The 71597-nt window shown below is 38.8% G+C and overlaps 5 protein-coding genes and 2 pseudogenes across 6 annotated transcripts; 5 read left to right on the top strand and 2 right to left on the bottom strand.

The window, feature by feature from the left end:
- Positions 1–2204: 2204 nt before the first annotated feature.
- On the top strand, positions 2205–20211 carry LOC122669060 (protein PHR1-LIKE 3-like). Of its 2 annotated transcripts, none has more exons than XM_043865697.1 (7): positions 2205–2355; positions 2478–2671; positions 18361–18437; positions 18717–18771; positions 19098–19179; positions 19278–19347; positions 19450–20211. In XM_043865697.1, exons 2-7 carry the CDS (start codon positions 2482–2484, stop codon positions 19876–19878), a joined length of 903 nt encoding a protein of 300 aa, XP_043721632.1. In that variant the 5' UTR covers positions 2205–2355; positions 2478–2481; the 3' UTR covers positions 19879–20211. The 2 variants fall into 2 exon arrangements, with proteins under 2 accessions (XP_043721632.1, XP_043721631.1); XM_043865696.1 differs by having other exon boundaries at positions 19278–19362.
- An 874-nt stretch (positions 20212–21085) lies between these two features.
- On the top strand, positions 21086–23363 carry LOC122669645 (probable calcium-binding protein CML22). The gene is made up of 5 exons (XM_043866456.1): positions 21086–21228; positions 22086–22334; positions 22438–22640; positions 22733–22907; positions 23019–23363. The coding sequence occupies exons 1-5, from the start codon at positions 21213–21215 to the stop codon at positions 23120–23122; spliced, it is 747 nt and encodes a 248-aa protein (XP_043722391.1). The 5' UTR covers positions 21086–21212; the 3' UTR covers positions 23123–23363.
- An 81-nt stretch (positions 23364–23444) lies between these two features.
- On the bottom strand, positions 23445–26257 carry LOC122669644 (receptor like protein kinase S.2). Its single transcript, XM_043866455.1, has one exon. The coding sequence runs from the start codon at positions 26255–26257 to the stop codon at positions 23762–23764; it is 2496 nt and encodes an 831-aa protein (XP_043722390.1). The 3' UTR covers positions 23445–23761.
- A 9803-nt stretch (positions 26258–36060) lies between these two features.
- Positions 36061–50361, bottom strand: LOC122669757. The gene is made up of 11 exons (XM_043866604.1): positions 50133–50361; positions 48470–48778; positions 48147–48219; positions 47831–47943; positions 47445–47529; positions 46787–46859; positions 41964–42019; positions 39073–39138; positions 36584–36649; positions 36332–36509; positions 36061–36295 (listed from the first exon to the last, which is right to left on the bottom strand). The coding sequence occupies exons 1-10, from the start codon at positions 50294–50296 to the stop codon at positions 36372–36374; spliced, it is 1143 nt and encodes a 380-aa protein (XP_043722539.1). The 5' UTR covers positions 50297–50361; the 3' UTR covers positions 36061–36295; positions 36332–36371.
- Positions 50362–51945: 1584 nt separating this feature from the next.
- LOC122668389 lies at positions 51946–56694 on the top strand. The gene is made up of 4 exons (XM_043864963.1): positions 51946–52669; positions 52806–52810; positions 52884–54557; positions 56499–56694. The coding sequence occupies exons 1-3, from the start codon at positions 51955–51957 to the stop codon at positions 54498–54500; spliced, it is 2337 nt and encodes a 778-aa protein (XP_043720898.1). The 5' UTR covers positions 51946–51954; the 3' UTR covers positions 54501–54557; positions 56499–56694.
- Positions 56695–58938: 2244 nt separating this feature from the next.
- Positions 58939–60950, top strand: LOC122668388 (annotated as a pseudogene).
- Positions 60951–63568: 2618 nt separating this feature from the next.
- On the top strand, positions 63569–65652 carry LOC122668387 (annotated as a pseudogene).
- The last annotated feature ends 5945 nt before the right edge of the window (positions 65653–71597 follow it).

Raw genomic sequence — 71597 nt, 5'->3', positions numbered from 1 at the left:
GCACCTAAGGCATATGAGTGTGCCCCCTAGGTTGGATTGGTGTCCTATGTTAGACTAGAAACACCAGTGTAACGCCCCAAGAAGACAATATAGTATCAATCCACTTGGGAGATCATTGAGACGTCTCTATCAAGAGACAGCTTAGTACCAGAGGATTTAGGTGATCGATGAAAGATGCAAATTTAGTCCCACATTGATTAGGGATAGAGATCCCGAGCTATTGATAAAGAATATTTTCATTTACTTTGTATGACGCGTTTTAAAACTGTGAGGGTTCGGGAGATTAGTAAGGGAATGCAAACTTAGTCCCACACTGGCTAGGGAGGGAAATCTTGAACTATTGATAAAGAGTAGCCTCCTCCACTTGGTATAACACGTACGTCTTAAAGCTGTGAGGCCCATGGGGTCAAATACACATGCAGGTGAACCTCCATGTGAGAGGTGACCACTTGTCCTTTTTGTTTTCATTAATACCCCTCATTCCCTTGTAAATGGCAAAAATGGGACAAATGATTACCTCCTAACCCTCCTAACCGATCAAAGAAGGTAATGAGTTGTGTCTTTTAACAAGTCAATCATTTGAATAATTTTAATATAAGCCTAATCAAATCACCTAAACTCATAGCAACCACTCCTATCAGGGCCTAATAATATATATTTTGATGTCATCAACAATTTAAGTATAATAGTAATCAAAACAACAATAATTCACACAAACCATGCATAAATATGGCATTTATCACATACTTTATTATCACCATATTTAAACAGAAAAATATTTCATTCAATTGCATTACAAGTTTTTATATTCAAAGATTTTTTTTTCAATTTTTTTTATTTTTATTGTGTAACAACCATAATAATCAAATAAAGAACTCACATGCAGAGAATAACTTGACTTAAAAGGACCAAGTCACTGGTTACATTGTATTATAAACACATTTGGGAACCAATAGACAGAAAAACATGTGGTTCACCATTCCTCATGAACACATTTAGGAACCAATGGAAACAAGAAAATGAAGACACTCTGCCTCTTCACTTCCTTAAATAGATCCAAACATAGCCTAAGTAAATTTTGGACCTAAGAACCAGGGTTAACAATGACATTTATTATTCCAATAGTTTAATCATAGCCTCAAATCAACATGATAAAGTGATTTTCCTTTTGCCCATTGGTAGAAAACTTTCTCCCTTCAAGAATTCATGAAAACAGAAAAATGAAGAAACTATGCCTCATTACCATTTCAATGACTAGAGCACTTTTGTCTCAAAACCTTTCAAATTGACTTGTCCCAATATAAAAGAAAAAAAAGAAAAGATTGCTACACTGTTATTGTGCAGATATCTTTATACCATTCTCACTTAATAACAGTGGGACCTAGACTAACATTTATCTATCCTATTCCTGTTCATGTGAGCCCCATGTGGTTGATCTTAATTTCCAATCCTTCATCGGTTGTAGTGTACAGATTCCTTCTCACATTGTTTTTGTAAGAAATCTTCTCTCAAAAACAATATACTAATGGAGAGGGTTCAATATGGGTACCATCCAAGGCCATAAGTGGAAGGAGGTGGGATTTTCATCTTTCATGGGATAGGGTATCATTTCAAGCCCTTTTATGTTCACTTTGCTTTTTATAGTTCTTTTCCCCTACAACTAATAATTATATGAGAAAAAAAGAATACTACCTAATCCCGGGGGCCTACGCCCAGGAGCACTCGAAAATAACACCTTATCTTCGTGAAATAAAAGAATCTCATCTATGTTGATGTCTTTGTACGAATTTTCATTGGCCCTGTACTGTTACCTGCTGGTACAAGCACCACAGGACCAGAGAGTGATATCTTGCCCTTGCCCTAAGTATATAAATGGTGGGGTCCTCACAAGCCGCCGTAGACCTCACACTACCATCTTTTGGACTGTCTTGTCACCCTTTGTCAACCCAACTTAAAATCACACCATCAACTCATTAACAAAGGAAATAGCATTAACGAAGGTTATGAAGTGGTAAATGGAGATGGAGGTGATTTGAACAGTCAACCTATCAGTGTTCAGTGTTCACTTTACTGTGAATTGGGGATTTAGGTGCTATTGGTGGCAGATTAGCTCTTCAGAGTTCAGAGTCTTCAGACTTGAGTCACTTGACTCCCTCCCAAGAATATAACAAGAGAAAAGAAAAAATTGCCATCCTTTCTCTTGTAACTTTTCCTGCAAGAACCCAACACATCTATCTCTTTCTCTCTTTCCATGCATGCCTTCTCCTTTCCCCTTTTTGGATTATTAAAGCTTTTGACAGCATTGATTGCTTTCTGGGTTTGAAGATTTTCTGGGCTTCTAGCCCTGGAACCCTGGTGGGTCTGTGGGTGGAATATTTTTTTTTTTGTTTTCCTTTTCTTTCCGGCTTTTTATTTCAAAAAAAAAAAGTTATTGTTTGTTGGGTTCTTTTTTTCTGATCTTTTTTGTGGGTTTTCAGGAAAATGTACTCTGGGATACATTCGCTCGACGGTGTTGTCGGTCATGAAAGTTTACAGGGATCTCTTGAAGGCACTAATCTTCCTGGTGATGCTTGTTTAGTCCTCACTTCCGATCCGAAGCCTCGGTTGCGATGGACTGTTGAGCTCCATGAGAGATTCGTTGATGCTGTTACGCAGTTGGGTGGACCTGACAGTGAGTATTGTTCATTTTAACTGCTTCTCCTTTCTTTCCCCTTTCATTTCATTTTTCTACTGTAAAATTGCCTGAGCTTTTGCTACACTTTTTTCGGTTCTTTTTGTTCATCAATTTGTTGCTGCTTTTCATATTGTACTACTTCAGTTAGTTTTCTTAATATTTCGTGTGAAAATTTTAGGGTTATGCCAATAGTGGGTATCACCCGCTCACATCTCCCTTTCTACTGCCGGGATGATCAAGTTTTACGGTTAATGTGCCGAATTTTATTGACCAAGTAAAATGCTTTTTTTTTATTAATGGTATTTGGTGAAGAAGGTTCACTTCCCATTTAGTTGGGATCAGGCTGAGTTGTTGTTGTTGTTTGGTGAAGGAGGTTCACTATTGTTATTATTTTTCTTTTTGAAATTACACGCATTAGCCTGATTAGCATTGTTACTTTGCTGTAATGGAACCACTTATTTGGATACTTATGGGGGTTGGGGTTGGGGTTGGGGTTGGGGGGGGGGGGGAGGGATATTGCATAGCGCCAGTGTGGACTCAAACAAGTGTTGAAATTTCAAGAATTTGGTGTTTTTCCCCTTCTACTGCTGCTCGTCCATGGGTTAATCTTCCCATCCTCTGATTGTATCTTAATTTTTTACTAATGCAAATTTATAATGGGTCCATTGAGGAATTATATACGTGCTTGTGGAGGTTCTGGTACTGTGTTTTGAAATGCTGGAGGCTGGAGTACACCGTGGAGAAATTACTGAAAAGACGAATGCTTTTGAGGGACTAGTCAGTTGGCCTGCAGAGGAATAGAATGATCACTTCCTCTGTGGCTTGTCTTAGGAGAGAGTTATAGTTTGACGTACAATTTGGCATGAATATGCTTATGGTTAAAGGCAGTGTCAACTTACAGAGATAATAAACTATGCCTCACTGTTATTTATGGCCCTCTTCACTCCTGTACACTTTAGTCCTGGACTGATTCCTCATACTCAATTCCATTGATATGTTGTTTAACCTGCTCGTAAGAAACTGATGTATTTTTTATTTACAGAAGAGTGTCAGTTAAACCAAATGTTAATCCTGCTAGGCACTTGTGAAGCAAGTGGATTTTTTCCTCCTTGATTTGGAAGCTCATTAGGGATGGCCTCTTGATATGTTTGGTGGGTAATTTGAAATTATGGAGATGATTTTTATGCAAAGAGGATGAGGGTGAGCCTTGGCGCAACAGTAAGGTTGCTCCATTGTGACCTAGTGGTTGCAAGTTTGAGTCGGGAAACAGCCTATCCGCAAAACGGGGGTAAGGCTGCATAAAGTAAGGCTGTATACATTATGACCCTCCCTAGACCCGTAGTTTTTTTTTTATGCAAAGAGAATATAACAAACATCAAGTTGTAAAGGTCTTTTGAAGTGTAACCTATTGCCATCCATTGGGAAATTGAGAAGGGGGGAAGCTGGCATGTGGAGCAGTTATTGTTGTCAACTATCTTCTATTTTATTCTTCTTCATATAAAGAATTCGGTGTACTTAGCCTTGCATATCCTCGATGTCATTGTTCTAATGCTTGGGTGGATCAATATAAAATGTATTCTGGCCTATTGTAACTTTTGTTGCATCCTTTAGCATGTGGGTTCTGAGTGTAACAGTCTGTGGACCTCTTCCATAATTCCATTACAATTCTATTATGAACCGTTAAGTGGCTAGATTTTATGTGCATGGGAAACTATTACATGTAGAGTGAACCATTCAAATACATCTTTGAATGATATCCAACATAATATCGGTACATTCTGTATTCTTTGGATAATTTTCATTGGTGTGTGCAGGATTATAGCTTTCAACATTTATAAGCAGTCATCTAGTTACGATGACTCCTTACCAAAAAAAAATCTAGTTACGATGACTCATGACTACTAAAACTTTGTGGATCTAGCAGTGTTGGAAGTGTGCTCGTACACAATGTCTCACAAATCTCACATTTCACATTCAAGTGTCAATCGTGATACAATATGGTGGAGAATCTTAGGAATGTGATTTATTGTTGGCTGACATTTTACATTAAATTTATGTGGATGTCAGTTATTTATGGAAATTGATGGAGCTCATTTTGTTCTTTCTCCTTATGCCCTTTTTTGTGTTTTTTTGGTTGAATTCTCTGTTGGCCTTGAAATTGGTTTTTGTTCGACTTTGCTCCCTCCTGAGGGAGAAAAAACGAAGACCATAGTAGTGTCTTTTGGTGTAATTAACAGACACAAAGATCATAGATGTGTAAGGGTGTAATAAACCTTTGTCCTTCAAAATTTTATAAATGGTCTCTCATCAATTTTATTTTATTTTCAATAATTACTATTAAATTATTCTTTTTTAAAGTTACATTGGCAATTAAATTTAAACTATGAATATGGAAACTATTTCATACTAGATCTTTATTGTCCTTGTGTTTAAATCTTTTAATTGAAATTTCATTAAGTACCATTTTTAGTTTAAATGTCTTTAGAATAAAGGATCCCTTGGTGCCTGATGATTTCCATCATCAATGCATATTTCTGCCAGGTAGCAGTGTCTGTTGGTGTTTCTGAGCATTGGGTAGATAATGTAAGGTTGGGTCATGAATATTTTAGCCCCAAGCAGGATCTCAGGTATAGTCAATTCAGATTAACATTGCAGCAATCACACCAATCGATGGGAGATTACAGCAGCAGAAAATACACAATTGAATGTACTCAGTCTTGCAGTAGATCAAGCACACAGAGATTGATTGGAAAATAAAAGAAAATAGAAGGTAGAAGATGGATAGATAGAAGAAGGGGGCAAGGATCAAGAACTCGGGTTTCAACCAGGTTTCGACCTAGCTGAAACTGAGATTTGGTCGAAACTAGTCGAAACCAGGTCAAAACCGGGTATTTTTTCCCAGCCATCTTGAAACCTTGGTTTCGGTGCCCAAAAATGTTTTTTTAGGTCTGATTTTTTGCATATAGCCTATTTTTGACATTTTAAACACAATCCATGGATTATTTTCACCAAAAAATCACTCAAAATCGTACTTGTGGTTATTGACCAAAGTTTACTAATGTACGCGTTGATATAGACACTAAACTCGTATTATAGATACTTAGTTCACATGAATTTAAAGTACAAGAACCCTGAATGATACATATCATCCAAATACAACATTAAGCTGCTCCTTTCTCAATGCCATGCGGAGTTTCTTGGTGGGTCTAATCCACGAGCAACATACCACTGAAGATTGCGAAGCCGTTCCTCTAAACGCACAACATACGTATCCCATGACATGTTATGGGACCAATTGTTCTCATAGTCCATTCCAGCCCATTGATAAGCCCCATCATCAACTGGTCTAAGATATCCCAATCTAGGGAAGGGCTCATCGAGAGTGTAAGAAGGTGAAACCGGCACACATGGCTGGGATGGATACCCGAAGATACTGTCAGCAAGAGATAACCCAGCACCTAACCCATCCCCATATCCATATGTAGCAGCAGATGTATCATGACCACTCCCATATCCAAATGAACCAGTGCTCTCAAAATTACTTTTACCTTTGAGAAGATCGGTTCACAATTGTGTAGAATCAACTTGTAGATGCACCAAATGCCGCCAATATGCGAAGAAATCAAGCTTTGGAAACTAAAATAGACTCAAAACAAAGTCCTAATCTAGCCCAACTAAATACTTAAAAGAAAAACTACTAAAGTCACTTAAATTGAACCACTACTTGAACCGGTTCAATTTAAGAATAAAAACGCCAAAATAAAAGTAAGTATGGAACTAAAACATCTAATCCCGTATGCAGCCCTATTACCCATACTTTAGGTCCATAAAAGTGACCAATTACATTGAAAACCCATGGGATCAAAGGCCCAACATGTATAGAATCCAACCCTAGACTTATTCCTAATAAAACAAGCTTATTTTGGTGATGAATCTTCATCAACTCTCACCAGCTTGAAAAAATTCGTCCTCGAATTTTGCAGTGATGAGAGGGAAACATCTGAATAACAACTTTGACCATTCCCTAACAAAACTATGGTGATGCGAGAACATTAGGAATTAAGTCTAAAAGGCATGGAGCTTTCTCTTTAGAGAACCATGGTGGCATAACAAACTCTTTGTGCTGGACCTTTGAATCAATGTCAATTGTGAATGTCGTATTCATAGAGTCCTCAACGTTGGTAACCTTCTCATTGAAGACTTGAGGCACAAGCTCCATCTCTTCAAGAACATCTTGAATGTCAATGATTTCTTGTGGAGTATTCTTGACCACCACTTGACCTTCCATTGTTTCAGTTTGGTCTACTTTGATCTCTTCAACCTAGGCCTCTTCAGTAGAATCTTCCACATGTTTACCTTTTGTCTTTGAAGCTTCAAGCACCGTCTCTTCTTTATTATCACACTTCATTGTGATAACTTCAGCTTCAAGCTCCTTTTCCTTGAATGTTTCCTTCGTTTTTTCCTTTGATGGTGCAAAGTTGAGTTGAGTCTGTGTTCTAACATTAGTGATGCTTGACTTCCAACAATCCTCAATTTGTGAACCGAATTGCATTGATGGTTGCTTCAAGTTGTCTTCAATTCTGAAAGCCTTTTGGTAGTTACCTAGTCGAAGGGCAAGTCTACTTGGGATATGCTTTGGTAGGTACTTGTTCTTTAACTCGTGCTTCATCTCTTCCCAACTCCTAGTTTCACACGTTCTAACTTTAAGCCTCTCTTTATGGAATGTCCACCATTCACTAGCACGACCTGTCAATCACATGCAAACAAAGTGAAGCTTCCTTGCCTCAGTCATTCTGTACCAGTCAAAATATTCATCTAGAGAATCTAGCCAATCAAGGAATAGGTATGGGTCTGCCTGTCCATCAAAGTATGGAACTTTGGGCTTCACCTTCTTTGTAGTAATATCAATGCACCGATGAGGAGTACCAGTTTCAGCATTGAAATAACATCTCACATGTTCTTTGAATGTAGGCTGGACCATAGGAGTTCTAGGGCGTTCCCTTTCTTCTTTGTGCCTTTGGTTGGTGCGATGAACTTGAGGCTGTATTTGATATCTGTCTTCTTCCAGTGGTAGATTACTATCCCGTATTGGAGTAACTGGACGACCCTCAAGTTGTTTTAATCTCTCACTAATAGTTCTTTGTTCAGCTGCTGACTGCTGAAACATTTCAATAACCTTTGCCATAGGATTGGGTGGGGCTGGTAGTGCTATTGATTCACTCTTTGCCATGCTCTGATACCACTTAATGTAGTCCTAGGTTTGAATAGTCAAACTAGGAATCAAACCAGAATCTTTTATCGAAAGGTGAATCAGTTTTAGGCTAAAACCAGAAGAACAATGGGGTGAGAAATTGTATGAGCAAACCAAGAGAACAATGAGAAACAAACCATATGAGAAAACCAAGAGAACAATGGGAACCCAAATATATTTGATGCAAAAGCCAAGTTGTTTGGCAAGAAATAAGGGAACTCATGAGAGAAGGGCTGGTTCACTTCACCAATTGGTGGACCAACCCAATGGGCCATAGGGCCAACCAACTTTAAGTTGGGCCAGCCCAATAGGGCTGGGAGTTACTGGGTCTCTCAAACCCAGAATCATGGGGGCATAATTGTCAAGTTATTGACAAAATTTTGTAACTTCAAGTGTGGGCCGATATTCACTTATAGTGGTCTCCGCTTGAAGGAGTGAAGTACCTATTATGTTTCTAATTTAGTTCAGTCAAGTAATTGGAGTAGTTTCTAATTTTCTGTTGAAATTATTAAGTTAAATTTCAATTTTTCTTTTACTTGAGGAGCAAGTCCTGCCCTCTATTTATTGTAAGGTTGTTTTAGCCACTCCCTACGATTTTACCAAGTTGTATGAGATTCTGCTTGCTGCAATTATGAGTGTTTCTCAAGTTGTGTGTGGCTTGAAGGGCTGAAGGAGCTTGGCTAGGAGAGCCAAATCCATCTATCCCAACCCCTCCACTACCACCTTCATTCTCTTTCTTCTCCATCGAGCCAAGGCGGCTGTGTGATCATTCCTCTGCCCAGAAAGCCATCTGAGTGTTGTTGCTGTTGTTCCAGGCTGCTTCTGCTATTGCTGGAGATCATCACTCAAGGCTAGAGTCATCCTTCTTCATTGTGGTTGTGCTGTTGAGAATACCACCAACTGGAGCTGCTCCTGTACCCCTGCTAATGTAGTCCTAGATTGGTAGGAGACCAACTAGGAGCCAGTACACCAGGATCTGATATGAACTGGTAATCCGATTGGGGCAAAATATGAATTTAGGTCAAACTTAGGGTTAAGGTTTGGTTAGGGTTAGGGTTTGAGGTATTGGTTATGCTAGGCAGGTGTAGGGGAGTCTATCAGTGAAGGTCTTGAGATATTTTGATGAGTAGAAGTGTGTAAACTTGAATAGGCTGCAAGTTAGGGTTAGGGTTTTGGGTTTTGGAAAAGAGGAAAAGATGGATTTCTAGGTTTGGCTGGACAGAAGTTAACCAAACTTGAATGGTTTTCTATGAGGGTATGAGAGATAATCGGTTAGATTTGTAAACTGTTTTGACGGTTGGTTTGGGCTGGACAAAAATTAGGGTTTATGGGGTTTAATAAAAGTGGGGTTTTCTAGGGTTTGAGTGGGAGGATGGGGCTAATCTTTGGATCGAGTTTCCCGATATGTCAGGGGAGTAATCGATCCAAATATCACAGGTTTTGGCAGGCTGGTTAGGTCTGTGGAGATTTTAGTAGAAAAGAGAGAAAGTTAGGGTTTGGGGCTGTACAGGATTAGATATAGAATTGGGGGATGGGTAATGTTTCAGACGTACTTGTAATAGCAGAATGTAATTGGCACCAGCTTGTTGATGGAGGAACTTGAATAAAAATTGAATTTTGGATAGAAACTTGAAAGTAGAACTTGAGAGGAACCACTCGGGCTTCACACCGCAGAGTGTCGATTGGATCAAACTCCAATCCCAACAACAAGCCACCCAGGCTTCACACCGCAAGGTGTAGATTGGATCACACTTTAATCCTACCAGCTTTGATCATACACAAAGCAGATCTTCGAGGCCCGAAAGTTGTTTTTTTTCCCTTGATTCTTTTTGTGCTGCCTATTTTTTATATTTTGAACCCAATCCATGCATTAGTTTCACATAGAAAACACTCCAGATAATATTTGTGGTTTTGACACAAGTTTGATAGTGTATATTGTTTTTGGACATGGTATCGAATAATGTTTGATTGGAACATAACTCCTTCAATATAAATTAGATTTAAGCAATCTTGTATTTGTTTGAAAGCTCAACAAAGCTATCCAACGAATCCAAATTTTCTTAAATCTTATTTATATTGAAAAGTCAAACTTAATTTGGTGTGCGAGAATGCTGTTTAAAATCACTTTGAATGGAAATAAGTTTTTTGACATCAAAACAAATGAATATTTTACGGCTCTTTTGGTTTTTACCAATGTTTTATCATATTAAGATTTATGGAATTATTAGATTTGAAAAAAACTCCACCATTTAAAGGTTGAAACTTGAAAATTGCACCTGCCTCCGAAAATCCAGTTTTTGTTCTTGAATTGGGGGGTTGACTTTTTATCTGTTTAGAATTCAATTTTAAACTATTTTTATAGGATTCAAATAGGGGGTATTTGCTTATTTATGATTAATATCTTAAGTAAATGAATATTTGGCATAAATAAGTGTTTATCCTGGTGTTGAGCCAGGTTTCCTTAAGTTTCGATGGAGGATAAGTGAATTTATATAGGTGTTTTTAGGTCAAAACTTGCGAAATTGCCGAAATATGGCCGAAACCATGCAAAACCAGGTCGAAAATAAAGTCGACCCACATCTCGTCTCAGTAGGCTGCGAAACCGAGACAACTTTAGTTCTTCCATGGAAATTTGTAATAGTGGTTGCAGGAGCAGCACCAAAATGCATGCTCTTATACAAGATTTAAGAGAGTTGAATTGAACAACATGCAACTTGACTATTGATAAATACTGAAGAAAAAAGAAGAAGAAGAAGAAGAAGAGAAGCCGAGAGAGAGGAGGAGGTGAGATTCAGCAGAACTGGGAGAGTTCCACGATATGTGTAACTCTCCTCTCAATCTTCATTATATCAATCACTTAAAGGGTAAAATAGTAAACACCTAAATAAAATAAAAGAAACACCCTACCAACATATTAGACTAAAATACCCTTCTCATTATGATCTCGATATTAGCTCTCTGCGCTAATACCTAGATCACGATAACACTCCCTCTCAAGCTGGAGCATAGATGTCAATCATGCCCAGCTTGTTACAAATATAATCCACTCTTGTACTTCCCAATGACTTTGTGAACACGTCTGCGAGTTGTTCTCCTGTACGGACATGGCCAGGAGAAATCAAACCTTGTTGTAACTTTTCTCGAATGAAATGACAGTCAACTTTAATGTGTTTCGTCCTCTCATGAAACACCGGATTTGAAGCAATATGGACAGCAACTTGATTATCACACCACAGTTTCATTGGAGCACCATCAACAAAGCCAAGTTCAGTCATTAATTGCTTTACCCACATCAACTCACAGGTAACATGTGCCATAGCCCTGTATTCTGACTCTACACTGGAGCGGGCAACAACTGTCTGTTTCTTACTCTTCCAGAACACCAAATTTCCACCAACGAAGACACAGTAACTTGTAGTAGATCGTCTATCAACTGGAGATCCTGCCCAGTCAGCATCTGAAAAACCTACTATTCGCCCATGACCATGATCACTGTAGAGAAGACCACGTCCAGGAGCCTTTTTAAGATAGCGTAAAATATGCACAACAGCCTCCCAATGAGTTATCCGAGGAGCAGACAGAAACTGACTCACCACACTAACTGGAAAAGCTATATCAGGCCTAGTCACTGTGAGATAATTCAATTTACCAACAAGCCTCCGATACTTTTCTGGATCACCTAAAATCTCACCATCCTCTGCAACAAGTTTTAAGTTAGGATCCATAGGAGTATCTAGAGGCTTAGAACCTAGCATTCCTGTCTTTGACAAAAGATCAAGAACATATTTCCGTTGTGAGAGCGAGATCCCTTTCTTTGATTGAGCAACTTCCACACCCAAAAAATATTTCAGCTTTCCCAAGTCCTTGGTCTGAAATTTCTGCTGCAGGTGTGCCTTCAAACCATCAATTCCAGAAACATCATGTCCTGTGATGACTATATCATCAACATAAACCACAAGAAACAGTTTTCCACCTCCAGAACAGTGGAAAAATACAGAATGATCACTATCACACCGTGTCAGCCCAAACTCTAACACAACTTCAGTAAACCTGCCGAACCAAGCTCTAGGGGACTATTTCAGCCCATAGAGAGATTTCTTCAATTTACACACCAAGCCAGACTCCCCCTGAGCAACAAACCCAGGAGGTTGCTCCATATAAACCTCTTCATGCAAATCACCATGCAAGAATGCATTCTTGACATCAAGCTGATATAAGGGCCAATGATAAGTAGCAGCAAGAGATATCAAAATACGAATAGAAGTCAGCTTTGCCACGGGTGAAAAGGTATCCAAGTAATCCACACCATATACTTGGGCATACCCCTTAGCAACCAGACGGGCTTTCAAGCGAGCTAAGGACCCATCAGGATTCACCTTCACCGCATACACCAAGCGACAACCAATAGCAGTCTTCCCCGAAGGTAAGGGAACAAGATCCCAAGTCTGATTTTCTTCCAATGCCGATAATTCCTCACCTATAGCAGCCCCCCAACCAGGACTAGACAATGCCTCTGCGATAGACTTAGGAACAGGATGATGCTCAAGAGTATGTAAACAAGAATGAAAGGTGGAAGACAAACTATCATAAGAAACAAAGTTAGAAATGGGGTGTTGGTTACAAGCCCTAACCCCTTTACGACGAGCAATAGGAATATCAAGATCAGAAGAAGGGTCCAAAGGAGGAGGATCATTACCTATCACAAGATCTGCCGGCAAAGTAGGAGATGGCGTAGAAGTCGATGTAGCAGGGGTCGAAGGACATACTTTCCATTGGTGATGTTGATACACACTAGGTTGAGGTGCCGGTAATGAGGCAGCCTGCGGAGCATGGTGAACAGTAGACCGAACAACAGTAACAGGAATATCATCATCCAAGTCAGACACAGTACTAGAAGAATGAACGAACGGTGTAGACTCAAAGAAAGATACATCAGCGGTAACAAAATATTTTTGCAAGTCAAAAGAATAACAACAATAACCCTTTTGAATGCGAGAATAACCAACAAACATGCACTTGAGAGCCTTGGGATCCAACTTGGAAACTCCTGGACGATGATCACAAATAAAGCAAACACTACCAAACACACGTGGTGGCAAAACAAACAGTGGCTCAGAAGGAAACAACAAAGAAAAAGGAATACCACCACGTAAAACCGAAGAAGGCATACGATTAATGAGATAACACAATGTTAAAACAGCATCTTCCCAAAAGGATTTAAGCACTTTCATCTCAAACAAGAGACAATGAGTAACTTCCATCAAATATCTATTTTTCCTCTCAGCCACACCATTTTGCTGAGGGGTGTAGGCACAAGAGGACTGATGAATAATACCACGTTGAGTCATAAAATCAGCAAAAGGAGCAGAGAAATATTCCTTAGCATTATCACTACGAAGAACACGCAAAGAGTGTGAAAACTAATTATTCACTTCATTCACAAATGCACAGAATATAGAAAATAACTCAGAACGATTTTTCATTAAATAGATCCAGGTAAACCTGGAATAATCATCAACAAAAGTTACAAAGTAACGAAAACCCAAAGTGGAAACGACAGGACATGGACCCGAAACATCCGAATGAACTAAAGACAGTGGTTGGTCAGACTGTTTATTGACTCTAGGTGGATAACTCGCACGGTGGAGTTTCCCAAACTGACACGACTCACAATTAAAACTAGAAATAGACCAAAACGACCATCAAGAAGCTTCAAACTCTCCAACGAAGGATGACCCAAACGACAATGAATCTGGTGGGGTGACGCCACACCGGTACACGCCATAGATGAAGTGTCCTCAAGTATGTAAAGTCCCCCTGATGCACAACCTCTACCAATCATCATCTTCGACGAAAGATCCTGAAATACACAAGAGTCAGAAGAAAATGTTACAGAACAGTTATGGGATTTAATAAACTGACTAACAGAGAAAAGGTTAAAAGGAGAATCAGGAACATAAAGAACGGAAGACAAAGAAAAAGAAGGTGTAATATGGACAAGACATTACATCACCTTAGCCAAGGAACCATTAGCTAAAGTGACACTCGAAGAGGATTGCTTAAAGAAGAAAGTATACCTGAAACACCAGTCATGTGCTCGGAGGCCCCTGAATCAATGATCCAGGGACAGAAGAGACAATAAAGGCATGCGAGACATTATCTCGTCCGAACAAAGGTCGCAGCTTGAAGGTCAGGGCTGGTTGAGAAATCTGAAACCGTGTATGACGGGCATATTCATCATCGACATCTTCACGCCTTACCCTCGACTGTGGAGAAACAGGAGAATCACCGAGGATGCAATGAGTTGGCAACCGTTGCTGAGTTGGTTTGTCATGTAGTTTCCAACGTAAACGTTGGATATGTCCTGCGACCACAATGATGACAAGTGCGCACGGAACCACCAGAAACATCAGAGGTATCCTGAGTACCCAAGGTAGGTGCCTTACTAGAAACACCAGCCCCACCACCACGACCACGGCCACCACCACCACCACCACCAGAACTGACATTACCACCACCACCAGCCCCACTGTTGGGCACACGGTTGGATGGAAAAGAAGCCAGGGCTGAAGTATCACTATCAGTAGTGTGTTCCCGAGAGACACGAAGAACCCTGGAAAAGGTTTCAGACAAAGTGGCTACTTTGTCACCACCAAGAATTTGGGAAGGAACAAAGTCAAACTCCTTCCCAAGACCTCCCAAAAAACCCATAATAGCAAGTTGTTCCCGCTGGTTCTGCATCTGTTCCACATTGGCAGTGATAGGAAGTAAGGAATTAAGCTCTTCATACATTCTCTTAAAATCAGCAAAGTACTGGGTCAAAGTACGACCCTTCCTATCAGCTCTGTAGAACTCTTGGGACAAGTCATAAATACGGGACAGATTGTTTTGTCAAGAGTACAAGATATTAAGATACTCCCACAACTCCTTCACTATGTCAATGTGTGTCACTAGGTCCACAATTTGGTGATCCATAGAATTCAGCATCTGTCCCAATATTCGAACATCCACTGTCTCCCACGAAGAGTCATTCTCAGGCTTGGTTTCGAATAGATGTTTATGCTGATCACGGCCAGTTAACACTAGGCGAACAATTTTCTTCCACTGCAAAAAATTGGTAACCCCTTCCAACTTCTTCTTGGTAATACGATTTGAAGAGGAAGAAAAAATTTCTGTTGTGACTGACTTTGAACCCTCAACAGGTTTCGGCTCATCATCCATGATTTACTTGATGAAGTGAAGACAAAAGAGACTGCAAAATACTGAAAACAGGGACAGAAGTCGATCAAGATTGAAGAACCTTGATAGAAATCAATAAGGACAGCAAATAACTCCCTCAGATAAAACTTTGAAAAATCTGAAACCAACAGTAGAGACAGCAATCGATCTTCTCAACAAAATCCTGACAAAATCTTCACTTCATCTAATAACTCCTTCGAATAATCCTTAAACAAAAAAGGGAGAGACCTAGTTCTTAATTCATATCATGAACTAGTCTCTAAACCAATCCAGAAAACAGCATAGGGTGCTGCACCCCTTCAAACAGAAAATAGGTGAAGCCGCAAGTGCTGCAAATCTTCAAAAAAAAAAAAATTTCTTCAATCGAATGCTGTAAAGAAGGAAACCAATGATCCACGAAGTATGTAACAACCCTTACAGCTCTGATACCATGATAAATACTGAAGAAAAAAGAAGAAGAAAATGAAGAAGAAGAAGAAGAAGAGAAGCCGAGAAAGAGGAGGAGGTGAGATGCAGCAGAATTGGGAGAGTTCCACGATATGTGTAACTCCCCTCTCAATCTTCATTATATCAATCACTTAAAGGGTAAAATAGTAAACACCTAAATAAAATAAAAGAAACACCCTAGCAACATATTAGACTGAAATACCCTTCTCATTATGATCTCGGTATTAGCTCTCTGCGCTAATACCCAGATCACGATAACAACTATGGCTGTACTTTTCTAATAGCAGGGAATACTTTTTGTTACTGTTATATAGGTGATGCAATCTGAAAATCCATATTAAGGATCTCAGATGCAAACAGGTCCAATAATCAAATCTGTGATCAGACCTGAGATAAAGGAAGCAACTACATTGTTAAGGGAAGAAATCAGATTGATGGAAGGGGAGGGAAGAGAGATGAGATCGATTTTCTTGGGAGGAAGAAGAGAAGAGAAGAAATCAGGTTTGGGATACCTATCCCATATGCACTGCTCAACAACACCAAAACTCTTAGAAAAAATTCATATTTTTTACTCAAATCATTTCTAATTGATGGGGGATGTATTACATATATATATATAGACCTTCTAAAATTTCCTAATTTGACTCATAAAAGGACTCCTAATCACTCTAATACACTCAATAAAGTAAATAAACTCAAAACAAAATTCTATCTAGTTATTAAGTATCCTAATCTAACTTAAATACTCTATTTAACTACTAATCCCGTGTACTAATATTATCCCCAATTTATAGGCTTATAAATTAGGCTCATTACATTAATAAACCCAAAAATAAGAAGCCTAAGGTCTATAAAACCCAACAATGGGCCAAAAATAAAGTCTTATGAGGCCCAATTGGACAATCTTAACTGCATCAATTCTCCCGGTGTTGAGAAATCTCGACCTCGAGTTTTGTAAAACAAGAGAATCAGCACCACTCGATCAGCATCCACAAACATCGACTTCGATGGAGCAATGATCCAACACAACTCACAATTAACCGTCACGATCTTTTGATGGTCATTACCAAACGGCATCTCTTCGACAGGAATTTGATTGTGAGGTTTCACAACTAAAGTTGGACCATCGATCAATTCTTTAGTTGTAACCTTGATTGGACCGTTCACTTTAGCTGGATCATCACGTTCGTTAGCCACCTTTGTATAGCCTTCTGAAGATTCTATCATGCTTGACACCTTGCCATAGAAGCAGTTATTCTTATTGGCAAGCTCCCAACAACTTGTCTTCAAAGCAAGAAGCCCTGTATGGAGATTACAAAGTTCTGTTTGCAATTTACGGAAACCATCTCTAATTGAAAGGAGTAAATTGTATCGATCAACCTCCTTGATGTCGCCTTAGGTTCGACTCTGATACCAATTGATGCAATCTGAAAATCCAGATTAAGGATCTCAGATGCATGCATTCCCAATAATCAAATCTGTGATCAGATCTGAGATAAAAAGGAAGCTATTACGTTGTTAAGGGAAGAAATAGATTGATGGAAGAGGAGGGAAGAGAGATGAGATCGATCTTCTTGGGAGGAGGAAGAAAGAAGAAGAGAACAGAAGAAATCAGGTTTGGGATACCAATGCCGTATGGACTGCTCAACAGCACCAAAACTCTTTAAAAAAAAATCATATTCTTTATTCAAATCATCTCTAATATATGGGGGTTGTATTACATATATATAGACCCTGTTGTCATGGATTCGAGTCTGGAAACAGCCTCTCTGCAAAAGCAAGGGTAAGGCTGCGTACATTATGACACTCTCCAGACCCCGCAGTGGCGGGAACCTCATGCATTGGGTACGCCCTTTTTTTGTATTACATATATAGACCTTCTAAAATCCCTAATTTGACTCATAAAAGGACTCCTAATCACTCTAATACACTCAATAAAGTAAATAAACTCAAAACATAATTTTATCTAGCTATTAAGTATCTTAATCTAATTCAAACACTCAATTTAACTACTAATCCCGTGTACTTACATTATCCCCACCTTATAAGCTTATAAATTAGGCTCATTACATCAATAAACCCAAAAATAAGAAGCCTAAGGTCTATAGATCCCAACAATGGGTCAAAATAAAGTCTTATGAGGCCCAATTGACCCAATTGGACAATCTTAATTGCATCAATAGGTTATTGAATTATTTTGGCAACATTGTGGAATTCAGACATGAGTTATGGCTGAACGAGTATGGTCCACATCTATCATGTGTTTTGCAAGTCTATTTAACTACTCTCAGTAATTAGATCTACTAAATATCAATACCCGATCCACGTCTTTTTCTCCAGATTATTTGTATTAATCAAGACATCGAAGTTTGGGAAGTAAGAATTCCAGAATTTCAAGGCTTTAGCCATCAATCCGACATGCTTGCAAACTCGTGGGTTAGCCAGCCCTAAAGCCTTGTCCAGAAGTGCTTGATGGGCTTTACTTACTATTTGTAAGTCTAACCTGTTTAAAGACCTCAAGATTAAGCACAGCCTGTACCATGGACCTTTTAGTGTCCAGTTGACTGGCCTATTCCCCCCCCCCCCTCTTTTCTCTTCAAAATTTAGCCATTGCCAGATTGTGTGCTCCTTTAGCCAACCAAAAAACGGGCTTTAGCATTTAATCTTTTCTTCTTTATTGTTTTCTTTTTCAGTGTTGGTAAGCTCTTCCAATATTTTTCTTATAATTCATTTTTGAATTGGCTTGCAGAAGCAACACCAAAGACTATTATGAGAACAATGGGAGTAAAAGGCCTCACCCTTTATCATTTGAAGTCTCATCTACAGGTATCTGTCTGGACATTGACATTGTTTTCATCTACAGCCATTGTCTTCTAAAATTTTGTTTAGTTTTCTTTTAATTTTTGAAGTAGTAAGCCTAAGATGAAGGACATGGATTTGAATTCCTGTATGTTTACAATTTTGGTACATCAACTCTGTTCTCAATTTGCCCTATTTCTGCCCCAATTTTTGGTCATCTACCTTTTTGTCCCACTGTTGCTGGTTTCCAGTTCTAAACTAAATAAATGTTCTCTATAATTCGTATCCAACGTCTTTTATATGCAGAAATATCGGTTGGGGAAGCAATCATGCAAGGAATTCACTGAAAACTCCAAGGATGGTATCCATCTCTTCCTAATGGACAAAAGCTTCTGCACTCATCTATGCTTTCGGATTGCCTGCTTTACGTACTTTTTGATCCTTTTCTTTTGAATTTTGTTGATGATTCTAAGAAATGGGATGACAAATTAGTGTGTGCCTCAACTGGAATGTCCTTGTCAGCTCTATTGTGGTATGCCTTGTGCATGCCTTATTATCAGCTCCAATATACAGAGCTCTTGCTCCTTGGTTTCACTTTAATATGGTTTCCCATCGAGGTCCTGTTGTAGCTTATCCATAGTTTTTATCAAAATGCTTATTCATTTACCATTGCTGTGGGGTTTGCAGCTTCTTGTGCAGCAGAAAGTCAGGTTACTGGTTCATCAACATCTTCGTCCTCGTCAAGAATGATGACTCAAGACTTAAACGAGTATGTTATGATATCTGGGTTTGATGTCTACTACTCAAGTTTGCCTAGTTCTTCCTTCTGACATCATATATTATCTGTTGCTTTCAATTTTACAACAGTGGTTACCAGGTTACTGAGGCACTAAGAGTCCAGATGGAAGTCCAAAGAAGACTGCATGAACAGCTGGAGGTCAGTTTCTCAGCTGCAGTAGTAGCTTTTGCTTCTCCATCTCAGTCAATGAACTCTAGATGATCATACTTAAAACCATTGCTTTGGATTTTCTGATATCAGGTCCAGCGTCATCTCCACCTTCGGATTGAAGCCCAAGGCAAGTACTTGCAATCCATACTAGAGAAAGCCTGCAAAGCTCTCAATGAGCAGACTCTGGCATCAAATGGGGTTGAAACAGTTAGGCAAGAGCTATCTGAACTGGCTGTCAAGGTCTCCAATGATTGTCTAGGCATGGTCCCACTTGACACACTCAAAATACCTTCTCTGTCTGAGATTGCAGCGGCTTTGGAAGAGAAATCTGCTTCAAACAGGCCAAGCAGGATTGGGGACTGCTCTGTTGAAAGCTGCCTGACATCAACTGGGAGCCCAGTATCTCCAATGGCTATTGCCATGAAGAAAAGATCTCGGCCTATCTTAGCCACAGGGGATTCATTGCCCTGGGAGAGTGATTTGCGGCAAGATGTTGAGTGGATGATGACTAGTATTTGATGAAAGACTGGCCTAGCTCCATCAGGAAATGCCATTTTTGTGGTAATTAAGCTGACCTATCAATTTGTAATCGCAACTGTAACACGTGGTCTGTATATTCTCTAATCAGATCCTTGTACTTAAAAAGGGGTTTAGTTGGAATTGAAGTGGCATCCTTTTATGCCTATTAGTAACACAATCAAGAAATTATCTGATCATTGTGATCTGGGCATCATGTTTAGCTCATGCATGATCATGTAGCTGTTTGAATGTATCAGCAATGTGTATTTAGGCAATAGGGGGATGTGAACTTGGTAATATTGAAATTGGAACTCATTGGTTGAACTTGTTGGTTTAAGGGATTTGAATTAAAAATCTTGTTAAGGGAATGATTATCTTAATAGCATATAGCTCAATCCATTAATAGAATTTCTTTTGCCATAGATTTTCATCTAGGCGTCTCTCTGCTTGCAGTATATGTAATATAGCAAAGAGAGGTTATCAATGTAGCTCTCTCCTTGCTTTTACAATCTGTAATGGGTGAAAATTGGGAAACAATATGCAGTCTTTGTTGGGCTCACACCATGAAATTAAATCGCGGTCGAAACTGACCGAAATTCCTAGTTGTCTTGGTTTCAGGCCTGACGAAAACCAGGTCCAAAACCTAGATCCCCATCCTTGGCTCACACCATAGACTAGCAAATGAACAAAGCCTGCTGCATAATTTCTTGGGGCCACCCGCCTGAGGCTCACTAAGGCCCAGAAGATCCCAGTTTGTGTGTGGCGTGGGGGTCATATACGAGCCCAGGGGGGGATTTAGTCGGCCTAAAGTCGGATACCTCTCCTGCCTCCAAAAAAAAGAAGCCCAAGCACGTAGAATCAGTGTCACTGTGCTTCTGTATAAATATTTTTTTCTAGGTTCTCTAAACTATAAGACCAGTAGTTGTGCTTCAAAAGAAGTTTCAATTTCTCAGGGAAAAAGAAAACAAGCATATTTGGCCTATAACACTATTTGATATAAGTCTACTTAAGAGTGGTATTGTGTTTATGACCAATGCTCTCCCTCCTGTATCTATTTCTGAAATTTAGCTGTGCTTGCCTAGTTTATTACTGTAGAAGTAACAGGTATATAAAATAGACAGGCTTGTGGTTTTATGAAGATGCTTATTATCAAAGCCACTTTGGCATCTCTTTTATTTCATACCAACCCATATGCTCTCACCTTTTCTCTTGCCTCTTCATGAGTGTCTCTTTTACTATTCTTCCTTTAGTAAAGGTGGGAGGGGGAAGAGAGGTAGAGGAACAGGTGTTCTGAAGCTTGGGCAACAGTTGGGTCCTCTTTCAGATTAAAAACCATGAAAAAATCACTAGGTAAGTAAGTATATTTTAATTTTATTTTCATTTTTTCCCCATTTATTATAATTGTTGTTTCTCTATTTAGTGAGCAGTCAAGTACTTTCATATCAAAGTTTGAAAAAGAACTACTTTTCTTCTAACAAGTGTTTATCAGAAAACATGGTTTTTATCCACCATCTATTACTATCTATGGAAGCTCAAGCTCCACACACCTTGCATTTCAAAAAAACTAAAACAAAGTTAAATGAAAAAAAAAGTCAATGAAATGGACATTTTTTGTTAGTGAACTGTCCAGCAAGGTTTCTTGCCCATATTTTAGAAAGACTTGAAGTGAATTGTAATTTCTCTTCCATAAATTACAATTTCAATTTACTAGAAGAAATTGCTTCTTTCTCAGAATGAAATCTGTAAACTGTGCTTCTTGAAGCATTCAAGGATGGATGTTCTCTGTGCTTTTTTCCTTTTAAGGATAGGGAACTAGGTATTTAATTATGCACAAAAATAATTCATAACCATACGTGAATGCATTATCATGAATACAATTCTCAACCCCTACCAAAAAGCTAAGTAAAAATTATATTTTGCCATACCAGGTCAAAAACAGTCCTGTTATTCCATTGCTGTGTTCCTGGAGATCGATAATTAGTGGAGTTTGCATTCAATAACTTAAATGGGAGTCATCCTTAATATCTTCATATTCCTCATAAACTTGCACTTTTATTTTTTACACAAACTTTTACAACTAATTCAACCTCCCCTTGCTGAAAATAGTTTTTTTAGCAAACAAGAATTTACACCCTCCCACTGGGAAGAAGGGGGGAAAAAGGCATATTCTTGCTTATTTCATTTGTTTCTTGCTCATCTTCTTTCAGGCACATTGCACATCTGCCCTTCACTAAAGTCTTTCGTTTCCAAAAAAGTTGAAAGCATACTTTGCCATTTCCATTCACCAAACAAGTACAAGAGATTAGATGCAAAACTTGAAAAGAAGGTGGTGGAAGCAATCAAACACAAAGGCGCATCAGGGAAGAATACTTTCAGATCAATTAACAGCATAGTCATGAGGTTTCCTCAATTTAAAGAGGAGCTGAGAAACATCAAGAGTGTGTTTCAGCAGTACGGTGAGTTTTGATTTGTTCATGTTTTGTTTATCCTCTCTACACTCTCGGTAGATATTCTCCGAGGAGTTCTCTCTGACCTATGTGGATATTTTTCATTTTATAGATGAAGATTCAAATGGAATTATTGACCGTGAGGAGCTTAAGAAATGCTTGAGCAAACTGCAACTACAACTGACAGAGAAGGAAATGGAGGATCTACTCCATTCTTGTGACTTTGATGGCATCGAAGGAATGCAATTCAATCAGTTCATTGTCCTCCTTTGTCTTATCTATCTCCTGACGGAGCCTTCAACATCTTCACACACTGTAACCATAATTAGCTCTTTTATAATACTGTTTTTGGCATCTTGTTGGGTTCTTGTTAATTGATTCCCTTCACAAGTTGTGGATTTGTTTTGACACTGAAGATGGGATCACAACAACTTGATGCTACGTTTGATACAATTGTTCAAGCATTCTTGTTTCTTGATAAAAATGGAGATGGAAAGGTGAACAAGAATGACATGGTCAGGGCATTGAATGAGGGTTCTCATCAGGAGAAATCTCCAGGGCACGTCACCAAGACACGTTTCAGTATATTCACACTTCTTCACTTGTTATACAAAATTCCATATATCTTTGATTGTACTTTCTTTCTGTGCTTTTAGCTGTCTTTTGTTTAATGGTTTCTCCTGTAAAATGCAGAGGAAATGGACTGGAACAAGAGTGGAAAGGTCAGTTTTAAAGAGTTCCTTTCTGCAATAACCAATTGGATTGGGGTTGATACCGATGATGACAAGTCTCTGTAAGATGAGGTGTTGTGAAGTAGAGGATGAGCACAGCAGATGTGAAGCAGAAAATGAACCAAACAAACTCTTGTAGGTGAGACTGAGTTGGTGCAGCTTATCCATATGATCTATGTGCCAAATACTATTTGAAATGCTGCCTGTGCATTGAACTCAACTTTCTACAATTTCAAGATCTTGTAAAGTCAAGTCAAGACATTCTACCTATTATGGTTACCATAATAATTATTAGCTAGTCTGCACTCATTGTTGTCCCTCCCTCCCTGTATACAATTTATTCTACTCAGATCACAATATACCCTTGATACGAATGGTAAACAAGATCGAAGAATGAAATGTGAATTAATTGGTAGGTTAAACAAGCAGTATAATTCACAAACAAGCAGATGTGCTGGATTTGGTGATGAACCAATGCATAAACTCCGTAACGAATCATCATCTCCTCATTTCTATTTACATAAACTACTTGAAACAGTACACAAACAACCAAAAAAGGAAGGGGAAAACATGAACATTTCTTTTAATTTTCTGGACCATGGTCCTATCACAACACAGAGAAACCTACGTTATACATCATCGAGACTATCATAAAATAGAACTTATGATCCCTCATCAGATCTATCAGTTCAACAATGTATACCTTCATTGAATACCAATAGCTTGGATTCTCCTGATAGAAGTCAAAGAATAATCATTCCTGCGCAGCCACTCTTCCCTCATCTCCTTCCTTCGTGCTTCTTCCTTGAAGCACCCATCATTACCATCTAGTATGCTGATAATTTGCCTCATACTCGGCCGCAAACTCGGATCTGATCTGGTACATGCAATTCCCAATTTCACAAGCCTAATCAGCTCCCTGTTATCATACTCATCATTCAATCTCCAGTCCACCAGCTCCACCAATGGTCTCCTCTGTATCTCAAAATCACGAACCTTCTTCAACAACAGCACCTCAGGCCACCGGAAATCAACCGCCATCCGGCCAGTCACCACCTCGAGCATAAGCACCCCAAAGCTATAAATATCAGCCAATGTGGTCACCTCACCGGATTCAATGTACTCAGGGGCTATGTATCCGAATATCCCACGAACCGATCTTTCTGGATTAGCTGCAGCTGCCGCATGATGGCCATGGTCATTCCGGGCCAGGAATTCAGCAAGGGCGAAGCAGCCAAGACGTGGGTTCATGTCACCATCAAGAATGATGGCAGAAGAAGTAATATTCCTATGGATGACCTGCTCATCCCACCCCTCATGGAGATAAAAGATTGCAGAAGCGATGGATTTGATAATGTTGTAACGGATTCTCCATGTTAGGACAGAGGGAAAGCTCTTGTCATGGAAGAGGAAATTATTGAGCTGATTACGAGCAGAGTAGTCATAGACGACGAGCATCTCTCCTTGCTCAGTGCACCAGCCTCGGAGCTGCACCAAATTGCGGTGTCGGAGATTCCCAAGGTTCTGTAACTCATTGGAGAAGCGTACCCTTAGTGCAGGGCATTTCTTCATCCCAAGCCGCTTCACCAATACATGTTGACGGTTCTCTAGGTAGCCATGGTAGGCAGTACCAAAGTCCAGCTCTGCAACTCTTCGAGTGTCCGAGAAATCTTTCGTAGCAGCAATGATTTCCTTGAAAGGTATCTCTCGTGGTGTATCAACCGAAGGTATATTGCTCCGACGAGGGCCATTGCTGTTACTCACTCCACTCACTCCGCTCTCCCCACTCTGCTCACTCTCCCCATCCATGGCTGTCATGAATATTGTGTCACCACCAGCAGTTGCATAACCAGATGTTGAACTAGACCATTGAGAAGCATTTGTTGTTGTCGTCGTTGCCATTGTTGAAATTGTTATGATTGTGGTGGCAGCCGAAGAGGAATAGGAGATGTATTGAGGGTAGGATTTAAACGACGGCAACGCCGGCAATTTGCCAACGATATTACCAGCAAGAACTTCAACAACCCACTTCATATTAGGCCTTACTTGTGGATCACCCAGAGAACAGAGGAGACCGAGGTTGATTAGAAGCTCCATTTCAGAAAGCTTATAAGACCCATCTGATAAACGAGTATCTGCAGCTTGCAAACACTTGCCTTCATCGGATAGCCGTCGAACCCAATCAAGCAGGACAATCTGATCATCTTGACAGGCGAGGTCGATTGCTCGCCGACCACTCACCACCTCCAAAACAACGATCCCAAAGCTAAAAACATCAGATTTCACAGTCGCAACACTTTTTTTCTGGAAGCTTTCCGGTGGTAAGTACCCAATTGTGCCACCAATTCTGGTTGTCTCTGCCATCCTGAACTCATAATTGCTACTAAAAGATGGTGCTACATCTTCAAGTTCATGCTCTAGCCACCGTGCTAATCCGAAATCGCCCAAACGGGCATTATAATTGGAGTCTAACATGACATTACTAGTCTTGACGTCTCGGTGGATGATTTGTGTCTCCAGTTGCTCATGTAGATAGAACAGAGCAGCCGCAAGACCGGCCGCAATTCGCCATCGCCGTTCCCAATTGAGAGTCGGCATGGCAGGGCAATCCGGTCTCTTGAAGAGAATCCGGTCAAGGCTGAGATTAGGCATGTAGTCATATACAAGAAGCAACTGATCCTCGTGAACACACCAACCCCTTAGGCGAACGAGGTTTCGGTGACGGAGCTGAGCGACCGCCATCAATTCAGCAGCGAATGTCTTCTCGAACTGTTCGCCTTTCTCACTTAAGCACTTGACGGCGACAATAGTGCCATCGCTTGGTAAAACAGCTCTGTAAACACGTCCAAATCCACCACTGCCGAGGATTTGATCGTCGCTGAAGCCATTAGTAGCGATGTAAAGCTCAGCAAAGCTAAAGATTCTTGGGTTATTAGTACCCACCACCTTTTGGGTGAGATCAACACCGGCGGTATCCTGGAAGTTGCAGGAAGAGTGGGTGTTGCGAGTGACGTAGCAATCGGCGAAACTGGTCCAACCCCAGTCGTAGATGCCATGGAACATAGCACTGACCATGGTGAGAAGCCCGTGTTCCTGATCAGTAGACGATTTGCGACATGATTTACTCCGAAGAGGAATTGAGGGCTCGATTTCATCGAGATCATCAGAAGGTAAAATCGGGAGAAAATGTTTGAGTTGCATGGCTCATCAATCGAAATTACAGAGGAAGATGAGGAGATTAGCAGGTGATGGTGAGGGAAGTAATGGGTGGCTTCTTATTTAAAAGAGGTGTGGAGGGTGGCAGCGTTGAATTAGAAAGACGTGAGCTTTGCCGACTAAGACCGATGCCTCTCTCTCTCTCTCTCTCTCTCAAAATCCAAATTAATAAACAAACGTGGGAGGTCCCAACTCGCCAGTCGCCATTGAAGAAAATTTTGAAAAAAAAAAGAAGATTCTTGGGGTTTGCAGGATTCTATTATAAGTTCTAGAATGGAACTAAAGGAAGCTCAGGTCCTCTTTAACTCGTCATGGCAGTGTGTACAGAGAGAGAGAGAGAGAGAGGGGATTGCGGTGGTGGGTGCTGCGGGCCTTGGAAGACTTTTGTGTGATTTTCTCACCTGAACCAGACCGTTACTATTAATTTCCAACCTGTCGTCTTTGCTGGCCAGCCATGTGTGCCTGAAATCTTGGCAGATGAGAGAGAGACAAAGATTTGTTTTTTTTTTTAAAAATAAAATAAAATTGGAGTCCTCTTAAGTGTCACTGCGATTAGTGAATTTCTGTCCTTGTCACGAGGGTCCCACTAATAGAAATCGACCGCAAATCTTTTATTTTATTTATTATAAATGGTTCGAATGTTCGATTTTAATTTTGAAAATAAAATCATTTAAATGACAGTTTGAAACCGTTCAAATTATATAAATAACATTATAATTAAAAAATGGGAAGTAGTTTTTTTATCTGGGAGTGCGAGCTACGTAAAACACTCCTATGTGTCTTTCTCTCCTCTTCAAAACAAAGGGAACAAAGGTGTCTTTGCATATGGGAAAGATAAAGATAGAGAGAACTTTCTTCCCTTAAAAAATATATAATAATATAAAAGCAAAATTGAGAATATATAACTAGTAACCTATGACAAAAAATAAATAATTAGCAACATGTAATGGTAAGAATAAATAAATTAAAATTATTTTATTTTTCACAATTATAAGAATAAACATTTAGTAAATTATAATGATATAAGAATAAACAAGTAACAACTTATAATGGTAAGAATAAGTAAATCATAATTAATTTCCTTTCCGCACCTTTGGAAGAACACACTGATAATATTTAAAACGATTTAACGAAACCGTTTATGAATGGTTTTGATTTCACTATTTTAAATCGTTTATTAAAGGGTTCGAGAACTGTTTCTCTTTAATTTACTATACATCAAACCGAACCAGGTTGTATAACCATTTATAAACTGTTTAACAAACCCTTAATCTAAATGATTGAAAATTTAAAATAAAAATAGTAAAAAATTAGAGAGAACTGATGGTAAATTTCTGGTTATTTTTTAGGGAAGAGTTTCTAGCTCAAATCATAAAATAGTTATAATTTCTTCTCCATATTGGACGAAGTGTCGATATTATACTTAAATTTTAAAAGAGGCCAATCCAACATCAATAAAGGTAATGGGTGAAGAGAAACTCGGTCCCATTGAAAGAGAATTTTTTTCCATCATGGATGAAGAGAATCTAACCATTGAAGTGTTATTATTCCCTCCCAAGGTTGGTCTCAATCTTCCGGATGAAGCAGCTCAGTCTATTTTATATTATATTGAGTTAGAGGTGCCGTTGTTGAGATCCTGAAATCCGAACACCCTCATTAGCAAAAAATTAAAAAAAAATAAAAAAAAAAAAATAAAAGGTGTGTCCATAATTTTGAATCATGTGTGGTAACTCAGTAACTTTTTCAAATAATTTCAATATTTTTTCTGCTAAGGTAAGAAGTAAGAAGTAAGAACTAAGTAGGTGGAGCTTGGAATGAATCAAATTAATGATCCAATATGATAATTAATGATCTACCTAATCATCCTTGGGTGAGGCCTAAAAGTAGGTTCTCATTGCTCTACAAAAATACAAAAAGGAAAACATATCTGTCTAGTTGGTGGAAGACCTTTAATGTTTAATTAAGTGGGGAAACATGGTTGGTTGAAAGGATAAGACAACACTCTGAAACAGATGTTGCCATCCCACAGGTGGTAGTGGTTGTAGTAGGTGGAAGGTTGCCTACTCCATTTTTTTTGTGTGGATTTGATAAGACAACACTAATTAAGGTTGAAAAATGTCTCTAAATGCTTTCTAATCAAATAAGATGAAGCCCCCAATCTAATCTTAATCTAATCAAATCTAAAACCTAAAATCTCTTACTGCCACCTACTAAACATAACCTCAATTATGCTCTGATGTAACCCCTAGAAATAATTATGAAGCAATTACAGTAGTCATTTCAAAAGTGTTTAATGATTCTGTTTCTGATTCTGAATTGAGGGTGGAGATGGAATATGGGTTTATAGATTTAGAGGTTAAAGGATTTGGGTTTCCAAGTTTCATTAAGCACTGGTGGTGGTGGAGGTGGAGCCACCTTTGGTCAAATAGCTAACAATAGTTTATGAGCCCTCAACCACTGTGGACTTACTTGCTCTGTGGGGTGTACTTCACTATTTATTTTTTGAAAGGCCTAAAGGCCTGACCCACACACACCTGAACTCCAAAAGAGAAATTACTAATCACAGCAAAAAATATGTTTTGTGGGACACAAACCGCCGGCAGAAGACTTAGGAAGGAAAAATCAGATTCTGTTATTTTTATGTCAAACGTTACAGCCTCTAAGTCACAGCCTTACAGTAAGAGATCTCTCTCTGTCTCTCATGGAAGAGAGAGAGAGAGAGAGAGAGAGAGAGTTTTAGATCTTTTTTGGCCGGCTGTGTAGATAATTAGATAATGTGTATTATGTAAGTGGGGAGGGATTTTTTTTGTTTCATTTCTTACTTGGAGAGCATAAGAAGGAATGGAGAGAAATGTCTTAGTGTTGGCCCACATGATCAGAATAAGAGAGAGTGTGTCAGTGTGGATATCACTATTTATTATATCATACAGGGATAGTTTAGTATTTTTTCCCACAAAAATGTAGCGCTACATTGATTATTACTTTTAATATGCCACTATTAAAATCAAAGTTAACAAGATTCAAAATTTAAATATATATACACTTTTTTGGAGGTCGATTATGGTGGACGACAATTCAAAAACAATGGATGTGCATCTAGATCTGCTATCAATATCATCAAGATTCAAAAAAAAAATTTCGGGAGGGGGGGGGGGCAGTTTTGGTGGACAACAATCCATAGGGTAAAAAAAATATCCATTTTTTGAGGATAAATGATTGAATTTGAGTTTAAAAATTTGATTAGTTAGACCATTTCATAAATATCCAATCATCCTCATAATTGAAATATCACTCTTCCACGTTGCACAACAGCTACATCCATCACCAATTTTACCTATAAGCTACCCACAAATTTTTTTTTAACATTTTCTTAAGGTAGAAAAATCACCAAAACATTTCTTGATCCAGTAGCTGGACCAAGTGAATTTTCGATCTTCCGGCCATTAGAGTCTTTCTTAATGATAATAGAAAATTTCTTTCTTCTTAATTGGGTTCAACAAGGATGAAGTCATATTTTAATGGATATTGTAGTGTTTTTCAAATTTTTTTTAATTGGATAAATAAGATTATTCATAAGTGAAATCTTCTAACCATCTTAACTAATTTTAAATATAAAATCCAGTTGGATATATAAAAAGGGATCATTTGATGGATTCATCCATGATTCATATATATCTCTCTTCCCCAACAAAATCTTGCATTTCTATTTTTTATAGATATCATTCCCATGGTTACAAGGAGTTGTCGCCATGATATAGACTATATAAGAGTAATAAGACAACGGAAATGACATCATTATATGGTACATAAATTTCTACACTTCTATGTTTTTTGTCCGGAATAAAGAAGACCATTCCCATTCTAGAAAGTAGGACATTTCTTATATGATTTCACTCTCAATGTAACCAACCATTATACAAAGCAAAATTTTGTATTTTAAAAAAAAAAAAAAATAAAAAAAAATTTAACAATAGACATGAGAAAATACTCCTAGTTCACCTTGGTCGAGGCAATGATGATTTTTAATGAGGAAGGGTTTCCCATGATGCCAATGTAAGAGGAATTTTCATGTTATATCAATGAACGTCTAGAGAATAGTATCATCCATATGAGGTCCACCTGGTCAGGATAGGAAAGAGGGTGTTGGTGTGGGTTCCATTGTTTATTATGTGACATGTGTATAATGAAATATGCATAAGCGCGGCACATGCTTCCTTTATTTCTTTTTCAATTCCCCTTTTTTTTTTTTTTCTTGATTAGAAACATTATACATATCAAGATGTTTTTCTCTTTAACTCTGTTTGTGTCCATGTAAGACAAAAAAAAGAAAGGATCCAGTTTCCCTCCACCCGCGATGAAATCCCATTCACCAAGGAGTGGGAGATGGCGGGAATAGATACCAGGAGGATATTTTAGAACATATTAATTAAAACCGAAGAGGTTTGTGAACCCTAGGATCGTGGGTGAACCGTCGTCCTCTATGGGTGGAGGAAAACTTTGACCAAAAAAAAAAAGTTAAAATTTTCTTATAAAATAAGTGGAACCTTTTTTATTTTTAATTAGCACCCAAGTCTAAATATTTTTTTTCTTTCATTTCAGATTCTTGATGACTGAATTCAATAAAAAATATAGTGTTACATTGATTTTATTTTTTTTTAATATGCCATTATTAAAATCAAAATCACTAAGAATCAAAAGTTTTTTTGAAGGCAGTTTTGGTGGACGGCAATTCAAAAACAATGGATGTCCATCTAAATTTGCTATCAAAATAAAAATTATCAAGATTCAAAAAAAAAATTAAAAAGAATTTTTGGACGGCCAGTTTTGGTGGTCGGCAATCCATGGGCAAAAATAGTAAATGGGCATCTAGACCCTGTTACATGGTAAATCATGTTCAACTCAGATTCTATGAATAATTAAACCCGAGATCTCGTGTTCATATGTCAAGTTTTTCACACTGTAAAAGTTGATCACCAGGCGAAACAAAGCATGAAGAAAAACTAAATGCACGAGTATATGAGGCTGTATGGACATTACATGGAAACATATGAGAGGATAAATGATTGAATTTGAATCTGAAATTTGAAACATGAATTATTTGGACCATTTTCTAGATATCCGAACTGTCTATTTGAATGAAGATAAAAAAATAAAAAAGTGGACATGGTTCTCTTCGAATTTTCTAAAATTTGACAACCTTCAGCATAATTAAGTGGAATCTGAGAAGGGGTTACAACAAAGTCCGGATTAAGTTCTGCAATGCATATTGTAATGTTTTTCAAAATATTTTACTACATAGGTAGGATTATCCATAATTGAAATCTTTTAACCATCTTCACTATATAACTCACTATGTATTAAATTTTAAATATAAAAATCTAGTTGGTCATTAGGATACACGAGGGACCATTTGAAGAAGTCATCCATGATCCATATTTTTCTCCGATCTCTTTTCCCACAAAACCTTTCATTTTTCTTAAGAGATATTCCTCATATAACCATGCATGGTTGCACGGAGTTGTCGCCATGATATAGACCATAAAAGATAACGGTATTGACATCATTATATGGTACTTATGACCCTCCCTAGATCCCGCAGTGGCGAGAGCCTCGTGCACTGAGTACATCATTATATGGTAGTTATGATCTTCCCTAGACCCTGCAGTGGCAAGAGTCTCGTGCACTGAGTACATCATTATATGGTACATAAATTTCTATACTTCTCTTTTTTTTCCGTACAAATTAAAAAAGACCAATACAACCAAAATATGATTATAGGAGGGTTACATAGAGAAATTCATAAAAATAATAATTAAAAGGAGAAATGTTCTTTGTTAAGGAGTGTAACCCCTGCGTCCAGACACATGGGGATGAAATGACCACCTTGTCCTTATGAAAGACGATAATGACAACCCTGTTGATACCGTCAAGTGCGTTCCCGTTAATCCTTACACACAGAGACTACTCTCCCACAAAGAACTCTTGCCCTAAAAGAATATACAATGTATAACCAACATAACCATTCCTTCTTTTGCAGTAGATAAAGCAGCATCTAGGGAAGGGAGGCAAGAGAGCCGCCTCTGAACATTGATGGTTCCCACGTAGTAATTACTATATATTCTATTCTATATATATATATATATATATATATATACAATTTTTAGGTTAATTTCATTGTCATGATACATGTAATTAATCCTTCTTAGTGTTGGTGTTTCATTCAAGTAATGAAGAAGAAAACAAAATCACAAGGGTCAAGAGAGAGGGGAAAAAACTATTTAACCCTTTTGACTTAATTAATTTTCCTCTCCCTACGTGGGTAATGGTAATCAGTTCATCTATTACCAAAAAAAAAAAAAAAATCAGTTCATCTTGAAATGTATATGAAAATCCAAAGTTTGATCCTCACTCCTCCAATAATAACCAGCCCTTCTTCATCAATATGATTTTTTTTTTCATTAAAAAGAAAAAGATTGATATATTTTTCTATTAATATTTGTTTAAAAAAGGTTGGCTGTTAGTAGTTGGTAGTTGTTACCGATCACCATCATGTGCATAATACATAGCCCTTAAAAGGTTTATTTAGGTTGTATTTTTTATGGTTGGTATTTGTTTTTTGGGAGAAAGTTCTCTGTCTGGGAGTGTGGCCTATGCCAGCACTTCCATGAGTCTATCTCTCTCCTCTCCATATGAAAAGACACATTTGCCCCCTTGTTTTGAGGAGGAGAGAGATAGACACATGGGAGTGCTGGCGTAGGCCACACTCTCCGACAGAGAACTACTTCCCTTGTTTTTTTGTGAGAAAAAGAAAAACTAAGATTAAGCTAAGGGGGAAGGTATTCATACAGGAGATTCTCCTATCAACTTCATCAAACAAAGGGTGCAAGGGCTTTTATGTCATTTTAAATGCCAATCTAACTGCATTTAATACATGCTGTGCATTAAAACTTTTGCCTAAAGAGAATACAAACTGTTACATACTTACTTTTTTTTTTTTTTTTTTGTTGACAACTATGTTTGAACAAACTGTACTGTTACACACGTGCACCGGGTCTGCATCAGATCCTATGAAAACCATAGAAACCGTGGGATTGAGCCCAATGGGGTAAAGGGAGTCGAACTCAGGACACATGTCACCTACAGATCCCATCAAAAACTACTTTTTATAAATTAATATAATTGATCATGTCACCTGGATCAAACGGTAGAAGATGCTCCACACATCCCCAAGGATATAACAAATAGGGAGGAAAAGGAAGCGTCTCCAAAGTCTTAAAGTTTTTTTCTCTATTTGAAGTTTGAAGCATTCAGCTAAAAATCTAGCTGTAATTTGCATTGCAAGATCATAAAAGGGTAAAAGAGTGGAAGAATATCTAAGTAAATTCAGATTCACAATCAAAGCATCCTATGTTTTTTTTGTTTTTAGTGTTTAGGTGTATCTATCTATCTTGCCCCATAAGACTTTGACGAAAGAGGGGGAGGAGGGGTGGGGGGGGGCGGGGTGACGTAAAGACATAAGGTGAAGACAGGAGAATCGAACCAATGATCTCTTGGATTCGACCAACCGAGCAAGCAGTTGTTTTCAAGCATCCTATGGTTGAGTGTTCTCATAATCTCATGATTTTTAGGGTTACTTTAGTTCTCTTACCAATTTTAGCTACTCCAGTTCTGCAACAAGGATTTTAGAATTGCAAAAGCTGCATGGCTAGGGATGTCAATCTGTCTGTTTTGATTGGTTTCAATCAAGCTGACTCAGCCCTAAATCATATAATGGTATAGACCAAATTCATTTTTCTTGTTGGTCCCTAGCCTGTGATAGATGACAAAATGTATTGATAGAGGACGAAAGTTTGGATTTTGTATTTACACGCAAGAATCATCTCTCACCTCTTTGATAGAAACTCTTCTTCTTCATAGAAATATTTCATTCGTCAACAATCAAATATGTCGGCCCCTTTGATTCAACAAAGATTAAAGGTAGGGAATCCTTTCAGGTGCAGGAAAACTCCCCCCTTTTCCTTTTTTGGTAATCAAAGCAAGTTTGTTCATTATAAACAAACGGATCGAGTTTCCCTCCATCCACAGTGAATAGGAGGGAAAGGGTATCGAAAGAGTATTTTGAAATATACAAAAACCCTACGAGGGGTTTGTGAAAACCTAGGATGGTGGTTTAACTGTCCTCTATGTGCGGAGGAAAACTTAATCCTAAACAATATAGAACTTGGTTTATTCATCCATTATGGTGAAATCTAAAATCAAAAAATGATTATAAAGTTTGAATTTGATCTAAAAGGGCCAGGAAATGCGCTGCATTATTCACATACCATACTTAAAACACAATATTTCACAACATTAAAAGTTGTTTTCTCACTAGGTGATGGTGCAATTTTGGTCACGGCCAATATGATTACTTCATCTTTGGCTAGATTTTTACAGCTCTATATGATGTTTCAAATTGTTGGCAAAGAAATCCAACCCCATAAGAAATCCTCTCCAATTTTCTAAAAGTTTCATGCGGTGAAGTTCGAGGCTAAGAGCTTGACATGTGGAAGATGTTAAATTAGTGCGGAGCTTATTAAGTTTGTTCAAGTTGGTGTGAAGCTTCATAAATTTAAAAAATAAAAATAACATCCCTAAGGATCACATTCAAACTTCAAAGGGAGTTGAGGTTGGCAATGAATGAAGATGGATACAAGACTCAAAAGGGTGTTTTGCCATTACAAGGAAAAAAAAAAAGTATTGTATGAATGAAAAGTCAATTTACTTTTTATGGTAAAAAAGTCAAACTTCTTGGGAATAAAGGAAGAGATGAAATGGGTGGTACCTGCGCGTTGAAAATGAGTCCCAAATTCCCAAGTTCAGTTAAAACTAAACTCTAATCCTGTGTTGCAGCTAACCGCAAACATCAACTGCTTTCTCACCGAACCCATATTTAATAAAGCAGTTACAGAGAAACATCAAAGTCAAAAAAGTAAGCATAGACTTCTGTTTAGCCAAACATTCCTGACGTCCCAAAACCCCAGTAGCAACAAAGAGAAGCATGAAATGCATATATGCAAGGTGAACCCATGGCTGGAAACGAGCGCGGCCCTGGAGGGCCTTGGACGGTGCTTTTACAAGGACATGATCCGGTCTCACTGGAAATGGAATAGGCCAATGGGTGTCACTGAACTAAGCCAATCCTTGACAATTTCCCCCTTTTTCCGTAGCTTATCTGAACAAGTTTTGGGTACTGGTGTGTGGTTTGTATGTTTACCAATATCAAAAAAATAAAAAAACGTAAAGGTGTAAGCATTGGTCATATAAAAAAAAGTGTAACAATTGGTGCGATAGGTGCTCTTGCACAGGAAGATTCTCAAAACAAAGTTGCTGATATGATTTACCTATAGGAAAAGGACCTTTATGCTATTTTAACTGAAATGCATGAAAAAGATATCATATGAAATTCTACAATCTACAGGTAGCAAATCTTGATCCAAACTGTCACTACCCTTTCCAGAGGTTCCTGATTTTGTCAACCTCAGGTTGGCACTATTTGGCCAACCCACTTCATAATTGTTTGGAAGACCAGCAAGTTATTCTCTGTTTTGATTATCAAGAAAATTTTTGTTATATGCTAAGAGAAAAGGCTAAAAATCCCCCACGGTCAATGATGTTTTCCTGCTTTCCAAGGCATGGAAGAGTTGCTCATTGTGACTCGTGCATCAAACTGCAATTTTTTTTACAGATGGAAGATCCAAAAAATATTTCTTTGAACTAGTGTTGTATTTGGTTCAATACGCATCTTGTAACTACAACTGGGCACTTCAGTTTATAAATCTTACAGAGATTAATCTCACCAATCTTCCTAAACATCAGAGGCACATCCACTCAAGACATATCCATGGTAAGACCAATTAACCTTGCTAGTGGACACCAAGTAAAACTAACCTAATAGGAATTTGTACAACTCACATTCATTATGCTGTCCACTTTTCCTATGATAGGAGGAGGAGGGGGAGATAGTAATGGTACTTCAATGAATGGTTCATACAACAATAGAACAAATAATTTCCTGGGCTCCATAAAGAATGTATTCCAGTACCTCAAGGAGCTTTGACTAATTTCCCATATTCTGTTGTGGATTCCATAACTGATCAACAAAGTCTGAACCAGATTGGCTGAAGTAGCGTTGGCGCAAGAAAAGGAACAATGCAGTCAAAGCAGCCATAGCATATGGAAATACAGTCCAAACACCCTGCATGTTAATGCAAGTTATATTCTGGTCTTTCCACAAAAAGCAGAAGTTATTGAAGGGATATTTTGTAATACCACAGCTGTAGCAACACTAGCAATGGCCACCACAGGGTGCTCTCTCAACAAGAATCCAATCCCCAACTGAGGTTTAAAATCAGAGAACAAAGCAGTGTTAAGAAGCAAGTGAATTGAGTATGAATCAAAAGAGCGATGCTGAAAAAGAAAGTTACGATAATTCCAATGTAGATAATGACACTGTAATTCATCATTTCTTTGCCCTTTTTAATTTTTGGCATTGTAAATGGGAATGTTTTCTAGCCAAGTGTTACAAATCCATTTGCTGGATGGATCATCTGCCTTTTTCAGCCGCATGAAGGGAATGACATTGCTAATATAGATTGTCCACATAAGCAAAACATTAGGATTAGCAATCTGTACTATGTACAGTTCCAAAATCCACATCAACTGTATAAGCTACCATGTGTTGTATAATTTCTCAAACTAACATCCACATCAAAGATTACGTTTGGATATTAAAGAAGTATCAGAGGAGGGTTTTGCCATGCAGGGGGCTGTTGTAATGAAACTTGACACATGATGGAAGGATACGTTTACACATGTAGCCCTTGTGGGACAACTACCTAAGCTTCCACTTGTAAGATTCTTGGTTCATGAAGATCATTTTGCTGCGTGGCTTCTCTTGTAAATCCTTGCCATAATAAATATGGAATGGCATTAGTTTTTCGTATTACACGATGTTTTTTGGTGGAAGTTTTGAGCTATTTGTCACATATTTACTCCAATGATTCTGACGGTCTTTTCTGAATTAGGAGTGCAATTTATTAGATCATTAATCTGATAACTATTAGGAAGTACATTCAGGATTGGGCAGAGGTTGCAAAGCCCATACTATCACTCAGAGGGAACAACTTGGATCCAAGTGGACCATCCATCAAATTCAAATGTTGACAGTTGTCCATAGGAAACACTGGTCTTCCTCGAGCAGCGAGTATTTAGAGACAGGCAGGTCTCCTCTGGCCCAATTTGAGTGGTAACCCTGCTAGGCTGAAATCAAGGGTGATCCTCTTTGGCTTCAGATTAGCCTATTATTTGTGTGTTTAGAGATTGATGGTCAAAAGGCATTCTGGGGGCTTTCTCACCTTATCTGTAAACACGTAAGTTGGCCTATTAATGATCATCTAGTTACATTGGATGCCTAGGTTGGCACACTCTAATGTTGCAAAATTTCCAAAACAAGTGTCAGATAAGAGATTCATGTTCTCAATATCCTCTCATTATACTATGATTAATTATTTGAATGTCCTTTTCTTTTGCTATGCCATGATTTCCCTCTTTTAGGTTTCTACCTCTTCCTTACTTTATACAAGTATTTGTCATCCATAAGGAGGTTGTTTTTTTTTTTTTGGGGGGTGGGGGAGGGGGGGGAGTGGGGTTGGGGAAGGGGCATAACTGTCTATGCTATTTTCTCATGCTACTTGCCGAGTTGTAGTCCTTGTATGCATTCTTAACTGTCCCTAAGAACTTTCACATGCCTTAATCAAGGTCAAAAGACTATATGATAAAATAGTGGTATTTTAGGGACAAAACAGTAGGATGATAATGGAAAGGATATAGTTCACAACAATCTAAAAACTCAGCTTTTAAATACCACACCGCTATTTGAATGACAACAAATAAGAGCAGAAAATCTTTCATATATACATTTAGGCATTTTAGGACAAATCTGTATAAATATTTAGGGAAAAAGATCTCTGTCCGGAAGTGTGGCCTACACCAGCACCTCCCATGAGTCTATCTCTCTCTTCCCCATATGAAAAGACACCTCAGCCCCCTTGTTTTGAGGAGATAGATAGATACATGGGAGTACTGACATAGGTCACACTCCCGGACAGAAAACTGCTTCCCAAATATTTATAATGCACAACGATTTCCCTAATTAAATGAGTGGGTGAACATTCTTGAGATCAACTTAGAAGTACTTCAATGGATTTCAAGTAAAAGGAGTCAGTTATATGTTTAGCTGTAGGACAAAATGCAAAAATGCAAGTCTATTGTTGTGTTTCGGAACTAGGGGAAGCAAAGCTTCAACAAAGCGTGGGCAGCCCTGGCAAAGCTTCAAACAAAGAGGTTGGGCTGTTCACTTCATTGATTTGACTTCACTTTACTTGAGATTAAAGATAGGGAAATTTACTAGAAGGGAAAGGAAAAGCTTCTCAGTTGACTTATTTGGAGATCACATATCAGAAGTCAGTGGACTTATTTTCATTATTTTACTGTAGGGGAATATTCTTTAAGGTTATTGCTTAGCCTTTCTTTGGCTGGCCTTGGATAGTTCAGGAGTCCTTCCTTTTTCCTTTTATCAATACAATTTTGACATAAAAAGAAAAGGCAAATTAGCATTGAATACAGTATGAGAGTATAGGAACTAGTATCTATGATTGAAGAAGCATGAAGTTTGAATAAAACAGTAGATATTAATAAAATGAAAACAGTGACCAGATTTTGTTCTACTGAATTCTTAGAAAGCAACAGAACTAGATGACCTGAATAGGAAGAGTGATCAAGCCTCCAAAACAAACGCCAGCAAAAAAACACTCTGAAGATATCCCCTGTTTTGAGGTAGGCATGTGATAAGTAAGATGACCGTTAGGATAAAGTGTATTCACATGATTTCAGCTCCACATAATATAGCAGTTAATTAATGCAAAACACACATTTAAGTCATCATGAAGATGTGCAAAATTTAACTGGGCTGGATGTGAAAAATGATGATTAAAGGTACAACAGTGAACCTCAAAGGCTCAAACAAGACCCTGAAAACAAAAACTAATTGTTATCAAAAATAAAAATAAAAGGCAAAGTTGTACTGGAATGCTTTCTTCATCAAACGTGACATTCCAATGTATAGCAGCCATCAACCAGTGCAAATATGTCAGGAAACTGCACTACTGCAACTAAAAAATTAGGATGGTCAAACAGACGAGCATACAGCCTTTCCAACTTCTAGTCCGCTGCCTAGTCAAATCTTGCCAAATTTTTCTTCACATGTTATTTATAACAAGGGCAAGGGTTCTCTGAACCAACAGCATATTCTACACACAGAGACATTGAGTTTTTTATTCATTTCTTTTAAGGAGAGAGCAAAAAAAATGAATAAAAAATTCCATGTCTCTTGGCATAGGAAACACTGTTGGTTCAGAGAGACTTTTCCCTTACATTAAAAAGATTTCCTAACAATAATATAACTGGTGGCTACTCTCCCAGTTCCATCCCCAGTCTCTCAGGCTCAACTTGTTTCAACAGAAAATATTTTAAAGATATTTTCTTAAAAGCCAAAGGAAATTGTATAGGAATAAAAAGAAAAGAAAATATTTACAATTCTACTAAAATGAAATACAAAAACTTACACCCCAAGGAGTAGCTCAGTTGGCAGGGACCAACACCTCACAATTAAGAGATCATGAGTTCAACTCTCGTTGGGGCCTACCTATAAAAAAAAACACATATAAAAACTTTGAAAGCAGCATCCAATAAATTTTCATTGATGCCATTTTCCCAAAAAGTGGATGTATCTAGGTCAATGTCATAACTAGAACCCGCGGAGGACACAGCCCCCATCATAAGGATGGATCTTCTTCTCCAATCTTCATGTTGTTTATGTGCAGGCTCCACTATTAATGGACAGGTTCCAAAATGATACCAGTGGGCTTAAAAGAGTCTTTTCCATTTGTAAACCATTTTTGATAATGTCACGGTACTCAAAAGTATCTGGTCTTTAAGAAGAATATATAGGCTAGCAGAATAGTCTTAAGGACAATTTAGTATGTCATTGGTCACCTTATGGTGCACCCCCTCCCCCCCCCCCCCCTCTCTCATGACAATCTAGCTAAGCACTTTAAACCTAGGTAAGGCCTCTACGATGTCCTTTCTAGGTCAAACCTCTACAGCTCTAAAATTCCAAATCCATCTTTAACTAGTATATTGCAAAGAAGGCATCTGATGGCTTCTTCCATGTTCTCATCCTTTTAGGGGTCCAGGGAAGAACATGCACCATTTGTGCATTGGTCCAATCAGGCTTTCCTGAATTAAAAGCAGTAGAAGTTTCTCATCTGACCCTAAATGAACCTGATGAATTTGGGACAAACAGCCATCATATTCCCCAAAAACTCATAGTTGGAAACTTTAAATTTCTAGGGATTTTAGCTCCAAGATACATCATACATGCACAGATCCTGTGAGTGACTCAGTATGTAGCCCCTATTCAATGTTCCCCTGCAAGGTTCTGAAATTATATTTGAATTATAAATTTAACTACATGACTATAGAAGTAATAATCAGCCTGGCAAGAAAAGAAAAGCTCCAGACACTTTGCGTTCAAAATTGAGAGCCAAGAACTAACAAGAGATCATTTCTTCCCAAAATTAGTTGGTTGATGACAGGCCAATCCATCAAGGATAATATTTTGGGGGGTTTTGGGGGGGGGGGGGGGGTGGTTAAGAAAAAGGGGAAATTTTGGGCAGGCTTCAAAAGTTTATAATCTTTGGTGTCGGAGCGAAAATAAGATTTTAAACATAAATAGACCCAATCAACTGTATTCCAGAGTTAAGCTGTCCATTAACTAGGATGGATAACAGCATTTCCACAACCATATACATTAAGTCCTATTTGAATTTGAGAGCCAAGAACTGACATCACTTGCTTGGCAAAATTAGTTGGTGAAGGCATGCCAATTTATCAAGGGAATTTTTTTATTTTTTTTTGGGTGGGGGAGGGGAGGGAAAAGGGAATTTTGGGCAGGCTTCAAACAGTTTATAACCTTTGGTGTAAGAGTGCAAATAAGGTTTAAACTAAATAGCACAACCAAATGCATTCCGGAGTTATGCTTCCCCTTAACAAAGATAACTAAGCAGCATTTCCACAGCCATATTCATTAAGTTCCATTCGAAACCATATTGAGCTTTATGTTTCACAATATCAATTTCTGGTTAAACACTAAAAACAATTAGGCTCCAACAGGCTGCATGTAAAGCATTTAAAGTAATGAAGCTCCATCAGGTTGCATGTAAAGGGTTTAAAGTAATGAACAGTCAAAGTAGAACCAAAACAGAAATTTTACAATTACTACCAGCAATCATTGTGCACCTAACTCAAAAAATTTCTAACTAATTACTTGGATTTTTTGCAGAAAGTATGACAAAGAAATTTTTTATTTACATTTTAGCTACTAGCTAAAATTGTAATTATTTTCTGTTATGTTCTTGGTGTTTTCTTCTTAGAATAATTTATTTAACTCTTCAAAATCATACACCCAATCAGACAGAGTGATAAAAATTCACTCCACAGGAAACCAAGACTCAAGAACCATGCACATAAAGGAATGACAATTAAGTTAACCAGAAGTTGAATGCCTATAAAACAAATGATAATCACTGACCAGTGCTCCTGCTAGAAAAGATGTTGGATTCCTCACTCCAAGAGAAAACCGTTCCACTGCAGTAATAAGTCATAGTGCACTTCCTCAATAAATTGCACACAATAAACAGTCAACAGCAGATGTCCATTGAACAAATTAAAAATGTAAAAAGAATAAAAAAATAAAGATGCATCACAGAATAAAAAGTAAGCGAATTAGTTATAAATTGTAAAACCAATAGTAAGAAAATTACAGAAAAAAACATTTCCATATCTTGGGGATCCAGTGTAGCAAGACTAAGATGAAGTACAAACACTAGGTGGAAGTACTCCCACTTCATGTAATTGTGTTCTCTCTGCTGCGATTGCATTATGACTTGTTGTATTGCCATCATGGACTTCCCTTTGATCCTTCAAATTTCCCCCTTTTGACAACTTATGCTCTTTTCAATCCAGGACTTTGCTCAGTTCCTTTAAGTCATCTTTCCAAAGGAGTACAACTTGGGCCCGATGATGTAGACAAGTACTATAGCAAACAGTACTTGTGTAAGGCTAAGAAGAACCAGGCAAACACTTAGGCCCATGGTTCTTCAACTGGCTTTTGGGCCAGGCCAGCCCATTGGGCTGGGTGTTAGCTGGTTCACTCAAAACGAGAAATCGTGGGGCCTACATGTGTAGTTTTTATGTTCTGTTTTGGGTAGATACTACTATGTACTTGAAGATCTTTCCTTTTTATTTTATTTCTTTTTGTACAAGTCCCCTACATTATGCATGGGACTCTTTCTATTTGTTTTCTGATTTTGTTTATTTCCAACAGCACTCTATATAATTGTATGAGCCCCTAGAGCTCAATCCACGATTTATATATTGAATGAAAGCTTTGGTTTATGCCATGTTTTGCTGTGAGATACAGCTGAGAGAAGTTAGAAGCCTAGGATTAGTGAGACTGACCAAAGCCATCGGTGAGAGGCCTTAGTCATATCCCACTTCTTCGTCCCCTTTCTTCTCTACCTTCTCTTCAGTTTCCATTTTTCATAACCCGCAACCTGTGCTCGTGTGAGGCTTACCAAGACACCTTTGAGTGCTAGTTGATCTGCTGTGGACATTCTAAGGTCTGCTCTATCGAGACTCTCAAGGAGATTGCTGGTAGAAGGCTGTCACATCCTGCGGTATCTTTAGTTTGGAAATTTCTGGCAGAAATTTCAAGCTATTATATCTCTCCATCCATCCATCAGTTGAAGGCCTCATTCTAGTATCCTGTTGACCATCCCCCTGCCTCCCTTCGACAGTGGCTTCTGGTCCATCTCTTGGCTAGAAATCCCTGAGGCTGTAAGTTCCTAATCTGTGCTCAAGTTTCTATTTTGTTCAAGTGCATTTACTAGCAATCTTAGCCATCATCTGAGGCTGTTCTACTGAAGTGAGTAAGAAGACCTTACACCCTACACTCAAAGGCAGTTTGAGCCACATCTGAGGTGGTTATAAACTGCTACTGCTGGTTCTCCATTAGTTGCTATTTTGGAAACTGGTTTGTATTTTCTGTTTTAGACCTTGGTTGTAAATGGGATTTTAAGGGATTCATAGTATGGTTTTTATCTATATCAGTTTGACAGTATTTTGACCTAGGAAATAGGAATCAAGAGTTCTTCATAGTTTCTAACTTTGAGCCGCAACCTGTCATTCCAGTGACTCTACTGCTTAATGTCAAATCAGTCCTTAGACTGAGACCAAACCTTGTAGATTATTCTAGTGTCAATTCCCCATTCTGTTGGCCTAATTCTTAGGTTTATTACTACCCTGTTGCTACAGTTAAAAGGGGTTACACTTGCTGTATCACAACACCCATCAGTCCTATTTGTGGGTTCTGGGTTGGGTGTGTATCAGAGGCTCAGAGCCATGGAAGAGGGGAATTCCAACATCCCAAACCAGGCCCTCGACACTAATATGCAAATTGTTGAGTTGTTAAGACAGTTAACTAATCGTATGACTACAATGGAGCAACAGATTGAATCCATGTTGTTAAGAATTATATAGCTTTTCTATAAATATTGTATCGCAAGGGTATATATGTCATACCCTTGTTGCTTAGTCTTATCTGTGGGTGCCCTTTGTCTAAAGGGCAGTTTGTAATCCTGTAATGATCCCTATTATAGATAAACAAGTGCTGCTACCGGTTGGAGTCTAACTCCATTCTCTCCAATTGGTAGCTTGTCTTGCTGCCTTCTATTTCCTTCTTCCTCCTCTTCTACTTATTCTCTTCTTCTCTGCTTCTCTACAAGTCCTGGTTTGGTAGACTAGGTTTTGCAACACGTCACCTCAAAGTGTTGAACAACAACAACAGTCCACAGCCAACAATGCACAACGCTTCATCAACAGACCAGCACAAAGGCCAACTCCTCTACAAGCTACCTTTGAAGATCATGTTCGTACTAATTTTGATAAAGATGCACCACAAAGACAGCATGATCATACTCACAAGGTGAAGCTGGGACTGAAAGAGTTAATGATCGACCTGACCCATAACTATTCTATGACTGGATGTGTTCCCTAGATGACTATTTTGACTGGTACAACTTGTCGGAGCCTCGGAAATTAAAGTTTGTATGCTCTAAAATTGTGGAAACAACACGTGCGTTGTGGTGCAATCATGAGCTAAAGTTATCTTGCATAGAAGGGAGCCCAATACATGGGAAGAGATGTGGGAGGAACTTCAAGAGAAATACCTACCTCAAACTTTTGAATGAAAGTAACATGATCAGCTTAATACTCCCTGTCAAGGGTCTCTTTCAGTAGAAGATTATATGGATCAATTTGATGCTCACATTGCTAACACCAGGTTGGATGAGGAGGATGATCAGCTAATTTCCCATTTCAGATGGGGTTTGAGGCCTGAAATCTGTGATAAGATTGGGGTGACAAGCATCACAAGTTTGCACGAAGTTTTGAGAAAGCTCTTCTAGTGGAGGATTTGGTTAAAACATCAACCAACCCACAGTCCGGCGAGGGTAGAAGAAATTTTCCAGCCAACAAACCTAATGGTTTTGCAAACTGAGTTAAGGTAGTGAGGCAACTAAATCTTACCATTGCAATGGTTCAGCTTGTAAAGGTCTGTCTGCAGTGTCACAAGAATAACTCTGTCATTGCAGCCATTGAATCTAATCCGGAGCTTCAAGTGTTTAATCCCCAAGAAGATGAGACAGTCATTAATGCAACCCTTGAGGATGAGCACTACGATAACTCCAGATGATGAGGAAAATGAAGATATCTATAAAGTTCATGTAGTGAATCGAATTATGGTCGCCGAGTTGAAAGGTGAATTGGCACTGTCATTGCATTTTCTATGCCCGTATGACTATTGGACCACTCAAGGCTCAAGTCATTGTGGAAAGCAGCAGTTGTGTGAAGTGTGAACATCGTGCCAAAAACCTTTATTGTTGAGCGTAAGTTATAGCCGGAGAAGCACCCGTAACCTTACCAGGTTTCACTCCTCAACAACACACTTGAAGTAAACCAACAGTGTTTCGTACCCCTAAACCTGGCTGGCTATGAAGAAAATGTATGCCGCGAAGTCATTCCCATGGTGTTAATTGATGTTCTACTTGGGAAACCATGAATGTTTGACAATAATGTGTTGGTGGCACAAAGAACCAGTGTTTCATTTCAAAGGCAAGCCTCTAGTGCTGAACCCAATCAACAGACCGGCTGAAAAGGCAAAACTTAGAGCTGCCCAAGCAAAGAGACAACAGATTTTGCAATCTGCAACTAATGAACAGCAAGGAAAGTAAAAGTTCTCATGGCAAAGAACAGAAAGAAAGCCTGAGTACAAGCAAGGGACAGCACAAAGACATGAAACTCTTGGCCTTTCCAAAGCAAGAGTCCATAGAAACCAGCAAATAGACGGGTCTAATTTTGGCATTAGTAGCATAAGAGGTTGCACCTACAATTGATACCAACTTTCCTAAACTCATACGGGATTTGATTTCTGATTTTGCAGATCTAGTGCCTGACGAATTACCCAACGAGCTTCCACCCATGCTACAGGATATTCAGCATGCAATTGATCTAGTGTTGGGGTTGGTTTTGTCAAATCTTCCCACTTACCGTCTCAGCCCTACTGAGCATGTCGAACTCAAGAGACAAGTGGATGAGCTATTGAGGAAAGGATTTATCCAGGAGAGCATTAGCTCATGTACTGTTCCAGTATGGGTTACTCCAAAGAGAGATGGCTTGTGGCGCATGTGCATTGACAGCCGGGCGATAAATAAGATTACTGTCAAGTACAAGTTTCGAATTCCTAGACTTGATAAAATGTTAGACATGCTGATAGATGCAACAATCTTCTCCAAGATAGACCTCAAAAGTGGTTACCACCAGATATGTATTCGTCCAGGTGATGAATGGAAGACAACTTTCAAGACTAAGGATGGACTATATGAGTAGAAGGTCTTGTCCTTAGGCCTTACCAATGCCCCTAGTACATTTATGAGGGTGATGACTCAGGTGTTCCGAGATTTCATTGGCAAGTTCTTGATGGTGTATTTTGACGACATTCTGATCTACGGTAAGGCGAAGGATGAACATTAAGATCACTTGATGACTTGAAGCATATGATGTGGGTTCTACGTGTTGAGAATGATAACTGTAATCGTAAGAGAAGTGGTGCTTCCTTCCCTTCTTATAGATTCACACTAATGGTTATTTCTCACCAGTAGATGAAGTTATTTAAAAATAAGGCCTGAAATTAAACCATAACAATCATGCCATCTATAAAAGACAGATTTATTGCTTCTATATAGAAGGAAAAGAAAATGTTTACACACACAATTGAAACCCAAGTCAAGAACTCACCAAAACCAATGAGATTACCATATCTTTGGACAACCTGAGTAATGCTCAACGCCTTCTCTTTGCCAATCCCTACCTACACCAGAACTTAAAAGGGTAAAACCAAAAAGAAAAAGAAAGGACTGGAATATGGTAAAAAGGATGCAGGCCAGCAGTAGAGGTGGAGTGCAGTTCTAGAAACCCAATCTTAGCCACATGACATGCCAACTGAGCAAAGCCAAACTGTTGAATGGGAAGAGGGAATCAGGTATTGGTCATGAGTAAAATTTGTGGCCATAATTCAATCATGTGGCCCATATTGTATGGAACATTTTCCATTGTATTTCAAAGGTGAATAATTGCTCAAAGTTGGGCAAAGCCGAACATATCAAAGAGTCGGACTGGTAGGTGTGGCCTATCTGTCACTAATTTACTTGCCACATGGCAGAAAAAGCCACTGGAAATGCAGTGGAATGCAGTCTCACCAGACCTGAAAGTTTGACTAGGAATAGAAGATGGTGGACAAAGTGTCCACCAAATATGGGGGGCCAAACACAATTGCCATGTGACAGTAATTGTGGGTGTGATGGAGGGGTTCCAGATGCAAGGTTGAAGGAACTCTTTCTATAGTACAACTACATGGTCCTGAACAACTTTCCAGAATCTGATAGGGGCAACAAACCTTAGAGCAAATGTCATCAGATGCCCCTGACTTCGTAAAAAGCTTCCCCAGGTAAAACGGTACCATATCACTGATACAAACACCCCTGGATGTTGATGTTGATATGTGAGATGCAAAATCAAGAGGTACAACAATAAATTTTGCAAGAAAAAATAAATCATACTTTTATAGTATAAATACAACAAGGAAATAGAGCAATAAATTTTATCACAAAAAAAGATTCCTATCATTATAGTATAAGCAGTACAAACACTCAACAGTAATTTACCATTCTGTGTTTAAGCATTAGCTTTTATATTCAAAAAGCAATACTATTTAACTGTTAAATGAAAATTGACTTTGTAGGAATTGAATCTACAACAATAAGAAGCAGAATGGAAACTTACCAATAAACCCACAGAATTGTGGATATTATGTAGGGAGCATTCCTTGAGAAAGATTCAGCAAATGACGTCCAAGTTCCATCCAAAGATAGCATCCGAGCCAACGATATGCCTACCTACATCAATTTCTGAAAAGTGGCTTACGCACTAATAAATCTAAAACAGACTGAATCCAAGTACCCAACAACTTATAACCAGCGAACTAAAATATTTTATAAGGGAAAAAATGATATAGAATGGATAATATCATAGATAGTTGGACAGGTAAAGGGACCAGTCTGAGTTCTGCGAAACAGAAGTACCAGTGCAAAGGACAGACCCAAATATTTAGAGCCTCTTCACTAATGAAAAGTCCACAACCAGCAGCCATGAGCAACCAAAAGTAGATCCACCTGCAAGCTTACATTTTATTAGTGTTGATGTTCGAAAATAATCAATCTGAAAAAGCAAGCCAAAAATAGGACAACCCTCTCAAAACTGAATGAAAATTTTTCTCATTAAAAAAAAAATTATGAAAAGGAGAAATAGTTGAGATAAAATCAAGTAATGTAACTCAAATGATAAGACAGAGAACGGTGGACAGAGAAAAGGAACAACGATTGGTACTTTGTGTGAATCATAGAATGAAAATTTACCACATACCCTGGTGCATATTCAGGCAGTACAACTCTCTGTCCAAAAACTTTGAAACTGAAGCCAACAGAAGTTGATGCATTGTCGACCAGAGATGGTCCCAGAGTAGGCCACTTGAAGCCAACAGATATTACTGTGATTGTTGCAGCTATGCCCAAAGCAATTGCTAATTTTGCTAGGAATGAACTCCCTGGACTACTGGTTTCAGTTTTCCAATCTCCAAGTACTTCATCAGTGGGTGCATCTTGCCCGTTAGTAGTATTTCCAGATGTTGAAGCATCAACATTTCTTGAAACTCGAGGCTGGAAGCTTCTAATCCTGTCACTTTACATGAAAATGAATCACATCTTTATGCTCCAAATTATGCAATATAGAAAGCATGATGCAATTACTTTAGGGGCTATGAAGTAAGGAGAACTATCAAAAGCATCTAGGTAAATAACATGAGCAACCAGCAAGCCCAAATATGCAAGTAAAATCTCTAACACGCTCAGAAACAGAGGGGTGACAAGAAGGAATTAAAAAAAGCATCAGTATATCAAAGAATATTTTCCAAAAAAGAGAAGACCTGTGGTACCACATGGCTCTAAGAAGATTCGATGGTTAATTAGCTGGAACAAGGTAACTTGAGAATGTTTTTAGCTACGGGATGCCCAGACAAAACCCATAATAGGAAGGCAATAAATGCTTTAGAAGGCAAACATGCAAAATGAAAAGAAGAATGTTTACAACCATTCTTTATGCTGATGTGGCAACTGGACCACATCAGCCAACAGATATAACACCAAAAACCTAAACACACACGCATGTTTAAATGATCAGAATGACTCACAGAGAGAGAGAGAGAGAGAGAGAGAGAGTAATCCCCCCACCCTTAATTTTTCCTTTTTATCTTTATATCTTTTTCTTCACATTTTTTTTTTCTTGAGATAGTTGAGCAAGATGGAATCCACAACATCATGGTATAAGCGTAGAAACATTAACTAGCTAAGCTAGGGGCTCAAGCCATAAATGTGAAAATAATGCTATAGTTTCAATGGGCAGAAGATATACTAAAAATGGAAGAAAAATCACTAATTTTGATGATTTATGGCACCAGAAGTCGCAGAAAAAGCATCAGTCCTCACTCAGCCAAGGAATTGAAATTAACTTAATTATTCAGAATATGATCTTTATACACGAAGCAATTCTGATCAGCTTCTCGTCATTGAATTTTGTGTGCCCCTCTCCCATTGTTGAATCCTAATTTCTTCGATGATGATGGCTTTTACTATATTCCCATACTAGTTCAAAGGAATGTATAGGAAATGTGATGGTAAAGAAGCCATTAGAGAAGGAATTACAACTTGGGAAGGCCATTTCAACAAGTAACATGTGAACCACAATACCTAATCAACTGCAGCAAAAGTATACCAAATGCACGACAGCAATGAGATAACGATCAATAAAAACAGAATGATATTACAAGAAAAAGGGATTCACTCCCATTCCTCAACAATCTTTCGAGGAATATAATAAAAAAAATTGGCAAAAACAGAGTAAGATTTAAAAAAAAAGCGAGATTCAGTTCCATTCATTGAGAATCCTTCTCCATTGCAACACATTTTAATCAATCAAACAACAAAGACAACCTTAACAGAGAAAAACTGATTAGAAAAAGAGAAGAAGTTACCGAAACGTTCCGCTGCAGTTGAAGAGTTGCGGAATGGATCTCCGACCCTCCTTCGGAAACGATCGATGAGGGCTACTGAAAGAGCTTGTATTTCTTATGTGTTTACGAATAGGTTTTGGAGGCAGTAAGGAGGCGCCATGTGTTAGAAACGCTGCTATTGGCATCTTTTGTAAGAATTTAAGCTCAGTCAATGATGATTGACAGAGGAGCTCAGATTCTCAGAATCAGTTGCAGCAGCTGCTGAAGTTGCATGAGGGTGTTAAGAGATGAGACAAAGATAATAAGTCAATAATATCTCCAGAAAGGTCGAGCCTTCCAGTAATACGGATGAGAAGTAATTTTCTATCCGGCAGTGTGGTCTACCCCAGCATTTTCATTTGTCTACTTCTCCTCCTTAAAATACAAATTTTATGCTCATACGATATCATCAAATAAGCATCTTTTCTGGTATATCTTATTAAGAGGGAAATTGACTAGTAAAATTGCATCAAAGAAAGCAACAAAATGGTGGTACTTTGATTTTTCTTTTGATGAGTTGATCCACCGTTGAAAGGGTATCAATAAAACACCTTTAAGAAGTGAAAAATTGCCTTAGGAATGTTGAAACGAAATCATACTCCTTGAGCCCACCCCCACCTTAGTAACCACATGTCAAACCAAATCCCAAGTCGATTTAAAGGAGAAAATTCTTGCTTTGGATGCCTTCCAAGTCACTTGATCGTGGATCTTTATCCCCTCAATTTGTCTGTCCTTCAATTTTTTCAATTTCATCTAATAAGAGGGTGGAAATGATCATCCTACCCCTTGCCCGAATACACTACCCCACTATTAAAGAAGAGCCTTTGACACTATGGCGATAGGGTCGCACTCACCATTTCTTAATAATGTATTCACAATAGTCAATCTATCCAACCCTGTATCATATTTAATGTGCTCATTATTTCCATTGAAAAAGACACAAAAAAGGGTACCAAGGATCAAACCAGAGAGAAGTCTTAAGATCATTGCCAATAATGAATTGAACAAACTACTTTATCTCCATACATTAAATACGTTTTTGCCATTCTCAAGAGCACTTCTTCATCTTCCGAACTGTTCACGCCAAATCATTCTTTAAATACCTATGAGAAACTCATTTCACCCAAAGCGACTCTTTTTCATATCCACTCCACCAAATAGGCTTCAAAATACCCGCCAAATTCATATCAGTAATTTTTTTTATACTTAATTCACCCTCTCTCTTAGGTTTGCTCACTATTTTCCCAAGAGATTAAGTGAATCTTTTGACCCACATTAGGACAAGAACAAAGAAAATTAACAAACATGGATTTTAATTTCTTCTTAACTTTCCTAGGTAGGACAAAGATGTTAATCCGGTAGATATAAAAAGTTGAGAACTGCTTTCTCAATTGAATTTCCCCTCCGCAGCTTTCCCGCTAACCAAATGGGGCTCGAGGAAAGATCTCCTTCTCTCTCATATATATAGGATTCAGATAAGAACCACCGGAATCTACGGCAAATGAAACTTACCGGAATTTCAAGAAGAACCACCGGTTTGGCTTAAGGGGAGCTGCCCGTTGCCCATTGCCCGTCGTCGGACACTCACACACCTGTCTCTCAACAAACTGACCGAGTGGCCGTTTTCTGTTCTCACCGCCTCGATTTCATTTATTAACTCTTAAGGAGTCTTTGTGAATCTTTTGTCTCCCTGAGCTAGTTTTATTGTCTCCACTTCATGTTCATAGAAGTAAGGCAAAAAGAAGGATCTTTGAGGCTGTTCTGTTTTGGTTCTATTTCTATTCAATCTCGGGTTATTATACGAATGGCTTGCCAGGAGATTCATTCATGGACGTTCTGTGGGCTCGTCGGGGCTTTTCTGGATCTTTGGTTGTCGTATCTCCTGCTTTGTGGATCGGCTTTTGCCTTCTTTACTTCAAATTTTTTGGGTATTTTCGGTTGGTACTTGCCGTGTCTCTGCAACGGACTTTTTGGTGTTCCTCATGGAGGTATTTGTTTGCAGAGGTTTCTTATTGACTACCCAACTCAGAAGATCTCATCTGTTCAAATGTCTGTGATGAGCAACTTCCCTTTCGATTCCATCTTCATGAATGACCAAGAATGTCAATTGAGTGTTAGATTATTGGGAGATACTGACCACAGTGATGGACCTCAGGAGATTGAGGGAGAAGCCTCTTGCAGCTCCATCTCCTATGCCAAGAGAAGATCTCAAAACTTTGTTGTCAGAGACCCATCTTCCAAGAGGGAACAGGTTGGCTTATTGATAAGTTCTGCTGTACGTGATGGCCGCGCTGATGTTAAGGGAAAGGGAGTTGTGAATCAGAGGCCAAGGTCTGGTTTACGTTGCCGGCGCAGAGCTGTTTTTGTACGTAGTAAATTCGCGTCTGTCTCATCCTCTGACCCTCCTCGGCTTATCAAGCGAGAGGTCTCTCATTCCCCTTACTGCATGAGCGAATTTGGTCATGAAATTTCCGAAGAAGGCTCAGTGCCTATGAATTCTGCAAGGTTTGCTCTCCAAGGTGAGCGAGAATTCTTAAACCTGTTTCCATATATAGCCCCTTTTGCGCTGCCCGTTCAAATTCTCTGTTTTTCAATGAAAACATTCTTCAATTGTCTTCTTGAACATGACTTGTTGATTTCAAGTTGGTTTATCAGACTTTGTATGCTAAAATTTGCATATTGGTAACTGCATAAGGAATTCTCATGTTTTTGCTTTGAGATTTTAGATGACAGTGGGGTCACACTGGTGGTCGACTGGCTGAAGGAAGCCTACATGGCTTTGAACTGAATAGATCATTTGGTGAAAGTAAGGTCATGGAGACAGATGCATCATCTGCTAGAGAATTAGTATGCAACGTTCGAGATGGACTGGGGTTTGATGGGAATGAGAAAAATGTTATTAGAGTCTTGGAACAAGCAATTGACGAAGAGCAAGCTGGTCGTGCTGCTCTGTACCTTGAGCTAGAGAAGGAAAGAAGTGCTGCTGCAACTGCTGCTGATGAAGCCATGGCCATGATAATGCGTCTGCAAGAGGAGAAAGCATCAATAGCGATGGAAGCAAGGCAGTATCAGAGGATGATTGAAGAGAAATCTGCTTATGATGCAGAGGAAATGGGCATTCTCAAAGAGATTCTTGTGAGGAGAGAGAGGGAGAAGCACTTTCTGGAGAAGGAAGTGGAAACTTACAGGCAGCTAATACTTTTTAACAATGAGAGCTTGGAAGGTGATGGAAATGATATGGTGGAAATATCAGCACCAAGGTCTACTTTTTCATTGGACTCAAGTGAGGATCCGGAATCGATGCTGCAGCGGATTAGTGAATCTATAGACAAAAGAGAAATAGAGAAAAATTTAAAAACATCATCCAATTATGAGGCACAGAATTTTGAGGGACCAATTTCTGCTTATGCTTTTGTGAAAGAGCTACCATCTTCAGACTGGGATAGGGATGCCAACCTCCTTAAACAAGTGGATTTTCAGAGGAAAGTAAGTTCTGACAAAAGTCATCCACGTGTGCCAGGGTCCCGTGGTGATGGTAACCAAGAGGTTCAGGAGAAGGGAATGGTATCCATGGATGAGGAAAGATCTGTTCTTCAAAGAGGAGGGCAGATATCAGAGAGAGAGTCCAGGTTATATAAGTTAAACAGCCCTCCTAAGCATGGCTTGCTTGGGAAAACTATTATTTCAATCGATAAAGAACACGGTCAAAAGAGTAATGCTAGGCAATGTCAAGGACTTGAAATGAAGGCTGACTCAAATCCTTGTGGAACTGAAATGATTTTTCCATGTGATGGTGAAGAGTTTGAGAAGTGTGGGAAAAATCAAGATCGACGAGGAAGTGATCAACAATTTTCTAAGGTTGAGACTGAATCAAGTCTTTACAATGTTCATGTAATTGACGATAGATCTAAGTTGTGTAAAGAGGAAGCTAGAGAAGAAAGTCGAGCACAGTTGACAGACACAGCTTCAGACAGGTTTAGGATACATGGTCTTCCATCTGACCCCTCTGGTGTCAGTAGGATTGATGCTGCAACTGATCAACCAAATGCAAGCAGGGCAGCAACTGAGAAGGATATTCATAGAAGCTGCTCTGGCTTTACTGCCGGGTTGCCACCAATCAGTAACATACATGGGAATTCTTTTCCCTTTGGCTTGCGGAGGAATTCCATGTCTGCAGTTGATAATGAAAGACTGAAACTTGAAACTGAAGTTGGGTGGCTAAGAGAAAGGTTGAGGACTGTGCAGGAGGGAAGAGAGAAGCTGAGTTTTTCTGTGGAGCACAGGGAAAGGGAGAAAATACAGTTGCAACTCTTGGAGGATATAACAAAACAACTTCAAGAGATTCAGTAGGTAACTGAGCCTGGAAAAGCTGTTAGGCAGGCTTCTTTACCCTCAACATCTTCAAAGGTGTGTGATAAAAGTTTACAGTTATTCCTATTTCAATCCGTACAAAATATGCAAAATACTACTTACTCCATCCAAAATGACTGTCTACTTCGATAAATCTAACTTTTTAAGAAAGATTTTCATTGCTTTAATTACTCTCGTGTTTTTACTAATTTTCCAACTTTACAACTTTACCCTTCAAATATTTGCCATACCCGTCCCTCTTCTAATGCACTATCCTCTTCCCACCTGAATACATTGAACAAGCTAAGGGTAATATGGACAAGTACAAAAATTTTAAAGCATTTAATATGGTAATAGACAAACAAAATGGGACAGAGAAAAACTCCAAACAAGAGTCTTTGTGGAACAGAGGATCACATTGCTTTGGTATCGATCATCCATTGATTTTGTTGGTGGAAGTTGGTAGTTAAGTATTTCAATGTGTTCATTCAACTGATCGAATTTGATATAATTTGGATGAAATTTATGAGGCTTGCTGCAAATCCTGTGTTAAAATTTTGACAATATGGGGTTCATCAAAATAATTTGCACAAGCTTTGCAATCTATCTTTTTTTTTTTTTTGACACCACACTGTAGCTCTGTGTGTGTGTGTGTGTGTGTGGTGGAGTGGGTGGGTGGGAGTAACTAGGTGTAGAAGTATGGCAAACGGAAATTCTAAGAGAAGAAAAAAAAGGCTATTGTTAAGCATAAATACTCATAACGTCCTTCATAAGGCGTCTTCTATGTTTCTGCTTCAGAATACTGAGTAGTGACAGAATGAAGGAGATACTAGAACTAACATGATGCCTTGAATGAACCTAAGGTATCAACTTCTTCACACCGTTATTTTCTTCCCCAAAGTTATTAACTACACTGTACTAAGTAGGACTGGATGACATGATTCAAAATGACACTTTATTTTTCTGTATTTTTTATTGGAGTCTTGAATTGCTGGGTGCTTCTCAAACTGTAACTACATTTTGAGGAAGGTTTCAGAGTGATTAGGTCATGGACAATTGTTCTGATGTCTGCACAGTTTTAATGATTGTAGGCTTCTATGATTGCTTTATGTGTTAGAAAGGTAACTGTTAAACCTGTCTAATTATGGTTATTCTTGGTATCAACTTTTACTTGGTTTGTGAAGTTAGACATTTTTCGAGCTTACTTGCATGGGAATGCTTCAAACCTATATATACAATTAGTCTACTTATACTTAGATTTCCGTGTAGTCAACCTTTGGTACTGATTATTTTTGTTAAGGTAGTTTTCATACTCTTTGTAGAAAGTCAGCTAGCAAGTCCAGTCGGATTGTAGGAAACTCCTATTTTTGGGGCTTGGTGTACTATAATGTCCAGATAAGGTACCCATCTGCTCACTCCTTTTATAAATACTTTATGGATGCTAAGCAGGCCAGTAATGGTTATCTTCTTCTTCTCTCCTTTTATGGTGTAATACTATACAGAAAATTGTGTTTCCTGGCGGATTTGTCGTGAGGATGCTAGTGGCCTTCCAGTGTTAAGAGTGTAACTGTATTTGTTTGGGTTTGGGAGTGAGCTCTTTCTTTGAGTGATCGAGTGTTTTGTTTTGTCCTGTTATATTTTGTACTCGATTGGGCTTGGGGTTAGGCGGGAATGTCCCCCCCCCCCCAATTGTATTCTTCTTTAATTTTGATTCATTTTAATTCGGGTTAAAAAAAAATTTGTGTTACCATTTTCTTTCTTGGACATTTTTTGGGACAATATACTTCTTTTATTGTACTCTTTGCTTTGTACTTCAGTTATTGGTTGTATTACTTGTATGTTGTTTCAGTACCAATACTGTCATATGTCCATACTCTGGCTGCTGACCTAATCTTTTAGGGGCTGTTGCTTAGTATGCTGGTGTTGATGGCTGCTAACCAGAGTTTTTCTTTAAAATGGCCCTAAACTGTTTTCAGATTACTTTTCTTTTTTTTTCAGGTTAGCTCAAAGAAACGCCGATGTCGAAGTGTTTCATTGGCACTCCAGAATAGCACCTGAAACAGATCTGGCATCTAGTGACTCAATGCACTGGAGATGGCCAGTTTATAGTTGAAAACATTGTTGCAATAGCACGTAAGGTGAAAACTGTAACACTTGAAAGCATTGTCTACATCTAGATAGAGTTCTAGTCAATCCATTTCTGCCTTTAATGAGTGCACCTGGACAGATACGAGGGCTCATTCTAATGATATTTTACTGACATGGTCTGATGCTGAAATCTCGAAGGCGGCCTTCTAAATGATGATGTATTATGAACAAAATTTACTGTTTATATTCCAATGCGTGTCATGATCAAAGCCTTCTAAGCTTGCAAATGATGGCACTGATGATACTGGTGCTTATGGCTATTGGCTGATAAGAATCTTTCATCTGAAATGGTGGCAGGCTACCAGGATGGGAAGTGGTGGATATGCTGATTGCTTGTGGAGAGGGTGCCCTACTACTATAGGCAGTTCGGATATTTGTCTAAGAGGAGGAAAAAGAAAAGGACCAAAGGAAGAAAAAAAGGATTTTTTTTTTGGTTGATGCAGCCATGTTCAACACATGCCTTTTGTGAAGTGGTGAAGATGTAATTTAGTTCTTATGGATCAGGGAAGGAATGAAATAAAGATGTGTTGTCTTTTGGCCAGTGTTTACTTTCTTCTTGCTACTTATCATTAGAATTTTTGTTGTATGACTGCTGGTTTTATATCTACTTAGAAAACACTGTAGAAACTTATTCTTGTACAGTTATAGAATTTGTTGTCTCTCTTTTTATAAGTTGAGCTGAAGTTCCATAAATAAAAAAAGGGCCCGTATCCAGTGCTGCTCCTGCATATGCTGTGAGGTCCTGGGAGGGGTGAGTTTGAAATCAGTCAGGATTCAGCTCCTCTTCCTTGGAGGGCATTGCCCAATGAGTGTTCAATGAGACATCCAAAGGCTGGGCACACATCCTAATGGCTGATTGGGCACGCACTGGAATGCATGCGAAACAGTCCAACCGTTGGATGCTTCATTGGGCACTCATTGGGTGATGTCCTCCAAGGAGAGGAACCCAATCCGAAGGATGAATAGTGTTTTACTTTCTCACTGACCATTCAGGATGCTATAGGCCATGATTGGGCAATTTGATGCATGAATCAGGTTTCCACTGGAACTGTATTATGCGCCAGGAATTATGTCATTTGAGTCTTACTGAGTCACCCAAGACTCATCTGTTTTGACTGAGTCATAGAAAACCGCCGATTTTGGTCAAAACTAAAAACTGGTTCAAAATGGTTGAACCATAATAACTCCTTTAGCCAATCTCTCTATTTCTCACTGTTCTCCCCATCTTCTTTACCTGTTGCTGTTCATGTTCGATAATATTGACCCTAGCCGTAAAAACTTAACTCCTCTGTCACTTCTCGTTGCTGCAACTTCTTGGCCTGCGCGATACAGTGACGACAATTGCAAAACATTAAAACTCTTCTCATTCCATGAGATTCTTTCGTTTCTCTACCCTAACCTCAGGCTTTGGGGTTACCGCCCTCCCTTCTCCATGTGATAAAATCCCTTCCTTGCCCCCCTCTATTCTCTTTTCCCATGGCAGCATTGATTTATTATTTTTTGTTTCTTTTCTTGCAAACTCGATTTCCATTCCATAAGTTGTTCAAATGCTTAATAAGAAGAGTCTTGTTGCAGGTAAGGTTTTCGATGAATGGCCTACAAGAATATATAATGGAAACTGTGCATTATCCATCCAATCATCAAAATTGTATATTTTGGTGGGAACTGTATATCTGGCAGTACAGAGATAACTGTGTTATTCAATGGATGGTTATTGCTATCAGCCGAATATAGCACTGCCATCTTTAGTTGGCAAGCTATATTCGGTTCCCTTGGCAATACCTTCCATACCTGTTGTTTCCTCGTTTGCGCATCACAAGATCGGCAACCTATAGTTACCTTATATTTCATGTGAATAGAATAGGAAGATTTTCTATATTGCATGTGATGGACATAGTAAGTTCTTTGCTGAAAATTCTTACCAAAGAAGGATCTCACCACTCTTGTATATAACTTCACAATGCTCACGCTTTTAATCTCTTTCTATCTCGGTCTAGCAATTGCATATTGCATTGGGGAGTCTGGGGGACTCTTTGGTAGCTTCCCTTCATTCACTGAAACTAATTCCTACCTTCTTCCTCATGCAATGCACAGAGTATTAATAGCTTCGTGAGTTCTCCCCTCAACGTCACCCCAGGCTTCAAGACCTTTGACCGCTATATATAAACTCACAGCTACACCTTTTCTCATCTCATCTCATCTTATCTCTCCCCAATCCCCATGGCCCCCCCAAAAAAAACAGAAATCATGACCTCAAAAAACAAAAAAAGAATCATGGTGTCTTCAGATTCTGAAGGTTCTGTGCAAAAAAGATCTGCAACTTTCAAATTAAGTCATCAAGCAGCTCCTGCAAAAGAAGATTCCATAATAACAATGTCACAAGCTGCTCCACTTGTGGCTACCTATAATGATCGCGTTCGACCACTACTTGATGCTATTCATAAACTTCGTCACTTGAAGGTCATGCAAGAAGGCATAGAGCTCCCAACAATCGTCGTAGTTGGTGCCCAGTCATCCGGCAAGTCCAGTGTTCTCGAGTCCTTTGCTGGCATCAGCCTCCCTCGTGGTCAAGGCATCTGCACCAGGGTTCCCCTCATCATGCAATTACAGAACCACCGAAACTCTGTACCTGAGCTTCAATTGGAGTTTCATGGCAAGATAGTTCCTACTGACGAAACCCATATTGCAGAATCTATTAGTTCTGCCACAGATGAGATTGCAAGCTCCGGTAAGGGCATCTCTCATACCCCTCTTACACTTGTAGTGAAAAAGAAAGATGTCCTTGATTTAACCATGCTAGATTTACCTGGTATTACCAGGGTACCTGTTCATGGGCAACCAGAAGACATTTCTGAACAGATTTCTAACATCATAATGGAGTATATAACTCCAAAAGAGAGTATAATTCTCAATGTCTTAACGGCCACAGTTGATTTCTCAACTTGTGGGTCAATTAGAATGTCTCAACGTGTAGATAAGACTGGTGAGAGAACCTTAGCCGTTGTAACCAAGTCTGATAAAGCTCCAGAAGATCTTCTTGAGAAAGTTACTGCTGATGATGTCAAAATCGGCCTTGGTTATGTCTGTGTAAGGAACCGAATAGGAGATGAATCCTATGAGGAAGCAAGGAAGGAGGAGGCAAAACTCTTTGAATCACATCCCCTTCTCTCTAAGATTGATAAATCCATTGTGGGCGTACCCATTTTAGCTCAGAAATTGGTTCAGATTCAGGCAACCAGCATTGCTAAATGCTTACCTGATATTGTCAAGAAGATCAATGCAAAACTAAATCAAAACAATTCTGAGCTTCACAAGATGCCTAAGAATATGACGAATGTAGCTGAAGCAATGACTGCCTTCATGCAAATTCTTGGATCTGCAAAAGAAACACTGAGGAAAATTCTTCTCAGAGGGGAGTTTGATGACTACCCAGATGAGTTCATGCACTGTACTGCTCGAATGGCGGAGATGCTGAATGAATGTTCAAAAGAACTGCATTTGAAGAGTGAAGTGCAGAAACCAAAAGCTGATTTTCTAATGGAGGAAATCAAGGTTTTGGAGGAAGTCAAGGGAATCAGCCTTCCTAATTTCCTTCCTCGCACGGCTTTTCTTACTGTCTTGCGAAAGAAAGTCAATGAAGTATCAGACACTCCTTTGGAATTCGTTAGACGAGTCTGGGCTTATATGGAGGAAGTTGTGATCCGTGTACTGTTAGAGTAGTCATCAAGCTTTCCACAACTCAATTCCTCTACCAGAATGGCAGTTCAAAATCTAATGACAAAATTGAAATCGCATTTAATCAAACATGTAAGAGAGATGATAGAAATGGAGAAGCTGACAGACTATACCTGCACACCTGAATACATTTCTACATGGAATTCCCTTATGTTGAAGCAAGAAGAATTCATGCAGATAATGAATGATCATTCGAAACCTACTAATTTGGAACTTGAAGGATTTGGAAAGGTTGAGGTTGGGCACTTGAGACAGCATGCCTTGGTTGTCCAACAGGCATTCGATATGAAGATGAGGATGGCTGCATACTGGAAGATTGTGCTGAGGAGGTTGGTTGACAGTTTGGCCCTGCATCTTCTGTTTTGTGTCCAGAATTTGGTGAACAAAGAGATGGAAGAAGAGATGGTTTATGAGATAATAGGTCCCAACAGAGGTGGAATTGAAAGAATGCTTGAAGAATCCCCTTCCATGGCTACCAAGCACGAAAAGCTCCACAAAAGCATCAAACTGCTCAGGGAATCAAAGGAGGTTGTTGCAAATATCATGGACAGGATTGCTGCTAGTTAGGGTTTAGAATTTAATTATTTTATGCATGATAAATTTTTTTACTCTTTTTTTTTTTTTTTTTTTTTTTTTTTTGGGTGTTTTTGTTTTTTCTTTCCTTTCTGGTTGTAGTAGTCCTAGTGATGATGTTAGTTATTTCTATTTCACTTGCTTACGATTATATGGTTGGCATATGTAATGTTATATGTAAGGGTGTCAATTGGTCTGGTTTCAGTTTGTTTTTGTACGAGTTCAGTGTGGTTTTTGCATGTTGAAATAAAAACCGAATCAGATAAGAATCAGTCAATATAAGAATCGTTTTGCAATCGATCCAATTTTACCAGTTTATATTCGGTTTTTGTTATCCTGTTTACATACGGTTTGTACTTTGTAGTATTGGTTTTGGAAAATGGTTTGGTGTTTTAATCCCTAGAAGATGACATGTAGAAATGATTGACCAAGGAATTCGTCTTAGCAAACTAATCTCGTTGTTTTGATATAAAGAAACAATCGAATGGGTTGTCTTAATCATTGGGTGTGGGGTGTGCTTCATCTCCATCTCTTTTGACAACAAAGATAAGGACATCACTAAATTGTGAAGTGAGCAACTTGTAGTTAGTAGTACTAGACCATCTATGTGATTTTGTGGTTAAGAGTTACATCTCCAGAAAATAGCCAAGGGCTTCCAAGGTTACGAGTCTCGAGGTTTTTTGAAAAAAAAAGTGCACAAAATTATTAAAAAAAATTTAAAAAGATTACTTTGTCATTTATACAGAGAAGGGCTTATTACTTATTTGTGTTCATCCTGTGTATTCGGTTTTTATAAATAGTTCTTATTCGGTTATGAGCTGAATTGAATCAAACCAGGTCATTTCTTTTGTATTCGGTTTGCTTTGGTTCGATCCTAAACGGTGGGTTCCGGTTTCATTTGACACCCTTAGTTGTATGGTTTACCAAGGAAAGTGTAATTTGATTGGACCAAGTAAAATCCCCAACCCAAAAATAGAACCAAAAACAAAAAAATTCCTTTAGTTTCCTTTGCAACCAAACAAAGCCTTCAGAAACTCATCAGGATTTAAGAGTTTACGGTGGAAGCATAAATTTTGATCAAATTGAATAAAATTTAGGCATTTTTAGGTGCAATTTGATCATCTTTGTCAAACTTGTGGAAATTAGGTCAAATGATAAACTTGTGGCTGCAATGATCTCTGCATGTACACCCATAGTGTTTGTGAATAAGTTGAATCAGGAACTGCTACATACTCTGCTACATGCAGAGATCATTCAAGCCTTGAAAAACTGTCAATTTTAAATGCAAACTTGAAACCAGGAGACCCTCAGGACTGATGTCTTTTGTTTGTTTTTTTATTTTTGATAAGAGATATCTTTTATTTGTTGACACATGAGAAAGAAAGAAAGAAAACATAAAGGATTTTATTAGATAAGGAGCTAAGCTAACAAACATAATATACAAAACAAGAAGTAGCCAAGAGATGTTACATCAATAGAAAACTGCATAAAAGGGTATGGCTGGGCTGTGCTACACACATTCCGAAGATTGATTGGGCTGGGCATGCACTGGGATGTGTGCGACACAACCTAACCTTTGGATATTTCATTGGGCACTCATTGGACAATGGTTCTCCAAGGAGAGGAGCCCAATCCGATGGGGATGAATAGTATTTTCCTTTCTCATTGACCGTTCAGGATGCTATGCGCCATGATTGGGCAATTTGATGCATGAATCAGGTTTCCACTGGAACTGTATTTATGCGCCAGGAATTATGTCATTTGAGTCATACGGAGTCACCCAAGACTTATCTGTTATGATTGAGTCCTAGAATAAGTGCCGATTTTGGTCAAAACTAAAAACTGGTCCAAAATGGTCGGACCATAACTCCTTTAGCCAATCTCACTACTTCTCCCATTCTCTGAATCTTTTTTACCCTGTTCGTCTTCGATAATGTTGTCCCTAACCGTAAAAACCACAACTCCTTTAGCAAACTCGATTCTCATTCCATAAAGTTTGGTTTCCAGGACCTTTTGATACATCAACATTTCCCAAGGGCTTAATAAGAAGAGTATTGCGTTGCGATTGATTCGATTGACGTTCGGCATTTTTTAAACCACAAAACGCTTTGTTTCCATTTCGGTTGTGGGTTGCAGGTAAGGTATTCGATGAATCACCTACAAAAATATATAGTGGGAAACTGTGCATTATCCAATCATCAAAATTGTATATTTTGGCTGTACAGAAGTACTGTGTTATTCATTATTATTAATGGATGGTTATTGCATGTTGCATTGGGGCATCTGGGGGACTCTTTGGAAGCTTCCCTTCGCTCACTGCGACTGGAAAGTTCTCAAAATGGATGCCTTTTGTTGCTTCTTAATCATCCATATTTAATGCCTTTCTGGAGACACCAAACGAACCCCTGCTCCAGACGTTTTTCCTTGAGACTAATTCCTCCCTTCGTCCTCATGCAATGCACGGAGTATCAATAGCTTCTTGAGTTCTCTCTTCAACGTCACCACGATATTCAAGGCCCTCCACCCTTATATATATTATCTCACAGCTACACTCTTCTCTTTCATCTGTCTCTTTTTTTCATTCCATGGCCCCAAAGAACAAAAAACAAATCATGGTGTCTTCAGATTCTATAGGTTCTCTGCAAAAAAGATTTGCTAGTATCAAATTAAGTCGTCAAACATCATTTACAAATGAAAATTCTATAATAACAATTTCACAAGCTGCTCCACTTGTGGCTACCTATAATGACCGCGTTTGGCCATTATTGGATGTTGTTGATAAACTTTGGCACTTGAATATCATGCAAGAAGGCATAGAGCTCCCAACAATTGTCGTAGTTGGTGACCAGTATTCCGGCAAGTCCAGTGTTCTCGAGTCACTTGCCGGCATCAGCCTCCCTCGTGGTCAAGGCATCTGCACCTGGGTTCCCCTCATCATGCGATTAAAGAACCACACGAACCCTGTACCGCAGCTGCAGTTGGAGTTTCATGGCATGATAGTACCTACTGATGAAATTCATGTTGCTGAATCTATTAGTTCTGCAACAGAAGAGATTGCCGGCTCCGGTAAGGGTATCTCTCATACCCCTCTTACATTAGTTGTGAAAAAGAAAGGTGTCCCTGATCTAACCATGGTAGATTTACCTGGTATTACCAGGGTACCTGTTCATGGCCAACCTGAAGACATTTATGAACAGATTTCTAACATCATAATGGAGTATATAACTCCAAAAGAGAGTATAATTCTTAATGTCTTATCGGCCACCGTTGATTTCCCAACTTGTGAATCAATTAGAATGTCTCAACGAGTTGAGAAGACTGGTGAGAGAACCTTAGCCGTTGTAACCAAGGCTGATAAAGCTCCAGAAGGGCTTCTTTAGAAAGTTACTGCTGATGATGTCAACATCGGCCTTGGTTATGTCTGTGTAAGAAACCGAATAGGTGATGAATCCTATGAGGAAGCAAGGAAGGAGGAGGCAAGGCTCTTTAAATTACATCCCCTTCTCTCCAAGATTGATAAATCCATTGTGGGAATACCCATTTTAGCTCAGAAATTGGTTCAGATTCAGGCAACCAGCATTGCTAAATGCTTACCTGATATTATCAGGAAGATCAATGCAAAACTAAATCAAAATGATGCTGAGCTTAACAAGATGCCTAGGAATTTGACAAGTATAGCTGAAGCAATGACTGCCTTCATGCAAATTCTTGGATCTGCCAAAGAAACTCTGAGGAAAATTCTTCTGAGAGGGGAGTTTGATGACTACCCAGATGAGAAGTTCATGCACTGTACTGCTCGAATGGCTGAGATGCTGAATGAATATTCAAAAGAACTGCAGCTGACTGGTGGGCTTCAGAAATCAACAACAGAGTTCCTAATGGAGGAAGTCAAGGTTTTGGAGGAAGCCAAGGGAATTGGCCTTCCTAATTTCCTTCCTCACACAGCTTTTCTCACTGTCTTGAAAGGGAAAGTAAATGAAGTGCCAGATACTCCTTTAGAATTCGTTGGACAAGTTTGGGCTTATATGGAGCAAGTTTTGATCCGTGTACTGTTAGAGCAGTCATCAAGCTTTCCACAACTCAATTCTTCGACAAGAACGGCAGCCCAAAATCTAATGACAAAATTGAAGTCTCGTTCAATCAAACAAGTAAGAGAGATGGTAGAAATGGAGAAGCTGACAGACTATACTTGCACACCTGAATACATCTCAACATGGAATGCCCTTATGTTGAAGCAAGAAGAATTCATGCAGATAATGAATGATCATTCAAAACCTACTAATTTGGAGCTTGAAGGATTTGGTATGGTTGAGGTTGGGCACTTGAGGCAACATTCAATGGTTGTCCAACAGGCATTTGATATGAAGATGAGGATGACTGCATACTGGAAGATGGTTCTGAGGAGGTTGGTTGACAATTTAGCTCTGCATCTTCTATTTTGTGTTCAAAATTTGGTGAACAAAGAGATGGAAGAAGAGATTGTTTATGAGATAATGGGCCCCAAAAGAGGTGGAATTGAAAGAATGCTTGAAGAATCACCTTCCATGGCTACCAAGCGAGAAAAGCTCAACAGAAGCATCACATTGCTCAGGGAATCAAAGGATGTTGTTTCAAATATCATGGACAGGATTGCTGCTAGTTAGGGCTTTATTTCAAAGGTTTAGTATTTGGTTACTTTATGCATGAATTTTTATTCTTTTCTGGTTATTTTAGTCTTTGAGCTTATCTGGATCAATAGTGATGGTGTCAGTTATTTCTAGTATTTTTCTGGTTGTAGTAGTCTTCAAGCTTTTCTGGAGTCATAGTGGTGTGATGTTAGCTCTGTCTAGTATCTCCCTTTTGCCTATGTAATGTGGTTGTGCTTTAATGAATCAAAGGAAGTAGTTCTTTCGGTCTTATTTAAATGAATTTGATTGGAATGAATAATATCCCAACCCAATCCTTAACAACAAAAAAATTGCTGTACCATTTCTCATCTACTTTCTACTCTAGAAACATATATTCTCAAAATGTAGTCCCCAAATGGATAATATCTTTTCGGGATGTAGTTCTCTGTCCGGGAGTGTGGCCTACGCCAGCACTCCCATGTTTCTATCTCTCTCCTCCTCAAAACAAGAGGGCAGATGTGTCTTTTCATATGGAGAGGAGAGAGATAGACTCATGGGAGTGCTAGCATAAGCCACACTCTCGGATAGAGAACTTTCTCCCTATCTTTTCAAGAACATTCATTGGTGTTTTCTGTAGATTCTTACCCACACTGGCAGTATGGGGGAAACCCTCTCCCTGAGACTTCGTTTGGTCGCAAGGAGGTAGAGGGAAGTGAAACTTCCAAACCTAAAAAAGAATTTTTTTGTAATCATTACTCCACATGATTATATTACTATCTCCAAAACATTCTATATTTTGTTATAAAAATTCACTTTACTTAGTATCTAAATATCTTGGCTTTGGAAAGTAAAATAAAAATTAGGAAGAAGATCACGATGCTCAAACGACGAGGTGGTATTTTGTAGGATCCTGTGTTTTGAGTGCAGATTTCACGTAACTTTAAGACATTTGCAAACAACTGCTAGCTCAGTTGGTTGGTGGCATTGCAAGTTGATGCATGCCCCCTAAGCAGGTCAAGGGATCGATTCTCCTGGATTGCATATTGTGCCAAAAATATGCACTTTTTCTCTCCCCCTCCCCCCTCCCCCCTCCCCCCTAGTTGTAAACTGTGGGCTTGTCTTAGCCTTCCCCTTAGCTTGTAATTGGCCTATGGGTCCTTGAGTAGGATAGTCTCAAAACTAAAAAAATAAAAAATAAAAAATAAAAAACACACAACGTTAAGACATTTTCACCTCCCTTTAATTCCCATACAACCAAACGGAGCCTTAGGATATACCCAATTATTAATCAAGTCAATCGGATTGTTTGTTCACGCGGCTTAACATTTCATTTTTTTCAACTCCTTACATCCGAGGCCGATCCGTGGCCGATCCGTGTTTACGATAGCAGTGTTACGCGATAACGCGGTTTCTTGCTGAATGAGAGAAGACATTAAAAATTAGATCTTACATAGTGTTCTTCCAGAAACCCTAACTATAAAGCGTCTCTCTCTCGCTCTCTCTGTCTCGTCTCGATCACTGAGCAATCAATTTATTGGGTGGGTTCTAATTTCCTCTTGGAGATCTCCATGGAGTCGCATTCTCACAAGCAACAAACAACCCACGATCTCAAGCACAGACCTTCCAAGTCCGAATTGATATCTAGTTCCAAGGTGATCGCGGAGGCTGCGAAAGCCGGGCTCCACCATGAGACAGACAAGATTGACAAAGCAAAGGTTGCCAGCGCCGCCGCCGATCTAATAGGTGCCGCCTCCTCTTACGGCAAGCTAGACGAGAAGGGAGTCGGGAAGTACATGGAGAAGGCCGAGCAGTATCTTCATCAATACCACTCTTCACAGTCCACCACAAATTCCGGCCATTCAACGACTACAACCACCTCACATTCACATTCACAGTACCACCGCACATTCACATACAGGTGGTGGTGGTGGTGGGAATCAAAGTGAGAGCGGTGGCTTCGGGGATTACATCAAATTGGCTCAGGGGTTCTTGAAGAAGCACTAATTTCTCTTCTGTTGGGTGTCTCGTTTGCTTAATTTCTTCTTGTAAAACCACTCATTCTTATTGTATCTCTCTCTAATCCCAATTTCAATTTTGAGTTTGTTTTTTATTACCCTTTTTTACAGTGAAGAGTCGATTTTTAATTTTTAAGTGTGGAAACATAAACATTAGGGCAAAAGAGGTTGTTATGAAATATACCTCTGGATTTAGAACTCATCCATTGAGGGCAATTGGGTATCGTTAGGTTGGTTAGAGAAGATCCTGGAAGGAGAAAGGCAGCTCCCAGCTCGCAGAAATAACCCAATTCCATCTACTATTCACCAATAATAAATCCATTTCTTTGAATTCTTCAAAGGATGCATGTCTGTAAATCCAATTCTTTGAATTCTTCTTTGGGTTCTTTTGATGGCCCCTACCTTAGATGGTTCCCCATAGCTTCCAAGTCAAGGATCATATCTGACCCCTTTCATTGACTTGCAGTTAGTCTTGAATTGAAGGGCACATAATATAATTTCATATTTATATTTAAGGAGAGACAACGCCACTCGGTCATGCATTTAGGGGTGTACTTGTTCCTATACACAGTCGGGTGTGAAATGATCGACCTGCCTCCATGGAACCAATGTCTATCTCTCTGCCACTCCTATGGAAATGACCCCCTGCCTTCTCCATCCCACCTTTTCCATTGGACATATCCGCACATCCACTAGCTTAACTGGAGATGTCGGTTTACCCAACCCTCTCCTTTCAATAAAACCAAAGATGAAGCAAGAAATGGAGCGGAGATCAAGAGTCAAACACGCATAGAAAGACAATGCAATTGCGAAGAACTCCAAAAACCAGTGCAACGAACAGAACCATGGTAATGGGAGATGCTCACCACTATGTCGCTCTTCTCATTCTAAGTGACTAATGATTATCAGTTGTGTCTCCTGGTATGAACCAATAAGTTGCAGGTGGTAGGGGGTTGAGGTAGGCGCAAGGAGCTATAGGGGGAGGAGAGAGGGATCTAGGGAGAGGGACAGGGAACAACTAAGTTGTAGGTGGCAGGGGGTTGAGGTGGGCACAAAGTGTCGTAGTGGGGAGGAGAGGGAGTCGATGCTGGTGAGGGAGGGGGACGGAAATTGGAGACAGAGAAGAAGGGGAGGACAGGGAAATTACGAGATGGGCAAAGTCCTGTTACAGCAATGTGTTGTAACTTGTAACTTGTAACTTGTAACTAGGTTGGTTAGAAACACAAACCATACAATGCAGGGAAAGTCTTGTTCCAACAAAATTGTAACTTTGCTTTTTGGAAAAAAATTTTATACACGGTTGTATATAAGAGGAATCTTTTACATTGAATTTTAGTAACCGTCAGATTCAAAGGCTTTAATCTAAACCGTCCAAGGGTAAAGTATGTAGATACTTCTCCTATACAGTTACATTTTCCAATACCTGTAAAAGACTTGTCAATAAACTTTTCCCCCAAAAAAAAAACAAAAATGAAACAACTTCCATTTGTTTTAGTTCTCTGCAACCCACAAGCAACAGTTGTACATTACCTTGTAACCCAACCCCTGTACCTACGTAACCCATACCCAGCCGTTGTGCATCTCCAACTACTACTCAGGTAATTCTAGTAGTCTAATGTTCAGTTTCTGAATTTCTGCTGCTGTCGTGCTTTAGTTAATCCATTCATGTCAATAACTGGTGCTTTATCTTGTGACAAAGGATGACTTCTACGACGAAGAAGAGGAATTAAGACCCACAAGGTTGAACCTTTCAACAATAACCAAAATCCGGTCTCAATCATCGTCTCCTTTGGTTAAAAAAATCCCATATCGTGCTGATGGTGAGGGAAGGAGATTAAGGAAGACGAAAAGCTGCAAGAGCTTATGGGAACTGGAATACGAAGAGCTAAAAGGGTTCAGCGATCTGGGCTTCAAGTTCAAGAAAGAACTTGTGACACCACGAATGATGAGCGTCATCCCTGGTCTTCAAAGACTCGAGGAATATGAAGAAAAAGAAGAACACCGATGCACCGACGAAGCACCCAAACACGATGAATAACACCGATGCGCCGACAAACCCAACTCTTTATACCTAGAGAAACCAAGAAATTCAAACAGAATCACAAATTATATATGTTCCCAAAATCAAACTATAACTGGAAAAAGAAAACTTAGAAATAAAAAATAATAATAATAAGAAACCCATACTCGAAGCTAAAAGCCGTCCAGAATTTCGGCGATCACCAATGGAAAACTGAAATTACCCATGAATAAAAATAATAAAGGGATGAAATTCAAACGAAACTACGGATTCTCTCTCTAATCTCTAAATTCCACAGAACTCGGAAAAGCAAAATTATGGGACAAAAAATTCGAAAGAACGCGTTCTGAACCCAAAGAGGTTGAAAACAGATATAACCATGAATGGTCATTATAATTTTGAATGTAATTTGGAGAAAAAAATGAAAGAAATCCAACAATTCATAAGAGATCGTGGAACTATTTCCATTCTGCCATCTGAAATTGAAACGAAAGAAAGAAATAAGCAAGGATTGGTACAAAGAGTGAAAAGGGCGGGAAGATTACAGTACCGGTGCTCTGTTAACAGCTCCGACGATGGAAACGGGGCTAGCCATTGTGGGATACGACTGGTTGAGATAGAAGGTGGAGCGAACTGAAAAGGGAGGAGAAAAAAGGATGAAAAGATTCATGGTCGATTGAGAGTTGAGATTGAGGTGAAGAAACCGTGTTTTCCGGAGAGAGGAAGAGAGAAAAGGTTTTTTTGGGCAAGAGAAAAGGGAGTTGCAGAGAACGAAAAATATGGAAGTCATTTCGTTTTTTTCTCACAAAAAAAATATCGTTTTTTTTAATCAATTATTACAAAAGGCAGTTTTTACACGTATTTAAAAATGTAACCGTATAAGAGGAGTATCTACCATACTATCTACCATACTTTATCCTTGGATTGTTCAGATTAAAACCCTTGAATCTGACGGTTACTAAAAATCAGTGTAAAAGATTCCTCTTATACACGACCGTGCATGAAAACCAAGTCCTTACTTTTTTACTCTTTTAATACGAGCCACTTTTTTTTCCAATGAGGGTCAATCCTGTCATTTCACATAAAAACTGCGTTAATAATTTTAAATTTTTTGAAAACCATTTTTTCCCTACATTAAATAACTTTGGGAATAAGACAAGAGGCAAATTAAATGAAAGTTATAACTTCTTAGTTCACCACCTTGGTGAAATTGTTCGCTTTATTTATTTATAGAGTAAATTACTCCCCTCCCTCGATTATGGTCTAATGACAAACCCCTCCCCGGGTTTTGAGAAATGACTCTCCCCTCCCCGCATTCCCAAGATTCTATCAACCGCACCTTGCCGTTAAAAGGACTGTTAAGTGATGACATCACCCTAATTATATTCGTTTAAACCCCAAACTCGCCCTTATATTTATAATATTCCAATAATACCCCGCCTAATAAGAAGAGAAAACAAATAGAGAGAAAAGAGAAAGAGAAAATGTATCTCTTCTTCTTCTTGTTCGAACACATCTGTTATCTTCTTTCTCCCATGGAATCGAGAACATCATCGTACAAGTTAGCGGTTAGCTCGGCCATATTCTTTTAAATGCTATCCGCTAAACCAAGGTAAGCCCAATCGATAAACCCTAATTTTTATCTCTAATCCCATCGATAAACAAATTGACAAACCCTAATATTTGGGGACAACCCATTTTGCGTAAATTCAAGGGGTGGTGCTACATCAAATGTGATAAAAGCTCATTCAAAAGATTGATCCTACACACGGTTAGGTAAGATTTGCACCTATAGTAGTGCTTGGATCGGCAACCAACTCCCATCTCTCTCTAATTTTTATTGTTTAGATTGGAGTTATTTTCTCACTCCCATATCTCTCTGATTTCTATTATATAGGTTACGGTTTTGTATTCTTTAGATCACTCTACAACATTGATTTGTTTTTTTGTTGTTTTTGTTGTGCATCTTTTACAGGTAAATGTATCAAATGTCTAGCTC

The sequence above is a fragment of the Telopea speciosissima genome, chromosome 7 (assembly GCF_018873765.1).
Source record: "Telopea speciosissima isolate NSW1024214 ecotype Mountain lineage chromosome 7, Tspe_v1, whole genome shotgun sequence".
In the NCBI taxonomy this organism is placed as follows: Eukaryota; Viridiplantae; Streptophyta; class Magnoliopsida; order Proteales; family Proteaceae; genus Telopea; species Telopea speciosissima.
The sequence above is the reverse complement of the archived record's forward strand: the minus strand, read 5'-3'. Positions and strand labels throughout refer to the sequence as shown.

Bases quoted from the DNA above. Each gene is read 5' to 3' on its own strand.
- LOC122669060 (XM_043865696.1), top strand. From the start codon at position 2,482: ATGTACTCTGGGATACATTCGCTCGACGGTGTTGTCGGTCATGAAAGT. The intron at 2,672-18,360 runs GTGAGTATTGTT...ATTGGCTTGCAG, and splicing joins GCAGTTGGGTGGACCTGACA to AAGCAACACCAAAGACTATT. The intron at 19,180-19,277 runs GTATGTTATGAT...ATTTTACAACAG, and splicing joins ATGACTCAAGACTTAAACGA to TGGTTACCAGGTTACTGAGG.
- LOC122669645 (XM_043866456.1), top strand. The intron at 22,335-22,437 runs GTGAGTTTTGAT...TTCATTTTATAG, and splicing joins GAGTGTGTTTCAGCAGTACG to ATGAAGATTCAAATGGAATT. The intron at 22,641-22,732 runs GTAACCATAATT...GGATTTGTTTTG, and splicing joins CTTCAACATCTTCACACACT to ACACTGAAGATGGGATCACA.
- LOC122669644 (XM_043866455.1), bottom strand. From the start codon at position 26,257: ATGCAACTCAAACATTTTCTCCCGATTTTACCTTCTGATGATCTCGAT.
- LOC122669757 (XM_043866604.1), bottom strand. From the start codon at position 50,296: ATGCCAATAGCAGCGTTTCTAACACATGGCGCCTCCTTACTGCCTCCA. The intron at 48,779-50,132 runs GTAACTTCTTCT...GTAAAGTGACAG, and splicing joins AACTGCAGCGGAACGTTTCG to GATTAGAAGCTTCCAGCCTC. The intron at 42,020-46,786 runs GTGAGTTCTTGA...TTATTACTGCAG, and splicing joins TGGTAATCTCATTGGTTTTG to TGGAACGGTTTTCTCTTGGA.
- LOC122668389 (XM_043864963.1), top strand. From the start codon at position 51,955: ATGGCTTGCCAGGAGATTCATTCATGGACGTTCTGTGGGCTCGTCGGG.